The 72,089-nt window shown below is 38.2% G+C and overlaps 1 protein-coding gene across 1 annotated transcript; it reads right to left on the bottom strand.

Moving 5' to 3' along the window:
• Positions 1-22,783: 22,783 nt before the first annotated feature.
• Positions 22,784-41,042, bottom strand: ANKEF1 (ankyrin repeat and EF-hand domain containing 1). Its single transcript, XM_032606047.1, has 9 exons — positions 40,697-41,042; positions 35,311-35,510; positions 34,384-34,533; positions 33,242-33,365; positions 29,113-29,935; positions 26,990-27,216; positions 25,649-25,812; positions 24,371-24,508; positions 22,784-23,531 (listed from the first exon to the last, which is right to left on the bottom strand). Exons 1-9 carry the CDS (start codon positions 41,040-41,042, stop codon positions 23,373-23,375), a joined length of 2,331 nt encoding a protein of 776 aa, XP_032461938.1. The 3' UTR covers positions 22,784-23,372.
• Positions 41,043-72,089: the final 31,047 nt, after the last annotated feature.

The raw sequence follows: 72,089 nt of genomic DNA, 5'->3' as shown, positions 1-72,089 counted from the left end.
AACATTTAGACAGAGAAGGCCAGTAATGCTTAACTGAAAGATGGAAACATATATGTATTTAGCACTTTATAGTGTGACAGACAGTAAGTAGAGCAATTGCCTACAATATATTATCCCATTGAATCCTCACCACAAACCTACGGATAAGTCTATTAGGGTAGTCAACAGTCTGTAATCTCAGCTGTTTATAAACCAACCATATCCACTGACAGGCAGCTCTGGGCCCTGTTCCATCTCTCCTTGGCTGACAGCGTAGCCAGCAGCAGAGAGAAAGAGACCTGGGGAGTCTCGAACCTGCAACTCAAAGCTCGAGCCTGGAAATGGCAAACATCACTTCTGTTCCCAACTCATTGTTCACAGCTAATCACCTGGAACCACCCAACCACAAGGGGGCAGGGCAGGGAGTGAAACCCCACAGTGTATCCAGAAGTGGAGGGAACAGGCAATATTTGGTGAATGGTACTAATCATTACTATAGTAACTGCGTGCCCCTATTTTACACACAAACAGGGGGAAGTCAAATAACTTGTCAAGTCACATAGCCAGTAATGAAAGAGTTAAGATGTTATTAAGAACCAAGCAGGAAGTGAACAGTATTTTTATGGCAAATTCTGAGCCTACCAATTCTATGTCGCATAGAAAGGCACAGGAATATTAGAGAGTGAACGGGGATTAGCAGATTTCCCTTGCTTTCACTTTGTGAACTTGAAATCCTTTGGCTATATTTCCAGCTGCCTACCTCAAAAGCTAGAGATCAAAATATTGCCTTTCCATTACCAGAGCTGAGTTCCTTATGAAATGTTATGGCCCTTGGAGTTCATTGGATAATTTATTGAAGATAAAGAGAAATGTGACTTGCAATCCCTTGGAAGATGTTAGCAATGTGAAGCCAAATAACCTTCAGGAAGAGGCAGTACTGTCAATCCAACCTGCCTCAGTTGTGTGCATTCTTCATGAAGATGAATTATAGACAGGGCTGGTGCATGCACAACTGCAGGGGGCACTGCTCACATAGTATTCTATGTTGATGCTGCCTCCTGGACTTATGAAATGCATTGGTCAAAGAAAATCTTTCCTCCTAGGAGACAAATGTCATACTTTTCCTCCATTTCACCTCCTCTCCTCAGTAGTATTTCACTACTTATGAGTAGCTGTTGGGAGACAATACATTATCAGCGAAGTCTTGAGGAGTCTACAAAGTTTGAGCTTCCACTGAGGGTTCAGCTAATGGAAACTCTTCCTATCATTTTCCTTTTAGCATTTGACATCTTGTGATCTACAGCCCTTGCTTGTAGGTACTAAAGAATCTCTATTTCCCTAGATATTCCAGCACCAAATAAACAGCAAATTTACATTTCTTCTACATAACACCCAGAGATGGTCTCTGCCTTGCTGTACATTAATATCCTGGGGTGCTTTCAAAAAATCTCCTTGGGACTTCCCTGGGAGTCCAGTGGTTAGGACTTCACCTTCTAATGTAGGGGGTAAGAGTTCAATCCCTGATCAGGGAGCTAAGATCCCACAAGCCTTAGGGCCAGAAAACCAAAACACAAAACATAAGCAGTGATCCACCAGAGGGCAGACAGCAGAAGCAAGAAGAACTACAAACCTGCAGCCTATGGAACAAAAAAAACATTCACAGAAAGATAGACAAGATGAAAGGCAGAGGGCTACATACCAGATGAAGGAACAAGATAAAAACCCCAGAAAAACAACTAAATGAAGTGGAGATAGGCAACCTTCCAGAAAAAGAATTCAGAATAATGAGAGTGAAGATGATCCAGGACCTCGGAAAAAGAATGGAGGCAAAGATCGAGAAGATGCAAGAAATGTTTAACAAAGACATAGAAGAATTAAAGAACAAACAAACAGAGATGAACAATACAATCACTGAAATGAAAACTACACTAGAAGGAATCAATAGCAGAATATCTGAGGCAGAAGAACGGATAAGTGACCTGGAAGACAGAATGGTGAAATTCACTGCTGCAGAACAGAAGAAAGAAGAAAGAATAAAAAGAAATGAAGACGGCCTAAGAGACATCTGGGACAATGTTAAACGCAACAATATTCGCATTATAGGGGTGAGAAGAGAGACAGAATGACCCGAGAAAATATTTGAAGAGATTAGAGTCAAAAACGTCCTTAACATGGGAAAGGAAATAGCCACACAAGTCCAGGTAGTGCAGAGAGTCCCATACAGGATAAACCCAAGGAGAAACACGCCAAGACATATAGTAATCAAACTGGCAAAAAATTAGACAAAGAAAAATTATCGAAAGCAGCAAGGGAAAAATGACAAATAACATAGAGGGGAACTCCCATAAGGTTAACAGCTGATTTCTCAGCAGAAATTCTACAAGCCAGAAGGGAGTGGCAACATATATTTAAAGTGATAAAAGGGAAGACCCTACAACCAAGATTACTGTACCTTGCAAGGATCTCATTCAGATTCAATGGAGAAATCAAAAGCTTTAGAGACAAGCAAAACCTAAGAGAATTCAGCACCACCATATCAGCTCTACAACAAATGCTAAAGGAACTTCTCTAAGTGGGAAAGACAAGAGAAGAAAAGGACCCACATAAACAAACCTAAAACAATTAAGAAAATGTTCATAGGAACATGCATATCGATAATTACCTTAAATGTGAATGGATTAAATGCTTCAACCAAAAGACACAGGCTTGCTGAATGGATACAAAAACAAGACCCATATATATGCTGTCTACAAGAGACCCACTTAAGACCTAGGGACACCTACAGACTGAAAGTAAGGGGTTGGAAAAAGATATTCCATGCAAATGGAAATCAAAAGAAAGCTGGAGTAGCAATACTCGTATCAGATAAAATAGACTTTCAAATAAAGACCGTTACTAGAGATAAGGAGGGACACTACATAATGATCAAAGGATGAATCAAGAAGAAGATATAACAATTATAAATATATATGCACCCAACATAGGAGCACTTCAATACGTAAGGCAACTGCTAACAGCTAAAAAAGAGGAAATCGACAGTAACACAATAATAAAGTGGGGGACTTTAGCACCTCACTTAGACCAATGGACAGATCATCCAAAATGAAAAGAAATATAGAAACAGAAGCTTTAAATGACACAATAGACCAGATAGATTTAATTGATATTTAAAGGACATTCCATCCAAAAACAGCAGATTACACTTTCTTCTCCAGTTCACACAGAACATTCTCCAGGATACATCACATCTTGGGTCACAAATCAAGCCTCAGTAAATTTAAGAAAATTGAAATAATATCAAGCATATTTTCTGACCACAAAAATATGAGATTAGAAATGAATTACAGGGAAAAAAAATGTAAAAAACACAAACACATGGAGGCTAAACAATACGTTACTAAAAAACCAAGAGATCACTGAAAAATCAAAATATACCAGAGACAAATGACAATGAAAACACAACCATCTAAAACCTATGGAATGCAACAAAAGCAGTTCTAAGAGGGAAGTTTATAGCTATACAAGCCTACCTCAAGAAACAAGGAAAATCTCAAATAAGCAATCTAACATTACACTTAAGGGAATTAGAGAAAGAAGAACAAACAAAACCCAAATTCAGCAGAAGGAAAGAAATCATAAAATCAGAGCAGAAATAAATGAAATAGAAACAAAGAAAACAATAGCAAAGATCAATAAAACTAAAAGCTGGTTCTTTGAGAAGATAAACAAAATAGATAAACCATTAGCCAGATTCATCAAGAAAAAGAGGGAGAGGACTAAAATCAATAAAATTAGAAATGAAAAAGGAGAAGTTACAACAGACACTGCAGAAATATAAAGCATCCTAAGAGACTACTGCAAGCAACTCTATGCCAATAAAATGGACAACCTGGAAGAAATGGACAAATTCCTAGAAAGGTATAAGCTTCCAAGACTGAATCAGGAAGAAATAGAAAATATGAACAGACCAATCACAAGTAATGAAATTGAAACTGTGATGAAAAATCTTCCAACAAACAAAAGTCCAGAACCACATGGCTTCACGGCTGAATTCTATCAAACATTTAGAGAAGAGCTAACACCCATCCTTCTCAAACTCTTCCAAAAAAATTGCAGGTGAAGGAACACTCCCAAACTCATTCTATGAGGCCACCATCCCCCTGATACCAAAACTGGAAAAAGATACTACAAAAAAAGAAAATTACAGACCAATATCACTGATGAATATAGATGCATAAATCCTCAACAAAATAGAAGCAAACAGATTCCAGCAACACAGTAAAAGTATCATACACCATGATCAAGTGGGATTTATCTCAGGGGTGCAAGGATTCTTCAATATATACAAATAACTTAATGTGATTCACTGTATTAACAAATTGAAGAATAAAAACCATATGATCATCTCAATAGGTGCAGAAAAATCTTTTGACAAAATTCAACACCCATTTATGATAAAAACTATCCAGAAAGTGGGCATAGAGGGAATCTACCTCAACACAGTAAAGGCCATATATGACAAACCCACAGCCAACATCATTCTCAATGGTGAAAACTGAAAGCATTTTCTCTAAGATCAGGAACAAGACAAGGATGTCCACTCTCACCACTATTATTCAACATAGTTTTGGAAGTTCTAGCCACAGAAACCAGAGAAGAAAAAAAATAAAAGGAATACAAATTGGAAAAGAAGAAGTAAGACTGTCACTGTGTGCAGATGACATGATACGATACATAGAGAATCCTAAAGATGCCACCAGAAACTTCTAGAGCTAATCAATGAATTTGGTAAGTAGCAGGATACAAAATTAATGCAGAGAAATCTGCATTCCTATACATGGAAGACGAAAAATCTGAAAGAGGAAATTAAGGATACACTCCCATTTACCACTGCAATAAAGGAATGAAATACTTAGGAATAAATCTACCTAGGGAGACAAAAGTCCTATATGCAGAAAACTATAAGACACTGATGAAAGAAATTAAAGATGATACCAACAGATGGAGAGATATACCATGTTCTTGGAATCAAAGAATCAATTTTGTGAAAATGACTATACTACCCAAAGCAATCTACATGTTCAATGCAATCCCTCTCAAATTACCAATGGCATATTTTACAGAACTAGAACAAAAAATCTTAAATCTTGTATGGAGCCACAAAAGACCCCAATAGCCAAAGCAGTCTCGAGGGAAAAAGTGGAGCTGGAGGAAACAAACTCCCTGACTTCAGACTATACTACAAAGCTACAGTAATCAAGACAATATGGTACTGGCACAAAAACAGAAACATAGATCAATGGAACAAGATAGAAAGCCCAGAGTTAAAACCACACACCTATGGCTAAGTAATCTATGAAAAGGAGGCAAGGATATACAATGGAGAAAAGACAGTCTCTTCAATAATGATGCTGGGAAAACTGGACAGCTGCATGTAAAAGAATGAAATTAGAACACCCCTAACACCATACACAATAATAAACTCATAATGTATTAGAGATCTAAATGTAAGACTGGACACTATAGAACTCTTAGAGGAAAACATAGGAAGAACACTCTTTGACATAAATCACAGCAAGATCTTTTTTGATCCACCTCCTAGAGTAATGGAAATAAAAACAAAAATAAACAAATGGGACCCAATGAAACTTAAAAGCTTTTGCACAGCAAAGGGAACCATAAACAAGACCAAAAGACAACCCTCAGAATGGGAGAAAATAATTGCAAATGAATCAACGGACAAAGGATTAATCTCCAAAATATATAAACAGCTCATGCAGCTCAATATTAAAGAAACAAACAATCCAACCCCAAAATGAGCAGAAGACCTAAATAGACATTTCTCCAAAGAAGACATACAGTTGGCCAAGAAGCACATGAAAAGCTGCTCAACATCACTAATTATTAGAGAAATGCACATCAAAACTACAATGAGGTATCACCTCACACCAGTTAGAATGGGCATCATCAGAAAATCTACAAACAACAAATGCTGGAGCGGGTGTGGAGAAAGGGAACCCTCTTGCACTTTTGGTGGGAATGAAAATTGATATAGCCACTATAGAGGACAGTATGGAGATTCCTTAAAAAAACTAAAAATAGAATTACCATATGATCCAGCAATCCCACTACTGGACATATACACAGAGAAAACCATAATTCAAAAAGACACATGCGGATAAGTGACCTGGAAGGTAAAATGGTGGAAATAACTACTGCAGAGCAGAATAAAGAAAAAAGAATGAAAAGAACTGAGGGACAGTCTCAGAGACCTCTGGGACAACATTAAACGCACCAACATTCGAATTATAGGGGTTCCAGAAGAAGAAGAGAAAAAAAAAAGGGACGGAGAAAATATTTGAAGAGATTATAGTTGAAAACTTCCCTAATATGGGAAAGGAAATAGTTAATCAAGTCCAGGAAGCACAGAGAGTCCCATACAGGACAAATCCAAGGAGAAATACGCCAAGACACATATAAATCAAACTGTCAAAAATTAAATACAAAGAAAGCATATTAAAAGCAGCAAGGGAAAAACAACAAATAACAAACAAGGGAATCCCCATAAGGTTAACAGCTGATCTCTCAGCAGAAACCCTACAAGCCAGAAGGGAGTGGCAGGACATACTGAAAGTGATGGCGGAGAAAAACCTGCAACCAAGATTACTCTACCCAGCAAGGATCTCATTCAGATTTGATGGAGAAATTAAAACATTTACAGACAAGCAAAAGCTGAGAGAGTTCAACACCACCAAACCAGCTTTACAACAAATGCTAAAGGAACTTCTCTAGACAAGAAACACAAGAGAAGGAAAAGACCTATAATAACGAACCCAAAACAATTTAGAAAATGGGAATAGGAACATACATATCGATAATTACCTTAAAATATAATGGACTAAATGCTCCCATCAAAAGACACAGATTGGCTGAATGGATACAAAAACAAGACCCTTATATATGCTGTCTACAAGAGACCCACTTCAGACCTAGAGACACATACAGATTGAACGTAAGGGGGATGAAAAAGATATTCCATGCAAATGGAAACCAAAGAAAGCTGGAGTAGCAATTCTAATATCAGACAAAATAGACTTTAAAATAAGGACTATTAAAAGAGACAAAGAAGGACACTACATAATGACCAAGGGATCAATCCAAGAAGAAGATATAACAATTGTAAATATTTATGGACCCAACATAGGAGCACCTCAATACATAAGGCAAATACTAACAGCCATAAAAGGGGAAATCGACAGTAACACATTCATAGTAGGGGACATTAACACCCCACTTTCACCCATGGACAGATCATCCAAAATGAAAAATAAATAAGGAAACACAAGCTTTAAATGATACATTAAACAAGATGGACTTAATTGATATTTATAGGACACTCCATCCAAAAACAACAGAATACACATTTTTCTTAGTGCGCATGAGAACATTCTCCAGGATAGATCATTATCTTGTGTCAAGCCTTGGTAAATTTAAGAATCTTGAAAACTTTATCAGTATCTTTTCTGACCACCACACCATGAGACTAATATCAATTACAGGAAAAGATCTGTAAAAAATACAAACACATGGAGGCTAAACAATACACTACTTAATAAGGAAGTGATCAACTGAAGAAATCAAAGAGGAAATTTAAAAAATACCTAGAAACAATAACAATGGAGACACAACGACCCAAAACATATGGGATGCAGTAAAAGCAGTTCTAAGGGGGAAGTTTATAGCAATACAAGCCCACCTTAAGAAGCAGGAAACATCTCGAATAAACACCTAACCTTGCACCTCAAGCAATTAGAGAAAGAAGACAAAAAAAACCCAAAGCTAGCAGAAGGAAAGAAATCATAAAATCAGATCAGAAATAAATGAAAAAGAAATGAAGGAAACAAGAGGCAAAGATCAATAAAACTAAAAGGTGGTTCTTTGAGAAGATAAACAAAATAGATAAACCACTAGCCAGACCCATCAAGAAAAAAAGGGAGAAGACTCAAATCAATAGAATTAGAAATGAAAAAGGAGAAGTAACAACTGACACTGCAGAAATAAAAAAGATCATGAGAGATTACTACAAGCAACTCTATGCCAATAAAAGGGACAATCTGGAAGAAATGGACAAATTCTTAGATATGCACAACCTGCCAAGACTGAATCAAGAAGAAATGGAAAATATGAACAGACCAATCACAAGCACTGAAATTGAAACTGTGATTAAAAACCTTCCAACAAACAAAAGCCCAGGACCAGATGGCTTCACAGGCGAATTCTATCAAACATTTAGAGAAGAGCTAACACCTATCCTTCTCAAACTCTTCCAAAATATAGCAGAGGGAGGAACACTCCCAAATTCCTTCTACGAGGCCACCATCACCTTGATACCAAAACCAGACAAGGATGTCACAAAGAAAGAAAGCTACAGGCCAATATCACTGATGAACATAGATGCAAAAATCCTCAACAAAATACTAGCAAACAGAATCCAACAGCACATTAAAAGGATCATACACCATGACCAAGTGGGGTTTATTCCAGGAATGCAAGGATTCTTCAATATACGCAAATCTATCCATGTGATAAACCATATTAACAAATTGAAGGAGAAAAAACATATGATCATCTCAATAAGATGCAGAGAAAGCTTTTGACAAAATTCAACACCCATTTATGATAAAAACCCTCCAGAAAGTAGGCATAGAGGGAACTTTCCTCAACATAATAAAGGCCATATATGACAAGCCCACAGCAAACCTCATCCTCAATGGTGAAAAACTGAAAGCATTTCCACTAAGATCAGGAACAAGACAAGGTTGCCCACTCTCACCACTATTATTCAACATAGTTTTGGAAGTTTTAGCCACAGCAATCAGAGAAGAAAAGGAATCCAAATCGGAAAAGAAGAAGTAAAGCTGTCACTGTTTGCAGATGACATGATACTATACGTAGAGAATCCTAAAGATGCTACCAGAAAACTACTAGAGCTAATCAATGAATTTGGTAAAGTAGCAGGATACAAAATTAATGCACAGAAATTTCTGGCATTCCTATATACTAATGATGAAAAATCTGAAAGTGAAATCAAGAAAACATTCCTATTTACCATTGCAACAAAAATAATAAAATATCTAGGAAGAAACCTACCTAAGGAGACAAAAGACCTGTATGCAGAAAAATTATAAGACATTGATGAAAGAAATTAAAGATGATACAAATAGATGGAGAGATATACCATGTTCTTGGATTGGAAGAATCAACATTGTGAAAATGACTCTACTACCCAAAGCAATCTATAGATTCAATGCAATCCCTATCAAACTACCACTGGCATTTTTCACAGAACTAGAACAAAAAATTTTGCAATTTGTATGGAAACACAAAAGACCCCGAATAGCCAAAGCAATCTTGAGAATGAAAAAAGGAGCTGGAGGAATCAGGCTCCCTGACTTCAGGCTATACTACAAAGCTACAGTAATCAAGACAGTATGGTACTGGCACAAAAACAGAAAGATAGATAAATGGAACAGGATAGAAAGCCCAGAGATAAACCCATGCACATATGGACACCTTATCTTTGATAAAGGTGATAGGAATGTACAGTGGAGAAAGGACAGCCTCTTCAATAAGTGGTGCTGGGAAAACTGGACAGGTACATGTAAAAGTATGAGATTAGATCACTCCCTAACACCATACAGAAAATAAGCTCAAAATGAACTAAAGACCTAAATGTAAGGTCAGAAACTATCAAACTCTTAGAGGAAAACATAGGCAGAACACTCTATGACGTAAATCATAGCAAGATCCTTTCTGACCCACCTCCTAGAGTAATGGAATAAAAACAAAAATAAACAAATGGGACCTAATGAAACTTCAAAGCTTTTGCACAGCAAAGGAAACCATAAACAAGACCGAAAGACAACCCTCAGAATGGGAGAAAATATTTGCAAATGAAGCAACTGACAAAGGATTAATCTCCAAAATTTACAAGCAGCTCATGCAGCTCAATAACAAAAAAACAAACAACCCAATCCAAAAATGGGCAGAAGACCTAAATAGACATTTCTTCAAAGAAGATATACAGACTGCCAACAAACACATGAAAGAATGCTCAACATCATTAATCATTAGAGAAATGCAAATCAAAACTACAATGAGATATCATCTCACACCAGTCAGAATGGCCATCATCAAAAAATCTAGAAACAATAAATGCAAGAGGGTGTGGAGAAAAGGGAACACTGTTGCACCATTGGTGGGAATGTGAATTGGTTCAGCCACTTTGGAGAACAGTATGGAGGTTCCTTAAAATACTACAAATAGAACTACCATATGACCCAGCAATCCCACTACTGGGCATATACCCTGAGAAAACCAAAATTCAAAAAGAGTCATGTACCAAAATGTTCATTGCAGCTCTATTTACAATAGCCCGGAGACGGAAACAACCTAAGTGCCCATCATCAGATGAATGGATAAAGAAGATGTGGCACATATATACAATGGAGTGTTACTCAGCCATAAAAAGAAATGAAATTGAGCTATTTGTAATGAGGTGGATAGACCTAGAGTCTGTCATACAGAGTGAAGTAAGTCAGAACGAAAAAGAAAAATACCGTATGCTAACACATATATATGGAATTTAAGGGAAAAAAATGTCATGAAGAACCTACGGGAAAACAGGAATAAAGACGCAGACCTACTGGAGAACGGACTTGAGGATATGGGGAGGGGGAAGGGTGAGCTGTGACAGGTTGAGAGAGAGTCATGGACATATACAACGTAGTAAGGTAGATAGCTACTGGGAAGCAGCTGCATGGCACAGGGATATTGGCTCGGTGCTTTGTGACAGCCTGGAGGGGTGGGATAGGGAGGGTGGGAGGGAGGGAGACACAAGAGGGAAGACATATGGGAACATATGTATATGTATAACTGATTCACTTTGTTATAAAGCAGAAACTAACACACCATTGTAAAGCAATTATACCCCAATAAACATGTTAAAAAAATAAATAAATAAATAAAAATAAATAAAACTATACCACATTATGAAAAAAAATTAAAACTGAGGAATTTTTATATGGGAAAAAAAAAAGACACATGCACCCTAGTGTTCATTGCAGCACTATTTACAATAGCCAGGTCATGGAAGCAACCTAAATGTCCATTGACAGATGAATAGATAAAGGATATATAGTACATATATACAATGGAATATTACTCAGTCATAAGAAGGAACGAATTTGGGTCATTTGTAGAGATGTGGATGGATCTAGAGACTGTCATACAGAGTGAAGTAAGTCAGAAAGAGAAAAACTAATATCATATATTAATGCATATATGTGGAACCTAGAAAAATGATACATATGAACTGGTTTGCAGGGTGGAAATTGAGACACAGATGTAGAGAACAAACATATGGACACCAAGGGGGGAAAGCAGCGGGGGAGTGATGGTGGTGGTGTGATGAATTGGGCAATTGTGATTAACATGTATACACTGATGTGTATAAAATTGATGATTAATAAGAACCTGGTGTGTATATATATATATATATATATATATATATATATATATATACAGAAGCAGTATTCTAAAAAATTCAATGAAGACTTAAAAAAACGGTCCATATCAAAAAAATCTAAAAATAAAGTAACATAAAATTCAAAAAAAAAAAATCCCCTTGCCATTTCCCACTGTTAGGATCTGATTTAATTAACCTGGGGTAGGGACTGTCTGAGAATATTTTACAAAGCTCCTCAGATGGTTCTAACAGTAGCCTAGGTTGAGAACCACAGACCTAGGAAATAGTTAAAAAGTGTCCCAAGACAAGGTTATTACCAAAAAGTTCAATTTATTAGATTAGGAAAATGGGAAAACTGTAACATTGCTCTATCAAAAAGAACAAAAAAAGATAAATTGTAATAAAGCATTTGATTCCTTAACCTACCAAATTTGGTTTCTGGCCCACAATTTTGCCAAGGTCTACAAGTACTGCCACATTGCCAAATCCATCCTATCACTGGTTCTCAATATTGTACACAGGAATACTCTGGAAATCTTTTAAAATCTAGACTTAAAGATACGCAAGCCCAATTAAATCAGAATCTTTTTGGGTGGACACCAAATAATCCAATAAATCAAAAACTCCGTTTTATTAGACATTCACCAGTTGATTCCAAAATGCCGCCAAGGTTAAGAATGACTGTACTACTTTCTTTTCAGTCACTATTGTACTAAACTTCTCAGCAACTTCTGACACCAGCTTCTTCCTCCTCCTTGGGAAACTATTATCTTGGCTTCTGTGACTCCACATTTTCCCATTTTCCTCTTTCTTCCAACTTCTCTAACCATTCCCCCCTCAGCCCTCATTCTCATGTGTCAGTTTCTCTTCTAGATTTCTACATTATGAAAATCTTCAGACTTCAGCTCTTGAGGCAGTGTCATCATCCTTGTCTAGTTGATATAATTTATTCCTATGATTCTAAATACCATCATTAAGCCAAAATCCCCCCAATTTATATCTGTAGCCCAGATTAATTTTTTTCAGCTTATTTATCCTCTTGGATGTTTTACAGGCATCTTTAAGTAAATGTTTTCAAAACTGGACTCTTGACCTCAGATGTGCTCCTCTTTAATACCTTCCTTACTTTCACTATATAATGTGATCTCCCCATTTTTATAGGCCAGAAATCTGGGAGGTGTTCTCAATTCTGCTCTCCTCAAACTCCACCCACAAATCCAGACCTTTATCACATCTCATCAAGTGTACCTCCAAATATACTTCAAATACACCTTCTCCTCTATGTGTACACAACTAAGTTAGTCATTTCTTGTTGCATCGTACATGGTCCTAAAACTTAGTGTCTTAAAACAATGATGAGCACTTAATATCTAATATAGTTTTTTTTAACATCTTTATTGGAGTATAATTGCTTTACAATGTTGTGTTAGTTTCTGCTGTATAACAAAGTGAATCAGCTATATTGTATACATATATCTCCATAGCCCTGCCCTCTTTTGCCTCCCTCCCACCTCCCTATCCCACCCCTCTAGGTGGATACAAAGACCGAGCTGATCTCCTTGTGCTATGCAGCTGCTTCCCACTAGCCATCTATTTTACATTTGGTGGTGTATATATGTCAATACTACTCTCTCACTTTGTCCCAGCTTACCCTTCCCCCTGCCTGTGTCCTCAAGTCTATTCCCTGCGTCTGCATCTTTATTACTGTCCTGCCCCTAGGTTAATCAGAACCAATTTCTTTTTTTTTTGGATTCCATATATATGTTAGCATACAGTATTTGTTTTTCCTCTTTCTGACTTCACTCTGTATGACAGACTCTAGGTCCATCCACTTCACTACAAATTATTCAGTTTCATTTCTTTTTATGGCTGAGTAATATTCCATTGTATATATGTGCCACATCATCTTTATCCTTTCATCTGTCGATGGACACTTAGGTTGCTTCCACGTCCTGGCTATTGTAAATAGTGTTGCAATGAAAATGTGGTACACGTCTCATTTTGAATTATGGTTTTCTCAGGGTATATGCCCAGTAGTGGGATTGCTGAGTCATATGGTAGTTCTATTTTTAGTTTTTTAAGGAACCTCCATACTGTTCTCTACAGTGGCTGTATCAATTTACATTCCCACCAATGGTGCAGGAGGGTTCCCTTTCCTCCACACCCTCTCCAGGACTTATCGTTTGTAGATTTTTTTGATGATGACCATTCTGACCGGTGTGAGGTGATATCTCATTGTAGTTTTGATTTGTATTTCTCTAATGGTTAGTGATGTTGAGCATCCTTTCATGTGTTTGTTAGCAATCTGTATATCTTCTTTGGAGAAATATGTTTAGGTCTTCTGTCCATTTTTGGATTGGGTTTTTTGTGTTTTTTGATAATGAGCTGCATGAGCTGCTTGTAAATTTTGGAGATTAATCCTTTGTCAGTTGCTTCATTTGCAAATATTTTCTCCCATTCTGAGGGTTGTCTTTTGGTCTTATTTATGGTTTCCTTTGCTGTGCAAAATCTTTTACGTTTCCTTAGGTCCCATTTGTTTTTTTTTTGTTTTTATTTCCATTTCTCTAGGAGGTGGGTCAAAAGGATCTTGCTTTGATTTATGGCATAGAGTGTTCTTCCTATGTTTTCCTCTAAGAGTCTTATAGTGTCTGGCCTTACATTTAGGTCTTTAATCCATTTCAAATTTATTTTATTTTGTCAGCTGTACATCCCATCTTACCCTCTGAAAAGAAAAACTCTTGTAAGGTCATTTGCAAAGAGCTTTTTGAGACTACTTCCTTCTTGTTTATTTACCAGTCATTCAGAAGAAGTGAAGGGATTGTGATTTTTATACATCTTGGGGTCTGGAGTGGAGTTGAGACTCAACTAGGAGAACAATGGGGTAAGGGAGCCCCTCTATGGGTGGGTACTGATTAGAAGCTTCACACAACTAGCTATGTTTTGAGTGGCAAAATGGAAACCTAATATAGTTCAGTAAAAAGAAACAAAGAAACACTCTAAAGAAGAGATGCAGCAACTCAGGGGTATAAGAGTCAGGGATGAATTAGCACAAGAGCAAACTTCTCTTTACATGTGACTAGGCACTAAAAGAGCACATGCATAATTTTTAGTCTGTATAATGACTAATTTTTAAATAATTTAAGTTTAGATGATGTTATATTTTCAGCATAGCAGGAAAATCCCTGGAGGGGTTGGTAAAGCAATCATATGGATTTGGGGAAGTGATGGTCTTCTATTTGATTCTGCTGATTCCTCCACCATCCTAGGAATTTCCTTGACTTTGGTAACACGACAGTTCCTGGTACTTCTCAATATCCTTTGCAGGGCTTTCCTTTTAGTGTTAGGACTCTTAATGTAATAGGGAAGAATAAATCTGACTCTATATCAGATCTGTTTCTTTTACTTTAACCTTTGTATTCCACTGCTTTTGCTACAAGTTAAGAATGTTGCCTATAGCCTAAAATATAAAGGAGAGCCCATTCTCAAGGCTCTGACCTTTAAGGCTATAACACTTTTCCATCCAAATAGAGATTAAAAAGTTGCAGAACAGAAAGTAACATTTGTCTTGTGGGAGGTTTACAGGGACATCATGACCTGACCTACGTGGACAGCTGCAAGAATAAAGGATTCCTACACCAAGAAGTTTGCAAAAGGCAATCATGCTCGTCTCTCACCTTGCCTTTAACAATGCCTTGCTGAAACCCTTTGGGAAGTTTGGGGGTTTCTGGGGCATGAGCCACCTGCTCTCCTCTCACGGACCTGCACTGAACCTTTCTCTGCTCCAAACTCCAGTCTTTAATATTGTTTGGCCTCACTGTGTGTCGGGCACAGGAACATGCATTCAGCAACATTAACACAAACCAATTTAATAAAAAAGAGAATGTGACAGGTCCTAAAACTTAGAATTTCAAGGGGTAGACTGAGCAAGCCTGGATCTGAGACGTGAGAACAGTTCTCTCTCCCTCTGCTGTGCTTGCTGGCACTCTCCTCTGGCTCTTTGCTCTCTCAGCTCTGCTTTCGTTTGTGTGAACTCCAACTGTAACAGGGAAGAGCCAACTCTGACTACATGTTGGATCTGTTTCTTTTACTTTAACCTTTGCTTCCCGGTTGCTTTTGTTCACTAAAAGATACTGTCTATACATAATGGCCTGCCTCAGGGAGCCCTGCCCCTCAGTCTGAATGTTAAACCAAAGTGCCTTTGTTCAGGGAAACATCTGGACACTGTCCACCTGTGGATGGCTACAAAAAAGAAGAAATTAACACATCCCCTCCCTGAGGCTGGCCATTCCAGGGGACATTGGTAAAACTTATGGCCTTTTTACTTTACTTCCTCATCTCCTCCCCCTCTCTGTGCTATAAAAGAAACTGGCATCCAAACCCTGATAAGATGGTTATTTAGAGACATTAGTCTGCCATCTTCTCAGTCTGCCGGCTTTCCAAACAAAGTCGTATTCCTTGCCTCAACACCTCGTCTCCAATTTATTGGCCTGTCGTGTGGTGAGCAGAGTGAGCTTGGACTTGGTAACACAACCTCAGCTGGAATGTCCCCACAAGGTAGCGGAAACTGTCCACCAGCAGCTCCAAGGCTTACATCCTGCTGGAATCCCAAGTAAAAAGTGAATCTCTTCTCCAGTTGGTCTGGTAAAAACCCTACTTGATTTCTCAGTGAAACTGGCTTTGGCCTCTTCCCCTGCCAAAATTTCTATTTAAGGTTCCAGTCACACTGCCTTTTTTCAGTCTTTGCTGAATTGGGTCTTTCCTGCAAAATGCTGTTCTTCTACCAGACTCTTTCCTTCCGTAAGGGCCAACTTAATTTCTTCCTCATTCTTCAGATCTCACATAAAATGCTATTTCATCAGTGTGACTTTTCTGATTCCAGAGCACATACTGTAAGTTTACATATTGTGTAAGGAAAGGGTTAACCTTGCAGCTATACTGGGTAGCACTGTGCTTACCTCCTGGGATGTCTAGAAGTCTGGTCAAGGGAAGGTTGAAATATACTAACTCCAACTTCATAATGTTCTGTTTAAAGTTCAAAATTCCCCTAGAGGCAACATGTATTAGTTTGTCTACACTTTTTAGGGATGTGTAGATTGATAGTTTGTACCTGATTTAACAGGTTACACAGCCTGGGTTTTTATATAGCCAGTGGTATAAAAAAGCCCTCAATAAATGTGTGCCTGGGCTCACCGTTATCTTGTTAGTGTATAATCTAAAGATGAAGTGTACCCTGTCCTGAGCAACTAAGAAAGGACATAGAGAGTTATGCCTAGAAGTCTTAGACCAAAATATGATAGCCTGTGCTCTCTGTCCTGCCATATCCTTTGCTTGTATGAGAAACTTCCTTAAGTATATCCTGTGGAATTCTGTGAGTCTTGTGATAATCTCCAATTATCCAAACTTGTGTAATTGTCACTTATGTATTTTGTGATTATTCTATTAAAATATGTTTCTCCGGGCTTCCCTGGTGGCGCAGTGGTTGAGAGTCCCCCTGCCGATGCAGGGGACACGGGTTCGTGCCCCGGTCTGGGAAGATCCCACATGCTGCGGAGCGGCTGGGCCCGTGAGCCATGGCCGCTGAGCCTGCGCGTCCAGAGCCTGTGCTCCGCAACGGGAGAGGCCACAACAGCGAGAGGCCCGCGTACCGCAAAAAAAAAAAAAAAAAAAAAAAAACCAGAAAAATAAAATATGTCTCTCCTACCAACTGAAAGCTCCAGGAAGGCAGGGGTCATGCCTCATTTTGCATTTCATCTTCTCCTGACATGCCGTAGTGCTTGATACATGGTAAATTAAGATCCAACCAGGGAAGCAGAAACCATTCTGAGTTCTCACGAAAGGGAAGTTAATGCAAAGATTTGGTGGCACAGGTGATAGAAGAGGCCAAGGAGTCAACCAGGACACTGTGAGGTGGTCCAGATATTTACAAAAAAAAAGGAAGCTGGTACCATCCCTAGGCTAGAGGGACAGAAGGAGGAGGTGGTGCCACCAGAGCTCAGAGGCCAGGGTCACACAGTGGAAGTTGGAACCAGGGCAGGATATTCGGGTGGGAACTGGAGCTATGGGGGAGACAGACACAGCTACTGCCTGGGATGCAGCCTGAGGCAAAGAGGGAAAAGGAGAACTAGCCTGGCTTCTCTTCTCCTTCCTTTCCACTCCTTTCTCTTACCAGTGTCTGCCATTGTCCCAATACAGCTGGAAGCCAGATGACACCGAAACAATCTGTCTAGGTCACACTCCGGGGCGGGGCGGGTGGGCACCACAGGGGAAGAGAGAGGAACAGCTCCAGGATTATCATTATCAGTGCTCAATAAATATACACTGAATGAATGAATAAAACCAAACTGTGTGCAGAACAAGCATTGCCGGTTGATTCAAAATTCTAGTGCTACCAGCCTTGAGGGGTCTAAATTTATAACAAAAATGCATGTGTGACATAGACCAGAGGTCCCTACCCAGGGGAGAATCTGGAGAGACACAGTCAGTCGGCCTGGCTCTTGTCACTTAGTGATGAGTCTGTTGCTGATCAATCCTCCTCCTGGCTGACTCTTTCTTTAGCTGTGCAACTGATCGCGGAGACACAGCAGTGAGCAGTCCTGAAGACAGATCTTAGTTCCCTGCCCAGGAATTGAACCTGGGTAGCCTGGATGAAAACCAGGAATTCTAGCCGCCAGACCACCAGGGGCTAGAGGCTAGGAGCAAAGTGGCCCTGGCTCTTTCTCCCGTTTGAAAGCAAGAATGTGTCAAGGAGGCAAAAACTGTAAAAACAGGCACAAAGTTTATTATGAGATGTAGCACAACATATGGGAGAGCACACAGAGAAACATTTAAGACAGAAGCAAGGCAGAAATACACACCCAGAGATAAAGGGTGTGGGCATCCTCCCGAATGAGGAGGACTGCAGTAAAGAGGTGATTTAAATCTCTTATATAGGACAGTCCTTCTGGGTCTTTGTTTACGTTTGGTCAATTATCTCATTTCCTTTTTCGCACCTGACTGGTCCTAGAACCCTCCCCAAGATGCATGTGCAAATTTTTGCTAACATGGATCCCGCCATAGAGGGCTGTGGGTGCATGTCCACACTGATTATTAGGTGGGGTCCCCTTCCTTTTTGACCCCCAAGTAGCCTTCCTGCGCATGTGCAGACAGGGAAGTCTTCCTTGATCTCAGGAGCGGACACCTTACCTCTTTACTTTAGCAGAGCTCAGCTTCTGCCACTAGCTTTGTCCTTGGAGTGTCTGAGTGAGAACAAAGCTTCAATTTCACTCCATTTGACAAACACCAGCTGTCCAGCCCAGGGGCCCATCTGTCTCCTACCTCACAATATATTATAGCTTTAGCTTGGGATGAATTACTGATAAGTATTTTTCAGTAATCCTTTGCCTATTGGTCATTTCATTTGTTCTGTGTTGATTTCAGTATTTACTTTTTATGAGGTGAGGGAATACTTACTTTACTTCCAACTCTCTTAGGAGGAGACCACACTGGAGCCTGCCTGTCCCAATAACAAAGAGCATAATAATCTCCCAAATGTAAAGAAATACATGGATATTTCAAATCATCTTGTAAAAAACTAAACTTATGGAAATTAAATCATCTTTTGTGTATTAGTTTTTCAAAGTCTTACTATTTGCTGAAGATAAAAAGGAAAGGCCATTATTCTAAATTCTGAATAAAACACATACACCACACAATACTCAACTATTTATCTAGGATAAAAAAATCTCCAGTGACTCCCAGAATGTTAACAGAATATTCAGTTATTCCTTATTGCCCAGATAAAATTCATGATATAGTAACAATTACCTAAGGATCCAAGAATGTTGGCATGAGTTCATTTGATCTGCACAAATGCCCCATCTACCTTCATTTGTAAATTTCCCCCAGGACCCATTGTTAAATAAACACAATTTCAGGAAAAAATATACCCTCTACAAATATTTGGAAAATAATAATGCAGTACAGTTGACTATTTACTTCAAATTTATGCCTGTTTGTAGAAGCCATCTGAATTCTCCCTTCTCTCTTTTCATACTACCTTCCTTAAAAACAGACTATAGGCTGAGTGGTTCTCTTGGGCACCTTCATGCTACAGAGTGAATTTGCTAAGTTGTGAATTTAATAAAAATTGCTAAGCTAACTGCACTGGAGCTGATTCATTTGTACCAATTAGACATGACCTTATCCTGAGCATGAGGTTGAACATGTCTCTCCTGTTTAAAATTTTCAGTGATTGATAATGCTCAATTCAAGTTTGAAGAAACAGATGCTGCCAGTGGGATTTGTGAATTGCTTTCTCTTTTTAAGTAGCTGCTGAATTGGTTCTCATTGCTGTTCTTTCTTGTTCTTTGTAATTAAGAATAATTTAGACAAGTTTGGAAGTTTGTAAAAGTTACATTCTTTTTAAGAAGAAAGCATGTTATACAAAATGAACCTCAAGGCATTACCACCTAAAACTTTGCACACAAAACATGTCATTTGTACCAGATGCTACAGTGCTACACATTTCCATTAACAGCCGGAGTAGCCACTGCTCAGCTGCTGAGGTTGGTGGTTGCTTTGGGCTCAGAGTTACCTTCTCCTCTGGAGGATTGCCCTTGGCTGATTGGAGTCACCTTGTCAGTGAGCAAGGTGAAAACCTTGAAGTTTCTAACAGCCAACCTCCTTCCTCCTGGGCAGGGCAACCTCTGTGCTACAATTCATCTTCCAGAGCCGATTCCCCATGCAATCAGGCTGGGGCTAACTTTCTCTTTCTTAGGTCCTCCTCCTGCTTTATTCTGCTTCCATCATCCCTTACAAATTTCTCCTGGGAACACTCCCTCAAAGAAATACTTACACAAGAGTCTCCATCTCCCTATTTCTAGGGAGCTCAACCTAAGACACTATTTTCATTACCTAACTATTTAGACTCTATAAGAAATTGGTTAGGCTCTGCAGACCCCCCCAAAAAAAAACCACAATTGAACATTTGTTTCACTATCCACCAGAATGACTATGACTAAGGATTAGTAACTATTTCCATAGCAAATGCACACTGTTCATCTTTCTCTGATGCTCAAAAGCTACATAAAATGTTTATAGGTTTAAATCACTTCAACTGACAGTCTGAAAGTGAATCCTTTATACTCTTCTGATTGTCTAGGTCTGGGTCCTCATCCCTGTGCCTCCTTTTGGTTTACTTCGCAGCCCAAGACTGAAAGAAGTTTAAAAACAAATCACTTATGGAGCACGGACTATGCAAAGGCACAAAACTAGAAACCTTATAGATGTTATTCCATTTGATTTTCACGACAGTTTATTAAGGGGCATATTATTACCCCTACTTTATAGATGATGAAATTGAGACTCAGAGACAGTTTGTAACTTGATCCATAGATGTGCAGCTGGTAAATGGCAGAGTGAGGATTCTAATCTACTGACTACAAAACCACACTTTTAACCCGCTCACCCAAGTGTTCATTTAAAGATCAGTATAGAGGAGGGTATAAAGAAGAGTCTTTCCTTCTCAAGTTCAGCTCCTGTATATACATTCTTAAAGCACACACTGTTGGTGCCCACCCAGAGCCCTGGGGTTCCTTTTCCCATATGGCACACCCACCCATGCAGCAAGCTGCTGCATGCTTTCCAGCCAGTAGTTCCCAACGTGACCCAATTCACTGAATTGCCATTGAGCACTGGAATAGCCTTACTGGTACCCTCTCTAGCCTGTAGTCTGTAACTGATTGACCTGAGACTCCAGAAGCCCAGAGCCTTTGCCTGGTGCTCCACAGCTCCCCACAGGTTGGATGGAAGCTGGGGTTTCACCAGAAAGCTCCCCTGTGCTTGGCTTCTCTTCCCTTCCCTGGCCTGCTTCCCTCACCTGGTCTCCCTGGGACCATTTCCTTAACACATCACTTGCACCTGACTTCTTGGCTCAGCGTCTCCTTCTGAGAGAATCTTAACTAAGTCAATATATATAAGGGAATAAAAGAGGCAAATACTAATAAAATAACTTTGGTATGCTGGACTTCTGGGTTGACTTGTATTTTTTGTCTTCTGTTGTTTGTTTTTTATTGTAAATTAATACATATTCAATGTAGAAAATAAAACAGATGAGCAAAATAAGATAACAGTCAATTCATAATTCTAAAATCCAGAAAAATTACTATTTATGTGTGTTGCATATCTACAAGTCTGAAATTACTATTCATACTATTTATAATATTTTTTAACTTAACATTTTTAAGTTTGACAGACTGTCTTTTTATGCCAGTAAAATGTCCTCTACAAAATATTTTTTATGCTTATATAGGATTCTGTACAATAATTTTGTGGGAGGGGGCCAAGCTCCCAGGTGATGTTGATGCTGTTGATCAATGGACCACTCTTTGAATAGCACTAATGGCCTTATGGGGCATCAAAGAACTTTGGCTTTGCTCTGTTTGAGTTTAGAGTTAAACCCCAAATAAACTTAGTCACTTGAATGTCCCCTCACACAATTCTCATTCAAGCATGTTGTTGAGTCATTCAAATGAATATAAACACTTGATATATATGAGAGAGAATAGGATTTGACATTAACACTTTCTCTCAGTTTATGTTTGCAGATGGTTGAGGGTGATCACAGAACAGCACTATCTATGAAACTGGCATTGAGAATGTGTTGTATTCACCGGGTGATAGCAGAGAATTGTAGACTCTGAAAATCTCCCATTGCAGACTCATTTTCCTTGCTCCGAATGAAACCATGGATAGTCATCTTCCCTCACATTCAAGAAATAAAGAGTCCTCTAGTTACTTAAGGAAACAAAATGCCTTGTCCTCAGGAGCTAGCTTGAAGGGGCTTCCACTGGCCAAATCAGGAACAATTTGAGCGCCAAAATAAATAATGGTAGTAAATGATTATAACCCATTAAGCGAAAAAGAAAACCGTGAGTCCATACTGATTACATAACCAATACACAAACTAATGGTGAAGAAGAGAAAGCTCTGACCAGCAATACAAAACCAACTAAGAAATGTAGAAAGAATGATGAGATTAGAAAACAATTTTATGGCAACCATCACTGTAATAATTTTTTCAGGCAAAAGTCATCCATGAGTGTTAAAATTAGAGGGTGAAAGTCATGGGAGTAACAGGAAATTTACGTAGTTTCAAAGGATGTATCCATGAGATTTTTATTAAGTACAAAAGGAAAAAGAGTAACTTTACAGAGGAGAAGCCAAGTCCGTACCACTTTTAATCAAGGGACGCACGTTGACAAAGTTTACATCCCATAGCAACATCATGTGCCTCCCGATGTGATGTACTGAAAAGGGCACACTATCATGTCAGTGGTCTTCCTGCCTAAGACGCATCACCTGAATCTATTCTTGAGGAAATGTAAGACAAATCAGGCCCAATTAACAACCATTTTACAAAATAACTAGCCTGTCTTCTAATATACCAATGCCATAAAAAAAACAAAATCTAATCCTTATCACTTATGATGTGTGAGAACAAAACTGCTTTCTTAATGGATTAAAAACGACTTCTCTTCCCTAATATCAAATTGTGTTCATCCATTTCCACTAAAATGATACCTTTAACAAACATAATGGTGTAAATCTTGTAAATTCTTTGACAATGACACTATGCTTATAACAAAAAATGCCATTTATTCTACTACATTCTTGAGGAAAATTGGGAGATTTATGCAGAATAACATGCAAATTCATTGCAAAATAAAACACACCTTCTCTAGACAGCTCAGAATATTTATAGCTGTTAGAGCAAAAACAAATATTTGGTTACTTGTGGATTGTTTCGGCTTTAATGGAAATATCTACTTTATCCAACGTTTGGTCCCTGGGCCTCAAAATGTTTATCCCAAGAAGCAACTGCTGTGATTTAGGTCTTGAAGGCAGCTTTCAATGCTTGTGCTTTCTCTGTGATGTGCTTCTGAAAGGGCATCATGAAGTCATCAAAATCTACCTCGTACGAGAACCGCTCCCGGCGCAGTTCCCTCTTCCTGATCAGCTCTGCTGTGGTGGCTTTGGGACTCCAGATCTTAAATGAACAACCACATCCAGAGCAGGGGTGAATATGATGGCCAATAAACATGCCAATATCCAGACAATCTTCAAGATGGTTAATGTAAACTATCAAATTTATTTCTAAATCTCTTTTATCTCTTACACAACATTTTTGGTTATGTGGGCATCGCTGTTTCTGATGGTGACTGTTTGGACAACTGAAATGCTCTTCAGTTACCTCTCTGATGACCCTTAGGCCAGCTGCTGATCATTTTTAGGATGTCAAAACCAGGAAGCAATGGAGTTAATAGATAGTTTGGGTTTACTGCCTTTATTCTTATGGGGAAGTCAAAAGTATTTTCACAGTAGAGGGCAGAAGGAGCCGGTGGTCTCTTATTCAGCATGGCTTGATGCACATTGTCAAGACCACTCTTATTCTGCAAAGACATCTTCACCTTTTTAATTGTAGATGTTTAAGGAAGCCACTGAATAAATCCAGTCTTGATTAGTATGAAACTCCCAAATGAGATGGTGATAGTGTGTAAAAAGAGGAAGGGTTGGGCTCTAAGGTGTACCCAGAGAAAGTATCTATAGAACTCGGTGACTACATGGCTATAAGGAATGGCACTAACTGAAGAAGACTTCAATTGTTCAAGGAAAATTAAAATGTTAATACAGAAAAGAGTAATACCAGATATTGGAAGCTATACAAGTTGGACTTACTTAGTCAGAAGTAGTAGGACCTAGAAAAAGGACACCTCCAAATAATAACTAGAAAAGATAAGGACATTTGTTTGGGTGCTCTGCATAAAAAGTATTTGAAAAATGACATCATGAGTTTATACCATGTTATGATCTTTCTAAAGTACTTACCCTCTGTGGAATAAATGTGATATCCTCTTTCTTGGTATAACCACTGGTAATCAATGAATTGAGGTAAGCCACATTATCCTTATGCACCTTCTTTTTCTCCACTATGGTTGGTACAGTATACATTGATGAAAGTGGCATCTGGAAACAAGACCAAAAAAAACCTGTCAATTGCAAAAACCTATATATACTTCCTAACATTATTTGCTGTTCTGTATCTTACTCTGAAGTCAGAAAAAACTAAAAATGCTACTATACAAATTATAATTTGAAATGAAATAGAATATCATTATAATTTTGAGCGAGGAGAGATCATTCGTTTGCCTTGTTTGACTTTATTTAATTAGTATTAGTGACAGATCACACAAGTCTTTCAGATATCCATCCTTGACCTGTGGCCATTATTAATCAGAAGAGTGTATTCCTACCAAAATGATAATGGTGCATGTATCAGGAGCTTTAGCTGATCAATCCTCCTTCACCTCTGGCCATCCTTACTCTCTTCCTCCATGCTTACTACTCTCTATTGTCTGCCTATCATCCCTTCAACTCTATCTACTTCCTACCACCTACATTTCTCTAACCCTTTCTAATTTGATAGCGTTAAAGATTTTCCTTCCTGAATTTCACCCCCTATCCTATGTCAGCCAAGGATGTCTAGGGATCCATCTGCTTCCCTGAAAGAAGCTTCCAGTCTAGAAATGTACTTAAAGCTTCCTGCTAATGAATGACAAATTCTTGGTGTCTCAGAAATCCCCATAAACAACAACCTCAATCTTCTGCTGCTAATTTAGAGGCACCCAAACCATTCCAGATTACCAGGGACAATTTGACACCTTTAAAACCTTCTAGAGTTGTTTTGCAGGATATCCAAGTTACATATCCCTGGGTTCATAGTAATTATTAAAATTCTTTGGGAGTGGGGTGGTAAGGTGGGTAGTGAAAGATTATGAAACCAAAATGAAGGAAAATCATGCTTTACTTCATTTCTCATAAGGGTTACCCTTCTTCCCTTTTGGGGCCATCCCATCAAATCTGTATAATTCAGGTCTGAGTGTATACATATCCAATACCAGTTACTTTTTGTGTGGGTTCTGTTTGCAATGAGTACTTTTTAGGCTTTTCAGTAACAGGAAATTTCTTGCTAGATATTTCTTTAAAACTATTGCATAATGGTGCTGAAAACATGGACTGCATATTATTTGCCCATGTCCTGTAACAATACGTAAATGGTGCCGCAGCCCCACCAGTTACTAATGGGAGGTCAACTGCTTTTCTTACCTCTTCTTTCTTAATCTCAGGGCCTTCAGTCTTCACTTTAAGCAGTGGCTTGCCTTTTGTTTTTTGATTTTCTGCTTGTTTTGGCAAGTTATCCAGCTTTTCCTTAATCAAACCAATTATTCTATAGTCAGCATAAGCCTTTGCAACATCCATGGCACTATGCCCTGTTTAAAACATAAATTCAGAGTTTCGTTAAACAGATTAATAATAAACCATGTAGCAAAATCTCAGCACATCAGCTCTAAGCATGCAGTACCAAGGGTGATTACTGAAGTGAATGGTATGTATAAAGTCACAGAGCTGGATCAGATACTCTCTAAGGTGGCCCCAGCTCTAAAATCTCATCATTTAGAGTGCCATTTACCAGCAAAATCATTTCTTCTTGTTAATTATTTTGAGAATGTTTCTTAAAAAGTTGATAGGAAATAGTGGTAGATTACATTTTGAATATCTGAGTGCTGGTTCTCTCCCCACAGTGCACACATTCCTTTGTGTGTGACAATTTTACATTGTCCTCCCCTTCCCATGATGGAAGGAGGTGTATTCAAAAAGGCCTGGGAAACTGGAGGTCTCAAGTGCTCTATGCAGATTGCTGGGTATTATGACACCTGTAACGTCCTCAGGCAGGCCTAACAATATTACCTGTGACTCAGAGGCAGCCTGAAGCAGCCAGAGATAAAGTTCCTTCAGATCCAAAGGAAGCAATGGGTTCCACTCTAAGAAAATAACACCTCCACATATTTACATGGGATATTTATGACATAAGGTAGGCTTCCCATTTACTTCCTAGAAAGAGCCTCAATTCAGGAATGATTTGTCCAACTTTAGAAGGAATCCAAAGTCTACAGAGGCTTCAAACTATGCCGATTATTAGGAATTGACTGTTAAGACAAAGTGATGACTCATGATGTGATCTGCAGACTGGTGTCAGCCTACAAACTAATGGTTACGCAGCCACAGTGAAATAAATACAGGGATTAAGAGTAAATGTTTAGAAATTTTTATAGCAATTTTATGTCATTTGAATCGAATGATAAAAAAAAGTTTGGACTTGTATTTTATGGGCTTTTTCCTCTTCATTTTTCTAGTAAATCATTTTCATTGTATTTTGCAAAAGTCTCCATCCACAATGGATCACCAACATAAAGAACTGGTTCTTTTACACCAATGATTTGAGAAGCACTGTGTATACGATAAAGTTCCATAACATTTACTCAGGTTTGCTTTTGCAGCAGTGACTCAAGGGAAAATGTGGTCCTACAAGAATAGGTTTAAACGGGTTTGGAATCTAACATAAATCCTCCTTTTCTAACCCTAATCACCCATAATGAGAACACATGCCTTTTCTATTCTCCAGCTGGAATTTAGCACCAATATCAAGTAGGTATTTTACAGTATCCAGTCTACAGCTCTCAATGGCTCTACTTAAGGGAGTTGAGTTGTTGATTGAAAGGGCATCTACCACGGCTCCAGATTTAACAAGAAGCTCAACAATATCCTGTTGGCCGGCATGGCATGCAAAATGAAGCGGAGTCCACAGAAAATTATCTGTTGCATTGACGTTAGCCCTGTAAAATGAGGTAGATGCATGAGCTAAAAATATGGGTTATTCCAAGCACTAGAGGATAAAAATGGTAAGGAAGATATCATAGTTTTATCAGGTTTTTCAACTGAAAACCAAGGAAGGTTTGGGTCAAGTTAAATTCTGTGCCATAGTTTTTCTTGACCTGTGTCCTTCATTTTATAACAGTCTTAACTTTGTGTATATATACATTTTGTTTAGTTTAAAAGGTGCTTAGACCCTAAGGGTTACAATTGTAACCCTTAGATCCTTAGGTTACAATTGTAACCTAAGGGCTACATTTTTGCATCATTAAAATCAGGGAAAAACTGGATCTGATGAAAAATCAAAGCTAACAGGAAACAGAAAAGTTATATTATTTCATTTTGTATCTACTTTCTCTGTATGTTATGAATTTTTAAATGCACCTTCATTATTAAAATTTTAAGCATTATAATGTATCAAAATTTTGTATCAAAACATGATACAAATGAACTTATTTACAAAACAGAAACAGACTCATAGACTTCCAAAACAAACTTGTGGTTGCCAAAGGGGAAAGGTGAGGGGGTGGGATGAATTGGGAGTTTGTGATTAACATATACACACTACTATATTTAAAATAAATAATGAACAAGAACCTACTGTATAGCACAGGGAACTCTACTCAATATTCTGTAATAATTTATACATGAAAAGAATCTGAAAAAGAATGGATACGTATACGTATAACTGAATCACTTTGCTATACACCTGAAACTAGAACAACGTTTTAAATCAACTATACTCCAATGTTAAATGAAAAAAGAAAATTAATTCTTTTGATTTTATTGAAAGCAATATATCATCCAGAAACTATGAAAAGATAAAATAAAATTTTAGTCCTATTTAAAAATTCTCTGCCCAACACTTCACATTGTCATTAGTTGCTTTATACTCCCTCTCTATAATAAACACATTTAAATCCTTCTTTGAAGGTAAACATTATAGTAATAATAACAATAATACCTTTTATCAAGTCTGCAATTACTGGGCTACTAAGTGCTTTACATATTTTAACTCATTTAATCTTCAACAAATCCTGTGAGCTGAGTTCCATTAGAACCCCATTATAAAAATGAGAAAACTGAGGCACAAAAAGGTTAAGAAAGTTACCCCAGGTTATTCAGCAATGGTAAAAAGAAGGACTTAAGCCTGAGAAATTGCTTTAGATTTAAAAGTTAAACTAAATGTCATGCTTTGTTATTTTAAAGATATTTACAAATGAACCAGGGAAAAGGGAATGAAATGGTGTTTAGTCATTATGGCTACCATCAAATTGCTTGAATTTGTTGGGATCCCCTCCAAAAAAAAAAAAAAGAAAGAAAGAAAGAAAAAAGAGACAGATTTAAAAATGACTCCATGTAAAATGAGTACGTTCTAGAGATCTGCTCTACAATATTATAATCACTATAGTGATTATAGTTAGCAATATTGTACCCTACACTTAAAATTTAAGAGGGTAGATCTCATGCTGTCTGTTCTTACCACAATAAAAAAAGATTCTGTTTTTAATTTAAAATAAAATAAAAAGCAACTCCACATCGTCTAGGTAAAGCTCTGAGACCAAATTAAATTGTCTTGGGAGGCCAGGGATACCTAATCAGAAGGCTTTGTTTACCCTCAGAGAGAAAACTTCTTGGCCTTCACTTTGTGCATAGTTGTTATTGGCAAACGGTCTTTGTGTACACACACTCCTATGTTCCATTAGCCTGGTTCCCAGTATAAGATCTATTTGTGATCTGGACTTCAGGAATGAAGCCCTTTCTTGCACTACTTAAATTCTGGAGCTGAATGTGTCTTAGCCTTCCTTGAAATGTGAAGGCTCCCAAAAATCTAAATTTCACTCAACCAAAAGGCATACCCTTTTTCAAGAAGAAACTTGACCGCATCTATGTTTCCACTGGCACATGCAGTCATTAGGGGTGTCTTGTAATAATTATCCTTCATATCCACAGGTATTCCTGATTCAAACGCCTTTTTCAGAGATGCCAGGTCTCCCGCCTTGGTGATAAAATTAATGTTTGAAAAGACCTTCCCTGGATCATCAATGTACCAAGCAGAGTCATCCTGAATGGGATGTTCGGGTGGATGATCTCGGTTAAAGCGATTGCAATCAGTTACATGCTTGTAGGTTTCAATCATATAACAAGGAGGCCCACCTTCGCTCTGGCGTGGAAACACGTGGTCAGGGATGATGCAGATTGGGAGGGGTAAAACAAACTTGCCTTTTTTGGCTTTTTTGGCCATCCCTTTTTTATTTTTCTTAGGCCCATAGGATCCCAGGACATAAGACTTGCTTAAGTATTTGGTTCCTTTAAAGAAATCGTTAATGTTGACCCCTCCGCCCCGGACCTTTTCGTGAAGTTGAGCTATGGTAGCTATCTGTTCTGAGCTCATAAAATCTTGCCTCTCCTCCAGCGCCAGCACAAAGTCTTCCTTGGTGACTGTCCCATCGCCCCTGTCCACAAACGAAAGGGCTTCCCGAAGGAAAGTCTCATGTTCTATGGACCAATCGTGAAGTTTCAGGTACAATTGTGGATTCGGATTTTTGGCTCCTGGCCGGGCCAGTTTATTAGCGATTTGCTCCGCCCGCCGTATTTCTCTGATGGCTGCTTTAAAGCCGCCTTCCTTAGCCAAGGCCCTGGGCGTTTTATGGTCCAAATTCTTCCATTTCAGATCACATCCTAAAACAGGAAGCATCATGATTATGAATGGTGCCAAGGCATCTGCATGACTCCACAATGACATGCATCCAACGGTTTTTAAAATTTCTAGTGATTAATCAAAAGTTGCTCCCCAAATTACTTGTATATAGAGGTAAGCACATTTAGCTCTTATAACTACAAAATTAAGCTATGATTTTTTTTTTTTTCCGTGAGCTTTACTTTGGTGAATTCTGAGGGAGATATGTTTCCAATTGATAGTATCTTTTCCCAAAGGATTAGGACATTAATCCCTATAGATATTTGAAACAAATATCATATCGGGATACTTGCTAAGGAGGCTTCCTGACTAGCAGGAAAGAGTAAGGGTGACATTTGAATTTGGAAGGAAGCTGGATTCAAACAGCTTAAATAGGACCTTAGGAACTCAGGATGCTAACTGACACCTGCTTCTTTTGAACAATTATGACTAAATCTGTGTAAAATCTTAAACTATGCTTTAACTGTATTCTACATGAAGTTAGTGTAATTTATATTGACCTGCTGTTTTGCAGTAAGGTCATGTGAACAGCCTAACAGAAGAAAAAGTAATTTGTTCATCAAACCTGAAAGAATAAGAACTGTGCAATTAGGCATTAAAATCCGTTTTCCTTTTTGGGCCCTTACTTAAAATGATGGGACCAACATTATATGTAAGCATTCTCCAAAGAAATAAACTTTTCTGAATGCATCAAGGAGTCTACTTAATGCTATCAAGAAGGCTGTGTTGTCTGTAATAAATGTCTGGAGACACTAAAAACCCATTATAAGTCAGACTATGAAGATGCTCTTTCTAGTGTTTTGAATCTAGAAGGCTCTTCTGTTGTTTTGCAAGCATCACATAATCAAAAGATTCTCTAACCTCAGTATCTCTAGCATCCAAAATGTAAAGGTCGCCGAATGCAAAAATAAAACCCGTCCCTCCAACACTTTATAGTTTTATTCCTTATCAAAAAGAAAATTAATTACCAGTGTTTTTCAACGTTAGCACTTCCTATGGCATTGTCAAAAATTAAAATTTTATATGAAGGCTGATAATTTTACTAGTGATAGAAAAACTCAAAAAGAGCATTGGAACAATAAAGATTCTAAAATTTTTATATTGGACAGTTTGAAGAATAGTGACTTATTGGGAAAGGGACCTGAGACTGGTCTCAACAGTATAATTCCACAGCATAATAATTCCATAGTATAATTCCGTAGTCATCTTGAGTATGCTGTTTTTAATTTAGCTTTTTCGCTTATTCAGGGTGTCTGGGGGTTTATCTACCATCTCCCAATCCGCTCCTATATTCAGCCCAGCACTAAGGATCAAAGGGTTTTAAAGCGGCTTTATCTTGCCTTCTTCTGCTCCCAGTTTCCTCCCTGTTAGAAATTTTGTGTGGATAAAAGACGCCAACATCCCAGCTTAAAGATATGAAGGCATTTTCTTCTCTCTTTGATTTTGTCTCCTCTTTTATCATTAGTAAATAAAGATACATTCATTCCCTTTGTGATTTATGTGCCTCTGTGGCTGAGATACTCAACTTTCAGCTGACTGCTGTCAAAAGGCCCAGGAGAAGGAGAACCCTGCACGGGGGGCTTCAGGAGAACTATTCCAAACTCCCCTCCTCTCCCCTGGATCTGGCCTCACACTGCCTACAGGGAGTTGTAAATTACTCTAGGGACAACAAGATCAGGGACAAAAGAGGAGCATACTGAGGAAGGTAGTTTAATGTGGGAAAGGAATCCAGCCCTCACATTTAAGAATAAAAGAGGCTACACTCAGGGAGTTTACTCAGAAATGAGCATTTCGTGACCAATGGTTTCTTGCTGCTCTGATTGCCTTAGATAAGCAATTGCCTGGTATGGAAATAGGTCACCCACATAGGATCTGGTGGTTGTACTTCCAAACATGCTACAGAACTCAGAACATTTTCAGACATTTATTTCAGAAACACAGCCTAGTCTTGTGAGCCAGCCAGGAGGATGAAACTTTTCTGCATCACCAGGCAAGGCCTTTGGCAGGCTCTGGCTCTTTACTTCTCAATTTGCTTTCTCTGACTTTATCCCAGGAGTACATAAATGGTAGAGTATATATTGGGTGATGTTTGTCCCAGTAAGAAAGGAATCAGCATGTTAAAGTTGAAGAAGCTTGTCTCAATCTGGGCAGATCTTTAGTTTCTAGAAATACACAATGTTAAAAATGAAGTGTCAGAATAATCTGCTGATGGTAACAGCTTTGAAAATAAGACTGATGAGACAGTTGATGACGGCAAAAATTGCAGTTGATATATTTTCCTTTATCTGCTTTGTATTTTAGGGGAATGGGGAAAGAATGTGAGCTTTGTATAACGTGAAAAAAGTCAAAGTGGATCAGTTATTACACCACTAGTTACGCAGGCATGTTAGTCTTATTTATAATGTTAGTGGTTACAGTATAGGCTCTCTCAGGTCCCAGCGACTTCAAAATTTCTGTTCCTCTGTAGAAGACAGGAAAATAAAAGCACTTTCTCTGCTCTATTATAGAGTTGTTGAACTTTAAGTTTCTGCCCATTTCTCATAAACTGGAAAAAAAAAAAAACACACTACCATAACATTCAGCAGAATGCAGCTCCCTCTCTAACAAAGAGTTAATAACTTTGAATGTACATTTAATTAGCATGTAATTAACACCAAATAGATCCAAATCTTTAAACTTAATTGGCTAATATTACTATTTTAAGGAATACATTAAGCTATACATAACATAGTTTATATTCCTAAGTTAATAATTATTTGAAAGCTACAGAAAAATCTAAAATAATAAATATTACTTATATTCCAAATGTTCCATGAAATTTTTCATTTTATTTCATGTGTTTCTCCCCAAAATATTTCCCCTATAATTTAAAATTACCCAGAAATGTTATCTATGCACTTGACATGATAGTACATTTTTAAAAATAAAATAATTAAGAATGCAAACTAAAAGACATGGTGTCTAGTGTTTGTCTTTTTTTAGATTGATATTTACATTTTTAAAATAGGAATTTAATAACTATAAGCATCTTAATAATTGGTTGACTCATAAACCATTCTCTTTAGATTTTTAATAATAACCTAAAAATACTTGAGAAATGAATTTTTATCACCTTCAAGGCCAGATTCATGATTTAACAGAAGGTAAATAAGAAAAAAAGTTTAATTTTCTTTCTACATATATGTGTGAGATAAGCAACTGACATTTGACAGGCTGAAATTCTCTGCTCATCTACAGTGAGGGAAAATTATAAATTCTTTAGGCATGAAATTGGTAGACCATTTTACCTCGCTGAGATATATATTTACAGCAATCTGCAAAACCACCCATAGCAGCATAATGAAGTGGTGTGTTGCCATTCATTGCAATCAGCCCCATGTCTCCGTCGTAGGCAAAGAGAAGCTTCAATATCTGCAAAATAAATAGTGGATATTGTAGAGGAATAGGAATGTACATTTACTGAATGAAAACTGGGACCTAGACCTGTGCTATCCAGAGTGTCAATCTGAATTAAATTAAAATCAATTAAATAGAAAACAAATTTTAAAAATTCAGTTCCTTACTTCCACTAGCCACAGTTCAAGTACTCAAAAACCACATGTGTAGTGTATTGTACCACATTGTACAGCACAGATACAGAACAATTCCATCACTGCCAGAAGTTCTATCAAACAACATTGATCTAGCGTATAGAAAACTCTATACTCAGCTGGGGAACTACTGTTCTGAAGTAAATTTAGGCAATTTTAGAAAGCGTCAGACTATGGCAAGCATCATCAGGGGAGCAAATTCTTTACCAAACAGATGTGACTTCTACTGTGATATATACTTTTATTGCAGGGAAGAGACCCTATGACAAAAGTAAAGATAATTATGTTAAAACTCAGAAAAGCTCAGTAAAGAAATTTTAGATATAATTCAGAATTTAAAAAAATAAGATAGCATTGATTTCTATTTTGTTTCTGCAATATCACTGTACCTATGAGATAATCCTTTGCTGATATATCCAAATAATAAGAATACTTAGAGTTAAAAATTTAGATGAGTCATTAGATGCCTCAAACATCAGGGAGATGAGTATATTGGCATTGTTCTCCCCACTGTGAAAATTCTAATGTGTAATGGAGTCATAAAATGGAGTAATCCCAGTTGGCAAAACCTTTAAGCTGTCATAATTAAAAATATAGAAAAACATTATTAGCAATATAAAAAGAATAAGTTAGAAAGCAGATAAAACTGAATAAAGAGCTAAAATATATTTTGAAGGTTAATATTTGGTTTAAAATATAGTTTTAGAATTATTTCAGAAAATCAAGGTGATAACTCAGAAAAAATCCTATCAGTGTAACCTACATGATATTTTAAGATGTTGAGAAAAAGAAGAGAATATTTTTAGCAACAAAATTTAAAGCAAAGAGTAGATTATTACATCAAAAAAGCCTCCTTTGGCAGCAAAGTGTGCGGCGTGATGTCTGTCATTGTCAAATGCATTCACGTCACCTCCTCTTTCCAATATCCCTCGAACTAGTTCTACCACTCCTTCTCTTGATGCTTCCATTAAAGCCGTGCGACCTGTGGACTGGACGTGAAACAGATCAGATGCTGTTTATCCCTGTCATACTAAATAACATATTCCGTATAAATATGGTCTAAATCTATTTGGCCTTAGAGTCACACTGACACGTTCAGTTCTGTACAGTTTTATTGGTTTCACGTAACAAATAGGAAAAATGAAGCCAGTAAAATGGGTCAGTGTCCAAAATGTAGAATTCTAAAATCAGAGTCAAGGTCACACCAAAAGTCCCTGTAAGAACATCATGCTGAAAAATGCAGTTTCTTGCAAAGAAAGTAGAGCAATAAGGGAGAAAAGAGGGTAAAACACATGCTAAAATTAGGCTATAGGTGTTTTCCAATGAGAAGAAAATCTATTTTTATTGTTGGGAAATGACAATTAAAAGATAAGAAAACTGAACAAAATTAGCCAAATGAGGAGAGGGAGCAAAATGATTAAGGGGAACAGCAGAACTACATATTTTCTTTTGAAGAAGATAAATTTTTATTAGGCATCAGTAATATCTTTCCTACTTCCTGTAAAGATCTTTTAACATTATACATAATAAATACCAATTTTCCAAACATAATTCAGACATAGATTGTAGAATCATGGCCATGCCATATAAAGATGATGAAAGTATATCATCTTAAAGTATTTTGAACAGAAATGAACAGTCTAAACTAACAGGATAATTTTATCATATTCAAGTGAAAAAAATACACTAATAGAGATTATTAGTGTATTGAAATTTTTTTCTATAATTGAAAAAAGGAATATTTAGAATCACAGGAATAGTCATACTGAGTTGACAGCATTTGGATTGGCTCCTTTTTCCAACAATGTCAGGCACACATCTTTAACATCATGTGCTTCTTCACAAGCTCTAAGGAATATTGGCTTTCCGTCATAGGTACAATTGTTGACATCTGCACCATGTTCCAAGGCAATCAGTGCACAGCGATGATGCCTCTTTGTAGGTAAAATGCAGTAAAACAAAATACCTGTAGAAAAATAGAATCCCCAAAGAATACTTAATTAGTAGTCTCTCTATATTTGGATCACATAGAAAGGAACAAACAATAATTTACAAATTCATAATTAGCTAGCTGAAGGTGATAGAGCAAAGATGTTTATGCCTTGGTTTTCCCTCTGAAATCAACTGAAACACCAAGACAGAGATACCAGAAAAGAAATCCAACCTCTTATAAGAGCCAGAAAACAATCATAACCAAAATGTGATAAGATTTTGTTTGGGAAGAATTTGAGTGCTGGGATGTGAGCTCCGGTTGACCCTGGGTATTTGGCATCCTGCAGTCTATACTCCATTGTCCCTTCTTGGAATATACAGGGGTGTGTGTGCCAGAGGACTATTGGTGGATCCCTGGATCCCCTCTGAAACTGCAGAGTGGCAAAGGAGATGGTACATAATGATGAAATGTGCAGACCAGCCATGTTTATAGGAAGCAGGCTGTCTGTACAGTAGCAGTGAGAAGAAAAACTAGATGGCAAGGGGCTCTGACATTTTGGCAAATTATTTTGTTTACTGAAGAGAGAAAAATGATAAATCCTCATACCCAGCACCTGTGACATACATACCCTCAACATAACCCATGTCAAAAATGTACTACAGACCTGGGGTATTGTTTATATTACCCTGGTAAGAAAGTCAGGTAAACAGCAGTCAAACTCCAAACTGACTTTGTAATGACTTGACTCTAAAAAGAGGCTTCATTCAAAGAGGAACAATAATCAACAAGAAACCAGCATGTGACCTATGAAAAAATATACTGAAAGAAAGGTAAGGAAAGAAACTTGATGACAAACACTAGGCAAAAATTATATACTCAAAAAATTATATGACATGAAAATTATTGACTGACCCATTTCCATAACAAAGAAATCAAATATATTTTTTTCTGAAACAAAAGTGCAAAGCTAGACTGAACCTATAATAAGTACTTCTAGGACAATAAAAGATAAGTAGAAGGAAAAGATGAATTTGAGCAAGCAGAGCTTAAAAAAAGAAATGGTAGAGAAAAGTATTATCAAACCACTAAAGAAATGAAAGTGGTTCACATTGGAAGCAGGAAAAAGGAGAGCAGACATTGCCAAAACCATGGTCAGGGACATGGAAGAAAAACTTGAAAGAACTTGAATGAAAAATGTAACTGAAATGATGCAAGAGTTTAAATGTTCTAGAGAGGCAAAGAATATTTAACATGTATGTAATTGGTATGTAAAAATAAATGAACAAATGGAACAGAAAGAAATGGAGAGATATAAGAGAAGAAAACTCTCTTGAAGGAAAAACCTAGATCTGACAGAGTATACTGAGTCTCAGGAAAAATTGATTAACAACAAGCCATAAGATGGTGCCTAGGTAAAGCTAGGTAAGAAAGTGTCCTGTGAGCATCCAGTTAAAAATTCAAGTCATTTCTAAAGAGAAAAAGTCAAGCTGGCTGCAAGACTTTGGTACAGCAACATTCAGTGCTAGAAAATAACCAAAGGAGCTCTACAATGTCACTTGGAAAAGAAAACAGGGAATTTTTAATACTCAGTCAAGCTATTGTTCATATATAAAAGTGATGGACAATAAGTTTAAAGATGCAAGAAATCAAAAGATATAAGCCCAAAGGAGTGAGCTAAACTACTTGATGACAATAATGAGTCCAACAGGGGATCAACAGAGAATATGTGACTAAAAGACCCATGATAGATGCTGAATCCCTTCAACCATTGAACCAAAGTTCAATCACCTTAGGAATTCTAGATACAGAAAATAATATTGTAATTCACAGTAATGTAGAAATAACAATGTAGTTTAACAAAACTTGGAGGGAAGAAGAGACAGTGTAAGCATTTGATTTTCTTTATCTTTTACTGCTGGAGTTTGAGATATTATTTAAAACAGATAAAGAGATAGATGTTTATTATTTAAAGGTATGAAAAGAATCACTGAAAGAACTAAAATGATTTTAATGTACTAAAATTAGGTACTGGAAGGGAGGTAAAGGAGGTGAGAGGAAGGGTTCTTGTACCAATCTCATCTTTCATAGAGAAATATTAATGAATACTGTTTAAAGTGCTAATTCAATAAACAGAGTTTTAAGTATATGTAATGTTGTCCAGTTAGCCATTAAAAGAACTAAAAACATACCATTAATTTTAGAAAATGTGAGAAGGAAAATATACACACACAGCAAAACAAAACACAGAACACATGGACCATAGAGGAAAATATTTTTATACATATTTGTGTATTTATATAAATTAAATATATTATGCTTTCATAATATAAAATAAGTGACAGTTCTGACGCCAAACCTATGGAGCATCTAGATAAATGTAAATTGGATAAACTCTACCATTAAAATAAAAAGACAATGTATGTGAAAATCGAAACCAAAATATATCTCATATAAACATGCATCTAAATTAGAGTTACTCAAACAGTTAAAAATAGAAAGATGGTCAAGGACATGGTTGAAAATATAAAATCAAAGACAGAGAAGTCATAGTAGGCAAGAGTGAACCAAAACAGCAATAAATGATAACAACAGCAAAATCTAGAAAATAGTGCCAGTTGAGGTTGAATTCATTACAAAGACCTTAAGGAACTTATGAAATGGCTACTTTATAATGATGGCATGTACAACGCACAGTGAAAGTCTATCCATGCTGACTATTTAAGCCACAAAGGACACAAATCAACATTCCAAGATCGAAGCAAAAACAAAAGAGAAAAAAATGTATACACAATAGAACTAGCATATTGAATTGAGGACTGGGGATGCATTCCTATAAATGGGAGAACCAATGGAATGGGTGTTACAAGGAACTATTCCAGCTTTACCCTTAAAGAAAATAATTCCAGACACTGTAACTAATTTCCTAAGAAAACAAATAATTTTTTGGCTTAGAGTGTTACCTTCTCCATATTCTGCAAAATTGTTCAAATAGAAAGTACAGGTTAGACCTAGAGTACATCCCTCATCCTTCTAAAGCTCCATTATTTTAACCATTTAAATGTTTGCTTATCCTTTTGAAACAATGTACAGTGAGTCAAATGTCAATCACCAGAAAATAGGATGTTAAGGGCAGAGAGACTACAGTGGAATAAACCAAGGAGTTTGGCCAGTGGCAGCCCTTGAGCTGAGGGATGTGCAAGGTAAGCTAGGTTCACTGATGGGAAGACAAGGCCCTCTGTGCAGTAGGCATACCATGAACCACAATCAAGGCTGGAGGGAGCAGTACTAACAAGGTCACGTGTGAAACAAGATTTTGTATTTATTTCAAGTTTCATTTTATATTTTTAATTATTTCTATTTGATTTGTCAGGTTGTTTTTATCATACTTTGGTCTTCCAGAACCTTGGTAGGTTTAATATTAATTTGAATGAGTATAGATAACCTCATGGCTGTTGCATTTGCTACAGATACTCATTTGACCTCGCTTCCAATTTTACCTTGATTGTTTACATTTTATAATTTTAGTTTATTTATTTATTTTTTTAATGTATTTATTTATGGCTGTGTTGGGTCTTTGTTTCTGTGCGAGGGCTTTCTCCTGTTGTGGCAAGCGGGGGCCACTCTTCATAGCGGTGCGCGGGCCTCTCACTATCGCGGCCTCTCTTGTTGCGGAGCACAGGCTCCAGACGCGCAGGCTCAGTAGTTGTGGCTCACGGGCCTAGTTGCTCCGCAGCATGTGGGATCTTCCCGGACCAGGGCTCGAACCCGTGTCCCCTGCATTGGCAGGCAGATTCTCAACCACTGCACCACCAGGGAGGCCCTAATTTTAGTTTTTTATGCTATAAAATGTCTCAGACTGCTTTCTTTGTGATTTGTATCTCTGTTTCAAACTCAAGAAGGTAAACTTTTCTTTGTTACCGTTCTTCTGAATGTACTGAAGTTTCCATGAAAATCCAGGTATACAAGATGTCATTTAAAAAACTATCTCATGGTCAAATAAATATGGAAAATGTCACTTGTTTTGGTCGGTATGACAAATGTAGAATAAACATGTCTAAATTTGTTTTATCCAATGTTTCTCTAATAAATTTGGCAGTGGAATGAACCAGTTTTGCATGTAGCACTTATCAATATCCCACTGATTCGGTGGCCCGTGACACACACTTTGGGAAATGATATTCTATAGAGCGTTGAGAGGTTTTTTTTCAGAATATAACATTTTAAAACACATTTGACTCCTGAGTACATCTGAAGTGTATTTTGTTATGTGGTGCCATTAAGTAATTAAATAATTCTTCCTTTTCTTTGTCCTCTCCTCTTGTTATAAGCAAGTCACTTTTTAAATACCATGTCCACAGAGCGTTAAGAAGCAGACTCTGCTCCTGTCAGAAAACATTAATTAACATTATAAAATGGGACTCATTTCTCTAATGTGGGACTGATGTTAATGGCTTTGTACTTGAAGCAACTCTTTGGAACAACTGATTAAATCTACCAATTTATATTAAGCCTGGAGGTAGTTTTCTTAGTGATTTTCATGAGGCTGTGTCACCTCCTGTCAGAACCTTGAGTTATTTGGATAAGAAGCTCCCAGATCGTGGTCTTGAAATGGGATTTGAGAGGGGAGGAGTGAGAAAGTGGGGCTATCTCACCTAAATAATCATGGAAATGCCATATCTCAAATTTTAAGTCATATTTTCAAATACATTTTTAAATGACACTAGAAAGTTGGAGTTCATGTCAGAATCCACTTTTGTCCCTCAAATTCCTAAATGCAACTACTTTCTACATTAGACTGCTCTTGAGAGCAAAACCTATATCTAGTATTACTCGAGGTTCTAAAATGTAAAAAAGAAGAGATGCTCTCCTTCATCTTTAGCTCTAAATGAGACTTTATATTTTACAATGGGTGATTGTGATTATGGAAATATTAACATGTGTCATGTTGAAAGTTCTCCACGTTAAAAAAAAAAAAACAGATTGACTAATTCTAATATTATTTTTCAATGAGAAAGTTCTCAGAACTGGCTTCCCTAAGAAATACCTGCATCATTTTCAAATCATGGGGAAATAGTGTCCTTTGGTATAAGAGTGAGAATCTAGACTTTCACTACCATGTACCATAAATAACTCACTTCTAAAGTTGGAAAGCAAAAAATGCATTTTGTTGATTTCTGGCTACAAAGTGAATTGCTGGATAAAATGCTGGGAGTTCTTACCTTTTCCTTCATTATTGACAATAGTCATATCGGCCTTTGCCTTGGCTAATATTTCCATTGACAATTCGTGGCCCAGTTCTGCAGCCCTCATAGCTGGAGTACAGCCCATCTTATCTTGCACATCAGGGTGAGCACCGAGGCTCAGGAGAAAGCTGACCATATCGATGTCATTGGAAACTGAGGCTAAGTGCAGAGCACTGTTTCCATTGACGGGGTCTGTGAAATTGATGAGTTCAGGGTATCCGAGCCTAGTCAGCTTCTCTATCTGCTTCTTGTCTTTGTTCCGAACACACTGGAGAACTTTGTAGATCTGCAGGTTCTCAAGTCTTTTATCTGCTAAAGCCATATTTGACCAGCTTCTTGAAAATGCCTTTGTGGACCAAAACAAAAATTACAGCAACAAAAATCAAAGCAAAAACATATAACTCAAAGTTAATTTTGTCTTCTTAACTGTGACTAAATAATAATAATAATAATAAATAAATATATATATATATTTTTTTTTTTTTTTTCGGTACGCGGGCCTCTCACTGTTGTGGCCTCTCCTGTTGCGGAGCACAGGCTCCGGACGCGCAGGCTCAGCGGCCATGGCTCACGGGCCTAGCTGCTCCATGGCATGTGGGATCTTCCCAGACCAGGGCATGAACCCGTGTCCCCTGCATTGGCAGGCAGACTCTCAACCACTGCACCACCAGGGAAGCCCGATAATAAAATTTTAAGCCTTCCCTAAGAAGAGATGCTGTTTCTTATGAAACGTTATTACCATAATTTATTGCAACTAATTCATGAAAGCAGAAATTACATATAAATACAAAAATATTCAGCTAGCATAACGTTAAAATATTTCAAAACAAATCTTCCATCATAATTAACACTAGACTTGCTATGCAGTTTTCTTATTATTTCATTTAATCTTCCCTCCTTGACACAGCTTTACCATTTACCCATGAAGAAGGTGAAGCTAATTAAATTGCCAAGCTCCCCACTATAATGATCTGTACCAGCATGTTCCTCACAATGTAGAGACCACACAGATTTCAGTAGCTTAAAAATGTTATAAAGAATGTGTAGAATTTTGAGGTGCTTATAAACAGGAATCTATTGAGCCCTGGGAAATACCAAAGATGTGATGGATGATTCCTGTGCCATCTTAACGTGGGAACTATGTAGGTAAATGGTTCAGAGATAACTGTAAATTTTCATAAATAATCCCACTAAGTTGCAATGAGCATTCTAATATGTAATTTTATCTCATTGTTTATTCAGTTCAAAAAAACAATATTTTGAGTCAAGTAGTAGACCACGTTAGATACGCCCAGCTTGTGTTTCTTCACGTTTTCTGGGAACAGAACCTCGTTAACATATTGGGAATCCATTCCAGAGAGTACAGAGGTGCTATCCTAGGCCAAATCATTGCCATTGCCTTGTAATTTGTCTCACTGCTTCCACAAAAACCCTCTACAGCCCATTCTCTATTCAGTCCCCAGAAAAATCTTTGTAAAATGTAGATTAGATAAGATCAGACCAGCTTCCACCCCCAACATTTTAGTATTACTATTTTTAAACATAAAGAAAGTTGAACACCCATATATCCCCACCACTGAGATTCTACCATTCATGCTTTTTTTACCATTCATGCTTTATTTGTATTATCACACATCTATCCATCCCTCTATCTATCCATTAATCTATCTTATTTTTTGATCCATTTCAAAGTAAATTGCAGACATATTCCAGCATGCATATCCTTAACTGTAGTTCAATATTTGTTTACAGTTCTTTTTCTCTTCTTGGTCTTCTGAACATATAATGTACAAGAATTACGTGTACTATTTCTATATATAGCCATTGATAAATGCATACAACTTTGTAAACTAAACCCTTATCAAGATACAGAGCATTACCTTCACACCTGAAAGTTCTCTCCAAACTATCTTTTAAAAGTATTTCAGTAGCTTTCCATTGTAATCAGAAAAAATCCAAACCCCTCGGGGTGATCTCTTAAGGACACTTTCTCTGCCCCTCTGACCTCACTTCACTCCAGTCTCCCTCGATTTAGTGATCTCCAGCCACACACATTGGCCTTCTTTCTGGTTATGGTTCATTCCTGACTCTGGAACTTCTTGTTCCCTCTGCCTGGAGTGCTCTTTGCTCAGAATTTCTGTTGGTTGGCATTCTCGCAACTCAAATTGCAGCCACCATGTTACATCATCCCTTTGTTTTATTTTTTCACGATGAAGTGAAACATTCTATATATAACATTTCTAGAAATCTGTAAATATAGATATATTCGATTTATGTATTGTGTGTCTCCCTCACTAGTATATGGTCTTCATGGAATAGAAGCTTTATATTTTAATTACTATTATCTCTCCATCACACAGAACCTGACTTCTATGTAGCATTCAATAAATATTTGCTCAATAAATGATGACTGAAAGTTAAAAGATTGAGGAATGGAAGAAATCAAAGAAGAGGCCTAAGTTTCTGTCTTGAGCAACCTGTGTCTGAGATGGTGAGCCCAGGATGGGGTCCAGATTGGTCAGGGAGTGAGCTAAGATTTGAGCATGCAGAGTTAGAATTCACAAGGCAATGGTGTACATTATTCAGGGAAAGATCTGAGCCTGGTGGGTGGGGAGTTATGAGGTTTTCGGCAGTTTCAGTAAGCCCCAGACTGCGTGAGGACTGTTAATTCTTTGTGCCTCCTCCTTTGCTGCAGAACATCAGCCATCACGTGGCTTGTGGCTTCAATGTTCTGTTTGCTGTAGCCCCTCTCTTCCCTTCTAATCTGTTTACAATGGGTGATGGACTGGGAACTGGATAAGGCAACTTGTTAGAACCATGTGTGTAAAATAGGCTCCCAGTAAGTCCTGAGCTGCCTCAGAACTTATCCAGTTGGCCTTTGCAGCTTGGCTTGGTGACATTCATTTTAGCTGGAGATTATGGTTTGTTGTATTATTATTAGCCTTATTCTGGTTAGATGCTGGGTTGTCTTACCACATACATACATCATATACAGAATAGGATAAGATGCACCCCAAAAGCTTATTGCTTATGCTGAGTTGATACAAACTCATTTGTGAGGACACACTTCCTAATCAGAGGCTTCAATGTTGCCTCTGAGAGCACCCACCCCTACAAAGAACCAGCAGCATATGGCATTGTCCCATTCAGCTACAAGGATGAATTCAGTAGCCCATAGGTCAGTTTTACAGCTTGCGTTCCTCTTGGCTAACGCTTCGAGTTGCTGAGGAGAGAGCAAGGCCTTGTGCAGTGTCCTTCACGACCAACTGCCAAGACTGACCCCGTTGGAGGAAATGACAGAAGTCCTGCCCTCCAGTCCTGGGTTCCTTGTAAACTGTACAGCCTCTCTGATCCTCAGGAGGGTCACCACATATACACACATCTCAGAATGCATGCGTAGCCCTGGGGCACCTTGGCATACCCCACGTAACCATCCATAAGCACAATCTCAAAAGATAGTGCAATAGAACAGGATTCCTTGAATTGAAGTTCATGTTTGGAGTCTGGATACTCTGAAATTATATGAAAATCTACAGGGTGTGTGTGTCCAGATGCATTTTTCCATTGTAGGGAGAGATCCATAGAGCTCATTAACTTTTCAAAGGAGCCTGTGAGGCAATGGTGGTTGGTCAGAAAGAGGAAAGGTACAGCGGAAAGAGTGCAGGATTGGAAGTGGGGAGATCTGTTGCCGCCCATTGTTTTCCCTCCTCTGCATCATTATTTATACAAAGGAGTTAGATAAACCTGGACAGGTCATCTACCTAGTTCATGCCTCAGTCTCTTCATCTGTGAAATGGGGATAAGAAGAGTGCATCCTTCATGGGGCTGTGTGAAGCAGAAATGAGATCAGCTTTGTAAAGTGTTTAGACAAGTCTCTCAACACAGGCTCACCATGAATAAATCAAACATCTATGGGTTTCAGCTCATCCATAAGCCAAGGTTTAGATGTCGGGGATTCTTTACTGTTCCGTTCAATTTTAAGGCTCAGAAAAATCGGGAAGGGAAGGTGGGTAAAATGTCACTTCAAGGGAAAATCCAGGTGGCCGGGACCACGGTGCCGAGCTCACCTCTTAGTCGCCAGGACGATCAGAGCCGAGGACGTCCGGGCACAGACGCACCTGAGGGGGCCGGTTCTGGTTCTCTGCCGCCTGGCGCGGGTCCCAGCCACGACCTCGGGCTCCCAGAGCCCGGCTTGGGCGCCCGGAAGTGAATAGTGTCCCTTTGGGCAGAGCAGGCGAGCAGGCGCGCGGGGCAGCAGGGAAGGGTGTGTGTGTGTATCCATGGGCCGCGTATCCGCGAGGGCGAGCGAGCGGCCAGGTGAGCGCAGGGGGCGGGGTGGGAGCCGGCGACACCCGCCGATTGTGAGTTTTGGCCACGCCAGCAAGGCCCCGCTGCCAGGACAACGGCCCAGGTGCTCAGCTGGTGGGGCGGGGCGAGGCCCGTCTCCGCCCACCGCCTGCCGCCCGCCGCCCCTCCCGCCAGGTGGCCTGGTCTCGGCCTGGTCGCCCGGCCCGGCTAGGATGCTGGAGGAGGGCTCAGCACTCCCAGAACGGATGGCAGGGGCGCTGCGCCCATTGCTGGGGTCTCCAGGAGTCCTCCCTTCCTTCATCCTCTTCTCCTACCTCCTGCCCTCATTCAAAAAATAACTTGATCAAAAAGGTAAAGCTCATATAGTGTTAATTAATTAAGTAAGCAGTAAGGTTAAATGAAAATACAATAAAATGCAAAGTAAATCTACTTGTCAGAGACAACTGCAGTAGATTCTTGTAAACTTTCTTTCTCATAGATCCCAGAAATTTTCTTTGCATACTCCAGGATGTATATATACTTAAAAAGATTTATACACAAATGGGACCAAATATATCATGGAGATAGCTTTATTTCAGGGCCTACAAAGACGCCCTAACATCCCTATCCCCAAACACATGCACACTTTTTTGGAGGCAAATTCTGAAAGCTTTTATCTGTTTATGTGAGTATAAAATATGTATGCTTTTAAAAACAATAGGTAATAGCTTCTAATTAAAAGCAGTAGTTCCTTACCCCATCTGTCCTGTATTTTACATTTCATTTAAAAATATGATTAAGGACTATTCCATGAACACAAAAGAGTAAACTATATAACACTTGGAAAGTATGAAGAAACAAAGCATACCATGGCTAAGGAAAAAGAAGTCTGCCTCTACAGCCTGGGTTTTCTTCCCTATACTGAATCTTTCCTTTCCTGGGCTCAGAGATAACCACTATTGTGAATTTTGTATTTATCATCCCCCTGCCTTTTAAAAATGTGTTGCTTTATATGAAATCTTCCCCAAATAATATGTATTTAGTATTGCATGTTTTCAGAGTTTATAAAAATGGTATAGAACTGTGTGTTATTGTTTTGATGACTTTTTTTATTTCAACATCTTATTTTCAAAATGTTTATTTGTTGATATACTTAATTATAGCTCATTTATCTTAACAGCTGTAAACTATTCCATTGTACCACCATTCTATTTCCCTTTTAAATCAGTTCTACTATTGATGGGCATTTAGGCTGTCTCCAATATTTGTTATTAAAAACTATGCTGTTTGGGCTTCCTTGGTGGCACAGTGATTAAGAATCTGCCTGCCAAATGCAGGGCTCATGGATTCGATCCCTGGTCCAGGAAGATCCCACATGCCACAGAGCAACTAAGCTCGCGAGCCACAAGTACTGAAGCCCGTGCACTGAGGGTCTGTGCTCCACAACAAGAGAAGCCACCGCAATGAGAAGTACACACACTGCTACGAAGAGTAGCCTCCACTCGCCGCAACAGGCAGCAATAAAGACACAACACAGCCAAAAATAAATAAAATTAAAAAACAATGCTGTTATTATGTTTGTACCTGTCTTTAGATTCACAAGTTCAAGAGCTTCTCTAAGGTATAAACCTAGGAGTGAGATTTCTGGGTCATAGGTTACTTATGATGTCAGGGTAAAGTCAACTTGTTTTCCAGGTATGTATAGCAATTTAGACTCCCGTCAGCAGTATGTGTCTTAGCCAAAACTTGGTTTTATCACACTTTAAAATTTTTGCCAATCTATTTCCTGATTTTATTCTGTATGCTCTGATTACTAATTGTTAGTCTAAAAGCTTGATTGCATGTAGATAGTTGAATGTAACATTATCGGAAAGCTACACTCTTCACCCTCAAGTACTCACCACACAACTCAGATTATTTTAATAGATTCAGGGCAACACTTCTTGAACTACTGCTTTTCAGTGTAGGGAAAGCCTCACATTTGGGTTTAGCTTGTTGACCTAGTGGGGTTTGGCAAAGAAGAGGAAGTCACTCCGGTTACTTGGGTCTCAGTTTGTAAAACTAGAATAAAATAAACTACGCTTACAAGCTATAAAGGAACTAGGTGTAACAATGAATAATATTGGGAATTTCCTGGCAGTTCAGTAGCTAGGACTCTTTCACAGCCAAGGGCGCGGGTTCAATCCCTGGCCAGGGAACTAAGATCCCACAACCTGTGAGGCATGGCCAAACATTAAAAAAAAAGAATGATCCCATCTTTGCTCTGGTGGACAAATGTGATTGATTCTTGGGGAATGCTTCTATAGATGAATAGTTCAAACTCTTTATTAGAGGTCATCAATGGATTTTTACAGCAATAGTCTTCCTCATTCTGGAGACAAAGTTGATGTGATGGCAGCATTGTTTAACTCTGGAGAAGGTTCCGAAAGTTATTTGAGGATCTGGTAGATTTGGGAAGAAACACACCTAGAAGACCAAGGGAATAGATTGATTATGTATAAACTATGCTTGAATTTATCAGAACTATTGGTACAAATACTTTGAGTAGAAGTTGGTAAACATTTGTTAGTTGATTGAGACCTTGGAGATAGACAAAGCAGTCTGACTCACACTCCTAACATGTTTTAGGGAAAATTTTCCCCTGAAAGGGTAATGTCTGAGTTTCATAAAAATTCTCTTTGATTTTATGAGTAGGTAGCTGAAAAGTAGTTGGCAATAGAAAATCATGCGTGATTTTAACCTTTTTGTAGCCTTGGGAGGCTAGTTACACTGAGCAACAACATAAATACCATCTTCCTCTAATGAGGGGACAGGCATAACAAGGGTAAAATTTTAGAAATCCCACAGATTAGTAAATAGACACAACCTTTCCCCTCTTACACGAGAGGTCTTAAAAACAGAAACGTTCTTAACTTGAACTTTATTTCTTGCCCTTAGCATTTGGCAGTAGAGTTGTCAGAACTTGGGCAACATAAAGAAAAAAATGGGAGGAAAGGGCGTTAATAGTCCTACTGCTTAAAATAAAGCTAATGGAGACATGACAGAAAAGTTTATAGAGTTTTTACTGTTGGGGAAGAAGAGATTTTCCTCCACCCTTCTGGGTTCTTCTGGTTGGCCTAAGAATTAAATTGACTGAAACTAATTATCAGGAGAAAATCAAACAAAATTTAATAACATTTTTACAGGAGAGAGACCCAGGAGAACTTAATAACTTGTCGACAAGGCAGGAGCCCTCACCTTAAATGCCATCTTCAGCCGAAGACAAAAAGGTGTTGGGGGTAGTGGCTTGGAACTTCACAGGGGAGGAAGGCAGTTCACATGGAGATGAAAAAGCAAATATTTGGTAAACAAATGTTTACCAAAACACTGGGCCATGCAAAGAGAGTGGACACATAATGGACTCTGATCTCTAGGCCTTGTTGAGTTTCCCTCGCTACACCCAGCCCATATTCCCTGGTGATAGCTCTATTCCAAGAACAGGCCCTTCATTGAAATTCTTCAGGCAGCGAAGCGGGAGGTCAAAAGAAAGATGTCCTGACTCTTTTGGGCCTTGATTGTTTTCAGCTCAAAATAATCTGCATGACAGAAAGACATTTTGGGGTGGCAAAATTTGCTCCCCCATGCCCCATAGAGTTAACAGAAGCTGGTAACTAATAGACATTCCTTAGCTTGTCTTACAAAACAACAGATAAGGGAACGACTTGTTAAAAACCCTTTGCTTAATTAAGCTCTCTGTGGTTACTTTCTTTTTTTCTCTTTAATTGCATACTTTCCCAGTTTCACATCACCCAGATGTTTTACTGGAGCTTGGATCTTGCCCAGTGCGAGCCGGGGCTAGTCAGGATCACCAGCCCTAAAACTGGCCCTGGGCAGGTGTCTGATGATGGCTTATTGACATCAGATGGTGGGAAATCTCCACCCTCTGACCATGCTAAATGCCTTCATTTTGAATATACAGAAACAGGTAACCCAGACCGATTACCTCACCTTTTTCTCTACTTCCAAGCACCTTTCCCTATGCCTAAGACCACCCTACTTATCCCATAAATATCCCAAACCCCTGGGCTTTGAGGAGACGGATCTGAGGCTAGCTCTCCGGTCTCCTCGTTTGGCTGCCTTGTGAATAAACTCCTTCTCAGTCACAAACCTCCATGTCTCAGCCTTTGGCTTGCTGTGCATCTAGCAAAGAGACCTGGTTTGGTAACACACCTACATTCCCAATACAAACTAGGAGACAGACTGATGCATGGGCTAAACACTCTACCAAAAATCTAACTTGTGCTTCCATCTATATCTCATATTAAATAAAATTTTATCTCTAAATTACAACTATGCAAAGGGATTATATATTTAGCACTTCTTACACAGTCTCAGGTTTTCTGCAAAATGCTTGGTAAATAAAAGTGATTCTACTGAATTACATCACACATCTCTATTAAAACTGTCATTAAAATCCAATCATATTGCATTAGCTACCAGAGTGCTTAAATTCTTATTTACTGGCCTGAAAAGCAGGCCATAGAGTAGTTGTTCCATAGCAGCAACTATATTAATTAAATTAAATGTGAAATTAATTGAAATTTGAATGAATTAGTAACCTGTATGGCATGCTAGAGGGTGATGGTACATTTAATTGGAAATAAAATTCATTGAATCATTGTGGATTTTTTCATAATGAAAAGTCCACCCCCCCACCCAGATGGAGAATGGTGACCTCATGCTGACCACAGCATGAAGATCCCAGACTGGTTGGAACCAGAAGGTTGATGATTAAGGTTCCTGAACATCACTCTGTTACCTCACCACCAACCAATCAGAAGAAAGTCCATGAACTGCCACCTTTACCCCAAATGTTGCCTTTAAAAACCTTTCCCTGAAAGCTACTGGGGAATTTGGATCTTTTGATCATGAACTGCCCATTCTCCTTTCTTGGTACGCTGCAAATAAACACTGTACTTTCCTTCACCACAATCTGGTGTCAGTAGATTGGCCTTGCTGTGAGGCAGACAAATGGACTCAACTTTGGCCTGGTAATGCTTCCATTAAGGACTTAGATTGACTCATTTATATTGTAGCAGTTAGAAAACAATCCCTGAATTGAAGGAATGTTGAGCAAGTCTTCCTTTAGAATACAAGCAGTTTGTGGATAAATGTGTTTAAATATATCAGAGCCTGCACTTTTCTCTGGGTTAAAGTCTAAGATCATGTAAGGAAATGATAGTGAATCTGAAATAAACACCTCAGAAATTCTCTTGATCTAGGGTGAAAAAAGAAGAACAAAGGGTATTACTTACCCCTCAGTTCTATAAGGGTTAAGTGGTAACCCACTAACAGTTGCCCACCAACAGTGCACTCTGGGAGGAATTCAGGATGAAAAACAGGACAAGTCACTCTGTGCTTTGGACAAGCAGTCCTCTTAGATAGTTCAATGTATATCTCAGGAAGAATTATGATGAACTCAGATTCTTGCATCTTCCCATACATAGAAAAGCACTAAAATCATTAACTCAAGATATCTTTTCTTTGTGATTAGCAGTAATCTTTCACCAAGATGTATGCTTGACTGCACGTATTCCCTAGTCACACATCATATATAAACTGACTTTTCCCCTGCCTCTTCTGAGCAGTTTCTTCAGGACTGAGTGTCTGTCTCCTAGGCTATAGTCCTCAGTAAGACCCTGAGTAAAACTTAAAACTCACAACTCTTATGCTGTGCATTTTACTTTGACATCAGCATATTTTCATTATTTGTAGGCTACTGTTATATTATTTAGATCTTATTGTTGGAGGGAAAGAAAACTTTCCTCTAACTTTCTAAGTTCTTCTAGCTGGTCTAAGAATTAAATTGACATGATATAGATTAACAGGAGAATATCAGATTTAATTTAATACATACAGGAATTGCACATACACGAGAGGGTCAGAGACCCCACATATATCAGAAACAGGGTCAGAAACAGAAGCATAAAATGGTCTATATACCATCCAGAGGTAAGGAATGGGATAGGGGTCTGGGGCTTCTAAGGACAGAAGGTTGTTTCACAGGATGATAAGAAGAAGAGCAGATGTTTGGTAATTAGACATTTGCCCTGCCATATAGATGGGGCCACTTAGGTAAAATGTTTCTGTAATAACTCTTTCCTAGGAAAAATACCCTGCTTAAATTCTTCTAGGTGGTTAAAAGAGGGGTAGTAGTTTCTCTTAAACCCTCAGGATCTTGATTCCTTTTAGCTCAAAATAATCCTCATGCAAAAGTGACACATTTTAGGGGAGGTTCATTCTGAACCCCTACACCATGAATTTGGTTATTTTTAAATTTACTGTATCAGTCTAATTTTTATAATATATTAAATTTCTTGTATAAGTGTATTTTTATCGTTTGTCTTATATTTCTAGTAATTTTTGCTTTATGTATTTAGCTGCCATACTGTTTGTGCATATAAATTTATGACATAACCGATTCCTAACTTTTGCCTTTTATTGTTAAATAGTGTCTCTCCTTTTCTTAGGTAGTGTTCATAACCTTTCTTTCCTCCTGGTCCAATAATCATTTCTTTTTGTTTGCTATACCTCAATATCTTATCTTTAAACTTTCATTATAAATTTGTTTATTCTGCTATGACCTCTTTTTTCTTTATTTTTCTGGTTTGCTCAAATTCCTCCTTGCTAACTTGGGAAATCTGATGAACTTTTCTATCCCATTAATAATCACATTCCATTTTCAGGCACTAATAATCTATTTTTTTTATTTTATAAAAATAACCTTTCTCCACCTATCTCCAGATGCTCTGTTCTCCCAATGTTTTCCCCAATCTAAAAAGAACACTTTCACTTCCCCATTCTACTTTTCCACCCCTAGATGACATCTTGGGCATGATCTTATATCCCTCCAACCTTCTTGGAGGGATCTTACATCCCTCCAAGCCCAATGGCAACTCTTGTGTTTGGCCAAGATAATTTAGAATTTCTAATTCCAGACAATTATTATACTATACTGGAAGTATAAATATTCTATGTCAATGCATATAACACAATCCTAAGAAATCAATCTTTTTTTTCATGGAAAGGCCAGTTTCATGTTGTGGTTATGAGTTTGGGCACTGGAGTCAGATTATCTGAGCTTGTGTCTCAGTTCCCCTGGCTGCTAACCATGTGTGATATTGTGATTTATAGTATGAAATATCTTTGGTCTTCATCCCCATTTCTGGCACAGAGCTCCTGAAACTCTTGGAATTCCCAAGAGATGAGAGCAACAAAGACGTCTTTTGTTATATTTATGAGGTGACTTTTGGACCCCACCTAAGGATGGGGGCTGGTTTCCAGGAGAACCAACCTTGTGATTAGCAGGTTGGAAATTCTAGTCCCAACCTCCTACCTCCAGGGAGGGAAGAGGGGTTGGAGGGTGAATCAATCACCAATGGCCAATTAATTAATCAATTATGACTATGTAATAAAGCCTCCATAAAACCCCCAAAAGATGGGATTTAGAGAGCTTCCAAGTTGAACCAGAAAATTTCCATGTGCCATTGTGCAGGGCCCCAAACTCCAGAAAAACAAAAACTCCTTTGTCAGGACCTCGGGACTTAACCCTATGTATTTCTTCATCTGGCTATTGATAAATATCCTTTAATATCATTTGTAATAAACCAGTAGTCTAGTGAGCAGACAGTTTTCCTGAGTCTTTTGAGCCATTCTAGCAAATTAATCAAACCCAAGGAAGGGATTATGGGAACCTCCAATGTATAGTAGGTTGGTTAGAAGGCCAGATGACAAACTGGACTTGCTATTGGCGTCTGAAGTGGAGGGCAATCTTGTGGGAATGAGCCCTCTATCCTGATGCTAACTTGAGTAGATAGCGTCAGAATTGTGTTGAATTGTAGGACACCCAGCTGGATTCTGAGAACTGCTTGGTAGTGTGGGGAAATCAACGCCCCGCCACACACACACAATGGAGTCAGAACCTTTACCGTGTAAGCTTGGTCAAGTTAAATTTCTTTTTTGTGCCTCAGTGAAAAAAATAATAGCATTGTGGTGGTTTAAAGTGTCCACACGTTCTTCGACCCTCGCTTCAAAATAGTAGAGCTTACTTCCCTTCCCCTTTCACAGATCCAGGATTTGGTCTTACTTCTAATGACTAGAATAAAGTGACTGTGACAGCGTGTGATATCAGATAAGGTCATAAAAGACATTGTGGTTTCTGAATCTCTCCTCTTCAGAATGTTCATTCTAGGGCAAGTCAGCTGCTATGTTACAAGGATACTCGGGCAGTTCCGGGGCAAGGCCCATGTGGCAAAGACTTGAGGCCTCCAGCCAACAGCCTTGTGAGTAAGTCATCTAGAAAGTGGATCCTTCAGTTCCAGTTAAAACTTCAGATGTCTGAAGCCCTGGCAGCAGATATCAGGCTTTTTCCTGTGTCAAGATCATCCCCCAGCCTAGGTGACCAATGGCCAGGCTTAATGGAGACTTTGCCATAACATGCTTGATGTGTTCCTCTCCCACCCCCAGAAATGCCACAGGAAGTATAAACAAGAGATAGTGGAGAGAAAAATGTACTAAAGTTGGCAGAGTTTGGGCAAATCAGAGTTTGGTGCCTGAATATTTCCTACATTCAAGCAGGTCAGACAGGGTGGACAGAGGCCTGAACATAAAACTTTTGAAGTTGTATGCCAAACCATATGAATGATACCTGCTTTTGGACATTTCTAAAGGCAAGAGGATCCTTGACAGATCTGAGCCAATAGGACATGGTGGGATAAAAATGTAAGCAAAATCTTCCACCCTCCCTTCATTCCCTAAGCTCTCAGAGGACAGCAAGTAAGACCCCACAAGTTTCTCTATTTCCAAAGGAGAGATCTCTGAGGTTAGCTGAGGGGCAGTTGTGAGCCAGCCTGGTGGTAGAGCAATGGAACAGTGGGACACACCTCCTAAAGGGAGTGTGCATAAATTGTGGGCTCTGCAGAGAAACACAACTGAGATATGGCAAAAAGGTAGGGGTGTGTCTAGAAAAATATGTCCACCAGCTATGCTGAAACCATCACATCAATAATTATTAAAAGTCAAATTCTCCCGATCTGCCCAGCAGCTGATGATCCCAATGGAAGACAGCTTTTTCCACCAGGGAACCATCAGTCACCATCACTTATCCAAGCAGCTTTTCTTTCCTCCCTTTCCTCTCTTCTTCCCACCAGCACACCCCAGTGATGGACAATGTGCTAATACTGACAATACTTGGATTTCTGACTACTTATGACTGCTATCATAACAGGATTAGGTAGAAAATCCCAGATTAGACTAGATTATTGAATAAGAAAACATTTAATTTATCCATCACCAAGCAAGAATGAGGGCTTTGCCAAGAATATGATTGGTTATGGAAAGGGTTACCATGTGTAGTGGTTTGGTTTACACCTTGTGTTCAGGCTTCATTGTTAGGAGATGCTGCAACTATGTTCTGGCCACAAGGGAGCAAGCTTCAGGACAAAAGCCAACTAGCTAAGTCTAGCAGAGCAATTTCCAAAAACTTGGAGCTTTAATAAACTTGAACTAACTTGGACCTGCCCTACTTCTGACTTCAAACTAAGTGAGAAAATAATTTCCTGTATTTTTAAGCTATTTTGAGATGACAAAAACATGCTGACACAGCATCCTGACAGCATCCTTTTGATACTCAAATTTCATCAATATTTGACACATTTATCAAATAAATCTTGATGTCTATCCTTCTATGCAAGGTAAATATAGTCTGAATATCCATCCAGAAATTATAGCTGGTCTGCAACATATAATTATTGTATGACCTATATTTATTAATAGTTATTCTTTCTCAACTTTCTTCTACAGTTCCATATATAGGCAGAGTAAATCTACACTGTTATGTTGATTAGACAAAACATCAGGAAGTTACTGTTAATTGTACCTTTATTTCAATTATGGAAAAAAACCAAACCTTTCTCTCCTATTTAACATTCCCTAGATAAGCAGTTGAAGTAAACTAGTATGATTCTAAAGTGATTTGTGCACTAGATAGACCAGAGTATAGGTATGTACCTCCAAAAAATATAGGCACAATTGTTCTAGAAATTAGATCTTCATTAAATAAAAAAGTTAAATGATTAACTTCAAGCTGATTAGATATTTTTATTAATTACATCCTTAGCCAATGCTTCTTTTCACAGCCGCAACAATTAAAATATAATACATATTCAAATCAGTAATTGAATTAGTTACACCCTCAGCTCAGTGAAGACTTTTGAATAAATAGAATTCAAGTACCATATTTTCATGCTTCATAACACTTGCTGTATCTTAGTTTAATGACTGCCATGTCTTGTACTATGAGAAGATTTTATTTTGAGTTTATTTTACACTATTCACAGGCTCATATACATGGGTTACAGGCTGTATCTAGATATGACCACGGACTGGGAGTTTGTTAACTACACTTGAGATGAGAAATTCTCCAGAGACACAGTCTGATTGGTGTTGCATACTTTCATATTTTCTACCTGTCCAGCTTTGCAAGGAAGATCCATGAGGTTGTTTTCCTTTCATATGACCAAGCAGTAAAATGATTACTGCATTGAGAATTTTGTTTTCCTGTGCTAAGTTCTTAAAATAACTCATGTTCAAAAAAGTGAAGGAAGACTTTTTATAAAACAGTTTGGAAAGAAAACTTACTGCTTTTTATCTTGCTATTCTCAATAGTTTAATGATTTTAGAGTGCCCTTGAGACAATTTAGGAAGATTATTTAGGAAATAAAGCACAAGTAATAAATTCATATTGTGTTAAACTGAACATTTTTTTCTTGAATTCCCTTTGAAATTGTCCTTGTGCATCTACGATACAGAAAGAATCCAATAGAGTAATATAATGGGGCCATATGAATTTGTGTTCTAGTTCCTGTCAATTGCATCTTTGTTTGAATCACATTTAGAAGAGATCCAGCCATGATACAAAACCAAAACAGCAGATAAGGGTGATGATAGACAATAAGAGTTAGATCTTGGGGCTTCCCTGGTGGCGCAGTGGTTGAGAGTCTGCCTGCCGATGCAGGGGACACAGGTTCGTGTCCCGGTCTGGGAAGATCCCATATGCCGCGGAGCGGCTGGGCCCATGAGCCATGGCCGCTGAACCTGTGCGTCTGGAGCCTGTGCTCCTCAACGGGAGAGGCCACAGCAGTGAGAGGCCCACGTACCGCAAAAAAAAAAAAAAAAAGAGTTAGATCTTGGTCTTCATTTTGCCCTGGGCAATTAGAAGAATGAATATGGATAATGGAAGTGGATATTGAACCCAAATTCATTTAACTTTCATTGGCATCACGGCAATTCATTCTTCATTCACTTTTTTCCAGGGAGTTTTGAATAATTAAACAATTTTAAACACAATTTTCTACTGAAAGGGATATTTTATTGACTAATTTAACAAATCATTAGCAAGCACATACTTGTTATATGCCACTGTTCTAGATGCTGTGATTGCTTTTGCTAATAGTTCACAGCTGCCCCTTCTCCTGAGACTGCCCTGAGCCAGTGGACCGCATATACCAGGAGATTCCTGAGAGGTTATAATCCACCACTCACCCATCAAATGGGCGTAGACGTGAACAACTCTGTGGTGCTCTTCACACTCCAGAGCTGCTCCTGTGATTAGGCTGAGACTAGATTTCAGCTGTATTCTCATGCTTCGCGTCCTTCCCTGGCACTCTTCTCCCTTCCTCAGTCTCTTACAAGTATCCTCTGAGAGCACTCCCTCAATAAATTACTTGAATGAGAATCCCTGGCTAATGCTCTGTTTCTAGGAAACCTGAAGTAAGACATAAGGCATCAGTCAAATTGCCAAGTACTCCTAGGTCAATGATACCATAGGAAGACAAGTATTATTATTATTATTATTTATATATTCAGTTAACTGACTTCATTTATCATATAACTAATGTGTCATGGGTATATCATCAATCCTATAGGTACATTGAGAAAAGCAAGCAATAGAATCTCTTCCATGATAGAATGATATCAGAGAAAGAAATCATCTTTACAGTTTTCTGAAAATAGATTTTATTTTTCAAAGGCAAGAATTGTTAGCAAAATCTTGAAATGTTTGCTGTATGGTAAATTGTTAGTAACTTGGACTGAGGGAGAAAGCTAACCTGAATTGATAGGAAGGAAAGATAAGTATTATTAAATGCCTCCAGTTTGAAGGCTTTTTACCAGAATATTCACTTCATCTTTGAAAAGCATCATGTTAGTAGTTTTACATGCTAATACAGTAATTTACACATTGATTTTTATAAAATTATTAGTGTGAAATTGGGGGAAAAGAAAATGACTACTAAATATACAGAAAAGTGTTAATTTGGGGAAGACATATGTAAATAAATACCCTTTTAACTAACTTCAAAGGACTCTCAGTATAATTTTTTAAACTGCATTTTGTTTAATTTGTTTCATTAACTATTGTTTGCTAAAAGGACATTGCAAGTAGAGAGAATATATTATGACTATAAGTGCTGTGTTGAATTTGATCTGTAGCTGTATAAAAATGTCAGACCTCAGCACCTTCATTCTGAATCATGCTTTATACTCTTCATAAGTGACTAATTCTGTAATACATTGTTCATAAAATTAAATGGTATATTTGGACATGAAAGAAATTCAGAATTTTCGAATGTTGAGCTAAAAGAGTAAGATGCTAGAGAAATCTAGTCCATTTTCTACATTATTCAGTTGAGGAAATTGCAAGTTAGAAAGATAAAGTGAGTTATTGAAAGTCATGGAGGTAATTGGTGTTCATATCTAAAACCAGAAGGCAGAACAGGGTGTAGTAAACATATTCATTATAAGGTATAACTGTTGTAATTGTTGTTATTATTGGAAAAAAGAATGAAAAATACAATAGAGATGAAATGAAGAATTAATAATTATCAATATAATTCTTTCAAATAATTATATTATAATCACATATAATGTTTCACATAATTCAGGGAAAAGTCAACACTGTAGTTTCCTCCTAAATTAAATGGATATTTAATATGAGTTTTTCATTGCATAGAAATTAAAACAAAACTCTATTTATATTAACTAGTTGCTTCCTCTTATTTAAAACATTTAATTCACTCAGTTAAGTAGTATCTTTGGACCTGCCTCTGTTTCCTGTAAACTATGCTCTTCAAGTCACTTCTTATTGGAGAGCTGGCAGCTTTGGGGGACAGAATTTGGCAGTGTTGTATGGAATATTATTTGGGTTGAGTTTATTGAATAGAGTAGCACTTCTCAAACTGTCAGAGTACGTAAGAATCATCTGGAGACCTTGTGAAAAAGGCAGATTTTATAATGCAAGGCCACAAAATGAAATTAACAATTCAATCTACAATAGCATCAGAAAGAATAATACATTTGGGAAAAATTTAACAAAAAAAGTGCAAGGTTTGTAACTGAAAAGTACAAAACATTGTCAACAGAAATTAAAAACCTAAATAAATGATAAGAAAGCCCATGTTCATGGATTGGAAGATTTAACATCATTAAGACGGCAGCGCTCCCTAAACTGATTTAGAGGTTCAACACGATCCTTATCAAAATCCCAGCCACGTTTTTCCCAGAAATTGACAACTCATCCGTAAATGCATATGGAAATGCAAGGGACATGGATTAGCCAAAATAATACTGAAAAAGAACAGAGTTGGAGAACTGTTTCAAAACTTACTACAAAGCTACAGTAAATGAAAGAGTATGGTACTGGCATAAGGATAGACAAATAGATAAATAGAATAAAACTGAAAGTCCAGAAATAAACCAATACATTTATGGTCAAATGATTTTTAACAAGGTTGCCAAGATAATTCAAGGGGAGACAGAATAGTCTTTTCAATAAATGATACTGGGACAGCTGGATATCTATATACAAAAGAATGTCTTCTACCTCACATCTTACACATAAAGTTAATTCAAAATGGATCAAAGAACTAAATATAAGAGGTAAAACTACAAAACTTTTAGCAAAAGTTTTAGCTGTCACAGGAGCCCAGGAAAGAGTCTATGAGTATCAGCCCTCTGAAATGTGCAGCTTAGAACAGGGGAAGGAGAGAAACAGAGTTGTGGGAAAATAGACCCAAGACTGACATGAGACCATAAGGGAAGTGTAACTTTGTAATTTATCATCATACGTGCCAAGGAATAACAAAAATAACAAAACCAGGAAAGCCTGGTTGAAAAGCTATTACCCTTTTTGCTTCCCAACATGCCTGAACATTAGCATCACCAAGAAGGTTTCTAAAATCCTCTGCCAGGCTGCACCTCAGACTAATTACATCAGAAACTCTAAGAGTGAGACTGAAGCATCAGTGAGTTTTTTTAATTACTCAGGAGATTTCAATATACAGCCAAGGTTAAGAACTATTACTTTACAAAAAGGGATTGGACAGGTAATGTTTTATGTAGCTTACTATTAGAAATTATAATAGAGAGCTTCACTTTTCTTCTTTTTTTATTTTATTATTTTAATTTTGTCTGTACTGGGTCTTTTATTTTGAATTTTATTTAATTTATTTTTTTATACAGCATGTTCTTATTAGTTATCTATTTTATACATATTAGTGTATACATGTCAATCCCAAACTCCCAATTCATCTCACCACCACCAGCACCCTACCACTTTCCCCCTTTGGTGTCCTTATGTTTGTTCACTACATCTGTGTCTCTATTTCTGCCCTGCAAACAGGTACCTCTGTAGAATTTTTCTAGGTTCCACATATATGAGTTAATATACAATATTTGTTTTTCTCTTTCTGACTTACTTCACTCTGTATGACAGTCTCTAGATCCATCCACGTCTCTACAAATGACCAAATTTCATTCCGTTTTATGGCTGAGTAATATTCGATTGTATATATGTACCATATCTTCTTTATCCATTCGTCTGTTGATGGGCATTTAGGTTGCTTCCATGACCTGGCTATTGTAAATAGTGCTACAACGAACATTGGGGTGCATGAGTCTTTTTGAATTATGGTTTTCTCTGGGTATATGCCTGGTAGTGGGATTGCTGGGTCATATGGTAATTCTATTTTTAGTTTTTTAAGGAACCTCCATACTATTCTTCATAGTGGCTGTATCCATTTACATTCCCATCAACAGTGCAAGATGATTCCCTTTTCTCTACACCCTCTCCAGCATTTGTTGTTTGTAGATTTTCTGATAATGTCCATTCTAACTGGTGTGAGGTGATACCTCATTGTAGTTTTGATTTGCATTTCTCTAATAATTAGTGACGTTGAGCAGATTTTCATGTGCTTCTTGGCCAACTGTATGTCTTCTTTTTTTTTTTTTTTTTTTTTTTTTTAACCGGTACGTGGAGCCTCTCACTGTTGTGGCCTCTCCCGTTAAGGAGCACAGGCTCCAGACACGCAGGCTCAGCAGCCGTGGCTCACGGGCCCAGCCGCTCCGCAGCATGTGGGATCTTCCCGGACCAGGGCACGAACCCGTGTCCCCTGCATCGGCAGGCGGACTCTCAACCACTGCGCCACCAGGGAAGCCCTGTATATCTTCTTTGAAGAAATGTCTATTTACGTCTTCTGTCCATTTTCGGATTGGGTTGTTTGTTTGTTAAATATTGAGCTGCATGAGCTGTTTATATATTTTGGAGATTAATTCTTTGTCTGTTGATTCATTTGCAAATATTTTCTCCCATTCTGAGGGTTGTCTTTTCGTCTTGTTCATAGTTTCCTTTGCTTTGCAAAAGCTTTGAAGTTTCATTAGGTTCCATTTGTTTATTTTTCTTTTTATATCCATTAGGAGGTGGATCAAAAAATATCTTGCTGTGATTTACGTCAAAGAGTGTTCTTCCTATGTTTTCCTCTAAGAGTTTTATAGTGTCCAGTCTTACATTTAGGTCTCTAGTCCAGTTTGAGTTTATTTTTGTGTATGGTGTTAGGGAGTGTTCTATTTTTATTCTTTTGCATGTAGCTGTCCAGTTTTCCCAGCACCACTTACTGAAGAGACTGTCTTTTCTCCATTGTATATCCGTCTGTCCTTTGTCATAGATTAGTTGACCATAGGTGCATGGGTTTACCTCTGGGCTTTCTATCCTGTTCCATTGAACAATATTTCTGTTTTTGTGTGAGTACCATACTGTCTTTATTAACGTAGCTTTGTAGTACAGTCTGAAGTCAGGAAGTCTGATTCCTCCAGCTCTGTTCTTTACCCTCAAGAGTGCTTTGGGTATTCAGGGTCTTCTGTATCTGCATACAAATTTTAATATTTTTTTGTTCTAGTTCTGTAAAAAATGCCATTGGTAATTTAATAGGGATTGCATTGAATCTGTAGATTTTTTGGGTACTACAGTCATTATCACAATATTGACTCTTCCAATCCAAGAACATGGTATATCTCTCCATCTGCTTGCATCATTTTTAATTTCTTTCATCAGTGTCTTATAATTTTCTGCATACAGGTCTTTTGTCTCCCTAGGTAGGTCTATTCCTAGGTATTTTATTATTTTTGTTGCAATGGTAAATGGGAGTGGTTCCTTAATTTCTCTTTCAAATTTTTCATCATTAGTGTATAGGAATGCAAGAGATTTCTTTGCATTAATTTTGTATCCTGCAACTTTACCAAATTCATTGATTAGCTCTAGTAGTTTTCTAGTGGCATCTTTAGGATTCTCTATGTATAGTATAATGTCATCTGCAAACAGTGACAGTTTACTTCTTCTTTTCCAATTTGTAGTCCTTTTATTTCTTTTTCTTCTCTGATTGCCATGGCTAGGACTTCCAAAACTATGTTGAGTAAGAGTGGTGAGAGTGGACATCCTTGTATTGTTCCTGATCTTAGAGGAAATACTTTCAGTTTTTCACCATTGAAAATGATGTTTGTTGTGGGTTTGTCATATAAGGCCTTTATTATGTTGAGGTAGGTTCCCACTATGCCCACTTTCTGGATACTTTTTTCGTAAATGGGTGTTGAATTTTGTCAAAAGTTTTCCTGCATCTATTGAGATGATCATATGGTTTTTCTTCTTCAATTTGTTAATATGGTGAATCACATTGATTGACTTGCATGTATTGAAGAATCCTTGCATCCCTGGGAATAATTCCACTTGATCATGGTGTATGATACTTTTAATGTGGATCTGTTTGCAAGTATTTTGTTGAGGATTTTTGCATCTATATTCATCAGTGATATTGGTCTCTAATTTTCTTTTTTTATAGTATCTTTGTCTAGTTTTGGTTTCAGGGTGATGTTGGCCTCAAAGAATGGAAGTATTTCTTGGAAGTATTCCTTCATCTGCAATTTTTTGGAAGAGTTTGAGAAGGATGGGTGTTAGCTCTTCTCTAAATGTTTGATAGAATTCACCTGTGAAGCCATCTGGTCCTGGACTTTTGTTTGTAGGAAGATTTTTTTGTTTGTTTTTTTGATAAATTTGTTTATTTAGTTAGTTTTGGGTGCATTAGGTCTTCGTTGCTGCACACGGGCTTTCTCTTGTTATGGTGAGTGGGGGCTGTTCTTCGTTGCGGTTTGCGGGCTTCTCATTGCAGTGACTTCTCTTGTTGCAGAGCATGGGCTCTAGGAGCATGGGCTTCAGTAGTTGTGGCACGCGGGCTCAGTAGTTGTAGTTCACAGGCTCTAGAGAGCAGGCTCAGTAGTTGTGGTGCATGGGCTTAGTTGCTCCACGGCATGTGGGATCTTCCTGGACCAGGGATCGAACCCATGTCCCCTGCATTGGCAGGCGGATTCTTAACCTCTGTGCCACGAGGGAAGTCCTGTTGGAAGATTTTTTTTTTTTTTTTTGGCGGTATGCGGGCCTCTCACTGCTGTGGCCTCTCCCGTTGCGGAGCACAGGCTCTGGACGTGCAGGCTCAGCGGCCATGGCTCACAGGCCCAGCCGCTCCACGGCACGTGGGATCTTCCCTGACTGGGGCACGAACCCGCATCCCCTGCATCGGCAGGCGGACTCTCAACCACTGCACCACCAGGGAAGGCCCTGTTGGAAGATTTTTAATCACAGTTTCAATTTCAGTACTTTTGATTGGTCTGCTCATATTTTCTATTTCTTCCTGGTTCAGTCTTGGAAGGTTATACCTTTCTAAGAATTTGTCCATATCTTCCAGGTTGTCCATTTTATTGGCATAGAGTTGCTTGTAGTAGTCTCTTAGGATGCTTTGTATTTCTGCGGTATCTGCTTTAACTTCTCCTTTTTAATTTCTAATTTTATTGATTTGAGTCCTCTCCCCCTTTTCTTGATGGGTCTGGCTAATGGTTTATCAATTGTGTTTATCTTCTCAAAGAAGCAGCTTTTAATTTTATTGATCTTTGCTATTGTTTTCTTTGTTTGTATTTCATTTATTTTTGCCCTGATCTTTATGATTTCTTTCCTTCTACTAACTTTGGCGTTTGTTTGTTCTTCTTCTGGTTCTTTAGGTGTAAGTTTAGATTGTTTATTTTAGATTTTTCTTTTTTCTTGAGGTAGGCTTGTATTGCTATAAACATCCCTTTTAGAACTTCTTTTGCTGCATCACTTAAGTTTTGGATCATCATGTTTTCATTGTAATTTGTCCCTAGGTATTTTTTGATTTCATCTTTGCTACCTTCAGTGATCTCTTGGTGATTTAGTAGCACATTGTTTAGCCTCCATGTGTTTGTGTTTCTTACATATTTTTCCCTGTAACTGATTTCTAATCTCATAGCACTGTGGTCAGGAAAGATGCTTGATATGATTTCAATTTTCTTAAATTTACTGAGGCTTGATTTTTGACTGAAGATGTGCTCTCTCCTGGAGAATGTTCTGTGTGCACTTCAGAAGAAAGTGTAATCTGCTCTTTTTGGATGCAATGTCCTGTAAATATAAATTAAATCTCTCTGGTCTATTGTGTCATCTAAAGCTTGTGTTTCCTTAGTAATTTTCTGTTTGGATGTTATGTCCATTTGTGTAAGTGAGGTGTTAAACTCCCCCACTATTATTGTGTTACTGTTGATTTCCACTTTTATAGCTGTTAGCAGTTGCCTTATGTACTGAGGTGCTCCTAAGTTGGGTGCATATATATTTATAATTGTTATATCTCCTTCTTGGATTGATCCCTTGATCATTATGTAGTGTCTTTCATTGTCTCTTGTAACATTCTTTATTTTTTATTTATATATTTTCTGAACACCTATATTAGAGTATATTTGCTTTACAATGGTGTGTCAGTTTCTACTTTATAACCAAGTGAATCAGTTATACATATACGTAAGTCCCCATATCTCTTCCCTCTTGCATCTCCCTGCCTCCCACCCTCCATATCCCACCCCTCTAGGTGGTCACAAAGAACAGAGCTGATCTCTCTATACTATGCGGCTGCTTCCCACTAGCTATCTATTTTACCTTTGGCAGTGTATATATGTCCATGCCACTCCATCCCAGACAACCTGTACCCCTCCCCGTATCCTGAAGTCCATTCCTAGTAGGTCTGCATCTTTAGTCTTGTCTTGCCCCTAGGTTCTTCTGACCATTTGTTTTTCTTTTTATAGATTCCATACATATGTGTTAGCATACGGTATTTGTTTTTCTCCTTCTGACTTACTTCAATCTGTATGACAGTCTGTCAGTCCATCCACCTCACTACAAATAACTCAGTTTCATTCCATTTTATGGCTGATTAATAGTCCATTGTATATATGTGCCACATCTTCTTTATCCATTCATCTGTTGATGGACACTTCGGTTACTTCCATGTCCTAGCTATTGTAAATAGAGGTGCAATGAACCTTTTGGTACATGACTCTTTTTTTTTTAATTAATTAATTATTTTTTACATCTTTATTGGAATATAATTGTTTTACAATGGTGTGCTAGTTTCTGCTTTATAACAAAGTGAATCAGTTATACATATGCATATGTTCCCATATCTCTTCCCTCTTGCATTTCCCTCCCTCCCACTCTCCCTATTCCACCCCTCTAGGTGGTCACAAAGCACGGAGCTGATCTCCCTGTGCTATGTGGCTGCTTCCCACTAGCTATCTATTTTATGTTTGGTAGTGTATATATGTCCATGCCACTCTCTCGCTTTGTCACAGCTTACCCTACCCCCTACCCATATCCTCAAGTCCATTCTTTAGTAGGTCTGTGTCTTTATTCCTGTCTTATCCCTAGGTTCTTCATGACTTTTTTTTCCTTAAATTCCATATATATGTATTAGCATATGTCATTTGTCTTTCTCTTTCTGACTTATTTCACTCTGTAGGACAGTCTCTAGGTCCATCCACCTCATTACAAGTAGCTCAATTTCATTTCATTTTATGGCTGAGTAATATTCCATTGTATATATGTGCCACATCTTCTTTATCCATTCATCCGATAATGGACACTTAGGTTGTTTCCAACTCTTGGCTATTGTAAATAGAGCTGCAATGAACATTTTGGTACATGACTCTTTTTGAATTATGGTTTTCTCAGGGTATATGCCCAGTAGTGGGATTGCTGGGTAATATGGTAGCTCTACTTGTAGTTTTTTAAGGAACCTCCATAGTGTTCTCCATAGTGGCTGTACCAATTCACATTCCCACCAGCAGTGCAAGAGTGTTCCCTTTTCTCCACACCCTCTCCAGCAGTTACTGTTTCTAGATTTTTTAAGGATGGCCATTCTGACTGGTGTGAGATGATACCTCATTGTAGCTTTGATTTGCATTTCTCTGATGATTAATGATGTTGAACATTCTTTCATGTGTTTGTTGGCAGTCTGTATATCTTCTTTGGAGAAATGTCTATTTAGGTCATCTGCCCATTTTTGGATTGGTTTGTTTGTTGTTTTGTTATTGAGCTGCATGAGCTGCTTGTAAATTTTGGAGATTAATCCTTCATCAGTTGCTTCATTTGCAAATATTTTCTCCCATTCTGAGGGTTGCCTTTTGGTCTTGTTTATGGTTTCCTTTGCTGTGCAAAAGCTTTGAAGTTTCATTAGGTCCCGTTTGTTTATTTTTGTTTTTTATTTCCATTTGTCTGGGAGGTGGGTCAAAAAGGATCTTGCTGTGATTTGTGTCATAGAGTATTCTGCCTATGTTTTCCTCTAAGAATTTGATGGTTTCTGGCATTACATTTAGGTTTTTAATCCATTTTGAGCTTATTTTTGTGTATGGTGTTAGGGAGTGATTTAATATCATCATTTTACATGTACCTGTCCAGTTTTCCCAGCACCACTTATTGAAGGGGCTGTCCTTTCTCCACTGTACATTCCTGCCACCTTTATCAAAGATAAGCTGTCCATATGTGCATGGGTTTATCTCTGGGCTTTCTATCCTGTTCCATTGATCTATATTTCTGTTTTTGTGCCAGTACCATACAGTCTAGATTACTGTAGTTTTGTAGTATAGTCTGAAGTCAGGAAGCCTGATTCCTCCAGCTCCGTTTTTCGTTCTCAAGATTGCTTTGGCTATTCGGGGTCTTTTGTGTTTCCATAAAAATTGTGAAATTGTTTGTTCTAGCTCTGTAAAAAATGCCAGTGGTAGTTTGATAGGGATTGCATTGAATCTGTAGATTGCTTTGGGTAGTAGAGTCATTTTCACAATGTTGATTCTTCCAATCCAAGAACATGGTATATCTCTCCATCTCTTTGTATCATCTTTAATTTCTTTCACTAGTGTCTTATAGTTTTCTGCATAGAGGTCTTTTGTCTCCTTAGGTAGGTTTATTCCTAGATATTATATTCATTTCTGTTGCAATGGTCAATGGTAGTGTTTTCTTGATTTCACTTTCAGATTTTTCATCATTAGAGTATTGGAATGCCAGAGATTTTTGTGCATTAATTTTGTATCATACTACTTTACCAAATTCATTGATTAGCTCTAGTAGTTTTCTGGTAGCATCTTAGGACTCTCTATGTATAGTATCATGTCATCTGCAAACAGTGACAACTTTAGTTCTTCTTTTCCAATTTGGATTCCTTTTATTTCTTTTTCTTCTCTGATTGCTGTGGCTAAAACTTCCAAAACTATGTTGAATTATACTGGTGAGAGTGGGCAACCTTGTCTTGTTCCTGATCTTAGTGGAAATTGTTTCAGTTTCTCACCATTCAGGATGACGTTGGCTGTGGGTTTGTCATTATGGCCTTTATTATGTTGAGGAAAGTTCCCTCTATGCCTACTTTCTGCAGGGTTTTTATCATAAATGGGTGTTGAATTTTGTCAGAAGCATTCTCTGCATCTATTGATATGATCATATGGTTTTTTTGTTTGTTTGTTTGTTTGTTTTGTGGTACATGGGCCTTTCACTGCTGTGGCCTCTCCAGTTGTGGAACACAGGCTCTGGACACGCAGGCTCAGTGGCCATGTCTCACGGGCCCAGCTGCTCTGTGGCTGTGGGATCTTCCCGGACCGGGGCACAAACTGTGTCCCCTGAATGGGAGATGGACTCTCAACCTCTGTGCCACCAGGGAAGTCCGATCATATGGTTTTTCTCCTTCAATTTGTTAATCTGGTGTATCACCTTGATTGACTTGCATATATTGAAGAATCCTTGCATTCCTGGGATAAACCCCACTTAATCATAATGTTTGATCCTTTTAATGTGTTGTGGATTCTGTTTGCTAGTATTTTGTTGAGGATTTTTGCATCTATGTTCACCAGTGATATTGGCCTGTAGTTTTCTTTCTTTGTGACACCTTTTTCTGGTTTTGATATCAGAGTGATGGTGGCCTCGTAGAATGAGTTTGGGAGTGTACCTCTCTCTGCTATATTTTGGAAGAGTTTGAGAAGGCTAGGTGTTAGCTCTTCTCTAAATGTTTGGTAGAATTTGCCTGTGAAGCCATCTGGTCCTGGGGTTTTGTTTGTTGGAAGATTTTTCATCACAGTTTCAATATCAATGCTTGTGATTGGTGTGTTCATATTTTCTATTTCTTCCTGGTTCAGTCTTGAAAAGTTTTGCATTTCTAAGAATTTGTCCATTTCTTCCAGGTTGTCCATTTTATTGGCATAGAGTTACTTGTAATAATGTCTCATGATCCTTCGTATTTTTGCAGTGTCAATTGTTCCTTCTCCTTTTTAGTTTCTAATTCTATAGATTTGAGTCCTCTCCCTATTTTTCTCGATAAGTCTGGGTAATCGTTTATCAATTTTGTTTATTTTCTCAAAGAACCAGCTTTTTGTTTTATTGATCTTTGCTATTGTTTCCTTCATTTCTTTTTCATTTATTTCTGATATGATCTTTATGATTTCTTTCCTTCTGCTAACTTTGGGATTTTTTGTTCTTCTTTCTCTAATTGCTTTAGGTGTAAGGTTAGTTTGTTTATTTGGTAGGCTTGTTTCTTATGGTAGGCTTGTATAGCTATAATCTTCCCTCTTAGAACTGCTTTTGCTGCATTCCATAGGTTTTGTGTCATCATGTTTTCATTGTCATTTGTTTGTAGGTATTTTTCGATTTCCTCTTTGTTTTCTTCAGTGATCTCTTGGTTATTAGTAGTGTGTTGTTTAGCCTCCATATGTTTGTATTTCTTACAGATTTTTTTCTGTAATTGATATCTAATCTCATAGCGTTGTGGTCTGAAAAGATACTTGATACAATTTCAATTTTCTTAAATTTACCAAGGCTTGACTTGTGACTCAAGATATGATCTATTGTGGAGAATGTTCCATGAGCACTTGAGAAGAATGTGTATTCTGATGTTTTTGGATGGAATGTCCTATAAATATCAATTAAGCCCAGCTTGTTTAATGTATCATTTAAAGCTTGTTTCCTTATTTATTATTTATTTTCATTTTGGATGATCTGTCCATTGGTGAACGTGGGGTGTTAAAGTCCCCGAGTATGATAGTGTTACTGTCGATTTCCCCTTTTATGGCTGTTGGTACTTGCCTTATGTATTGAGGTGCTCCTATGTTGGGTGCATAAATATATACCATTGTTATATCTTCTTCTTGGATTGATCACTTGATCATTACATAGTGTCCTTCTTTGTCTCTTGTAATAGTCTTTGTTTTAAAGTTTATTTTGTCTGATATGAGAATTGCTCCTCCAGCTTTCTTTTGATTTCTATTTGCATGGAATATCTTTTTCCATTCCCTCACTTTCAGTCTGTTTATGTCCCTAGATATGAAGTGGGTCTCTTGTAGACAGCATATATACATGTCTTAGTTTTGTGTCCATTCACCCAGTCTATGTCTTTTGGTTGGCACATTTAATCCATTTACATTTAAGGTAATTATCGATATGTATGTTCCTATTACCATTTTCTTAATCATTTGGGTTTTATTATTGTAGGTCTTTTCCCTCTCTAGTGTTTCCTGTGTAGAAAAGTTCCTTTAGCATTTGTTGTAAAGCTGGTTTGGTGGTGCTGAATTCTCTTAGCTTTTGCTTGTCTGTAAAGCTTTTAATTTCTCCATCAAATCTGAATGAGATCCTTGCTGGGTAGACTAATCTTGGTTGTAGGTCTTTCTCTTTCATCACTTTGAATATGTCTTGCCACTCCCTTCTGGCTTGCAGAGTTTCTGCTGAAAGATCAGCTGTTAACCTTATGGGGATTCCCTTATGTGTAACTTGGTGTTTTTCCCTTGCTGCTTTTAATATTTGTTCTTTGTATTTAATTTTTCATAGTTTGATTAATACGTGTCTTGGCATGTTTCTCCTTGGATTTTTCCTGTATGGGACTCTCTGTACTTCCTGGACTTGATTAACTATTTCCTTTCCGATATTAGGGAAGTTTTCAACTGTAATCTTTTCAAATATTTTCTCAGTCCCTTTCTTTTTCTCTTCTTCTTCTGGGACCCCTATAATTCGAATGTTGCTGCATTAAATGTTGTCCCAGAGGTCTCTGAGACTGTCCTCAATTCTTTTCATTCTTTACTCTGCTCTTCAGTAATCATTTTCACTATTTTATCTTCCAGGTCACTTATCTGTTCTTCTGCCTCAGTTATTCTGCTATTGATCCCTTTTAGAGAATTTTTAATTTCGTTTATTGTGTTCATCTCTCTTTGTTTGCTCTTTAGTTCTTCTAGGTCTTTGTTAAACATTTCTTGAATTTTCTCCGTTCTATTTCCAAGATTTTGGATCATCTTTACTATCATTTTCTGAATGCTTTTTCAGGTAGACTGCCTATTTCCTCTTCATTTGTTACGTCTGGTGGGTTTTTGCCTTGCTCCTTCATCTGCTGTGTGTTTCTCTGTCTTCTCATTTTGCTTAATTTACTGTGTTTGTGGTCTCCTTATAGCAGGCTGCAGGTTAGCAGTTTCCATTGTTTTTGGTGTCTGTCCTCAATGGCTAAGCTTGGTTTAGTGGGCTGTGTATGCTTCCTGGTGGAGGAGACTAGTGCCTTTGTTCTGGTGGATGAGGCTGGATCTTGTTTTTCTGGTGGGCAGGCCCACGTCTGGTGGTGTGTTTTGGTGTGTCTGTGGCCTTATTATGATTTTAGGCAGGCTCTCTGCTAATGGGTGGGGTTCTGTTTCTGTCTTGCTAGTTGTTTGGCATAGGGTGTCCATCACTGTAGCTTGCTGGTTGTTGAGTGGAGATGGGTCTTGGTGTTGAGATGGAGATCTCTGGGAGATTTTTGCCATTTGATATTACATGGTGCTGGGAGGTCTCTTGTGGACCAGTGTCCTGAAATTTGCTCTCCCACTTCATTGGCAGAGCCCTGACGGCTGGGTGGAGCACCAAGAGCCTGTACTCCACACGGCTCAGAATAAAAGGGAGAAAATAAAAAGAGAGAGAAAGAAGAAGATAAAATAAAGTAAAATAAAATAATATAAAGTTATTAAAATAAAAATTTAAAAACTATTAAGAAAAAATAATTTTTAAAGTAATAATAATAATAAAAAATGGACAGACAGAACCCTAGGGCAAATGGTAAAAGCAAAGCTATATAGACAAAATCACACACAGAAGCATACACATACATGCTCACAAAAAGAGGAAAAAGGGAAAAAGTAATATATCTTGCTCTCAAAATCCACCTCCTCAGTTTGGGATGATTCATTGTCCATTCAGGTATTCCACAGATGCCAGTTACATCAAGTTGATTGTGAAGATTTAGTCCGCTGCTCCTGAGACTCCTGGGAGAAATTTCCCTTTCTCTTCTTTGTTCACACATCTCCCGGGGTTCTGCTTTGGATTTCGACCCACCTCTGCATGTAGGTCACCAGAGGGCATTTGTTCTTTGCTCAGACAGGAAGGGGTTAAAGGAGCAGCTGATTTGGGGTCTCTGGCTCACTCAGGCCAGGGGGAGGGAGGGGTACAGATGTGGCGCGAGCCTGTGGCGGCAGAGGCCAACCTGACGTTGCACCAGCCTGAGGCATGCTGTGTGTTCTCTCCGGGAACTTGTCCCTAGATCACAGAACCCTGGCAGTGGCAGGCTGCACAGGCTCCTGGGAGGGGAAGTGTGGATAGTGACCTGTGCTTGCACACAGGCTTCTTGGTGGTTACAGCAGCAGCCTTAGTGTCTCATGCCCGTCTCTGGGATCCACGCTGATAGCTGCACCTCGTGCCCAACTCTAAAGCTCCTTTAAGCAGCGCTCTTAATCCCCTCTCCTCGTGCACCAGGAAACAAAGGGGCAAGAAAAAGTCTCTTGCCTCTTCGGCAGTTCCAGACATTTTCCCGGACTCCCTCCCGGCTAGCTGTGGCACACTAGCCCCTTCAGGCTGTGTTCACACAGCCAACCCCAGTCCTCTCCCTGGGATCTGGCCAAAGCCTAAGCCTCAGCTCTCAGTGCCCACCTGCACCAGCGGGTGAGCAGACAAGCCTCTCAGGCTCGTGAGGGCTGTTCAGCATTGATCCTCTGTGTAGGAATCTCTCTGCTTTGCCCTCCGCACCCCTGTTGCTGCACTCTCCTCCGTGGCTCCAAAGCTCCTCCCTTCTGCCACCTGCAATTTCCCCCCACAAAGGAGCTTCCTAGTGTGTGGAAACCTTTCCTCCTTCACAGCTTCCTCCCAGTGGTGCAGGTCCGATCCCTATTCTTTTGTCGGTGTTTGTTCTTTTGTCCTACATAGGTACGTAGGGAGTTTCTTGCCTTTTGGGAGGTCTGAGGTCTTCTGCCAGTGTTTAGTAGATGTTCTGTAGGAGTTGTTCCATGTGCAGATGTATTTATGATGTATTTGTGGGGAGGAAGGTGGTCTCCGTGCCTTACTCTT

This window comes from Phocoena sinus, chromosome 15 (genome assembly GCF_008692025.1).
Source record: "Phocoena sinus isolate mPhoSin1 chromosome 15, mPhoSin1.pri, whole genome shotgun sequence".
Taxonomy (NCBI): Eukaryota; Metazoa; Chordata; class Mammalia; order Artiodactyla; family Phocoenidae; genus Phocoena; species Phocoena sinus.
Note: the sequence above shows the minus strand (reverse complement) of the source record. Positions and strands in the feature narration are given on the sequence as shown.

What these genes read in the sequence shown, in the direction of transcription:
- ANKEF1 (XM_032606047.1), bottom strand. Translation starts at nt 41,042, where the DNA reads ATGGCTTTAGCAGATAAAAGACTTGAGAACCTGCAGATCTACAAAGTT. An exon ending in ATCCAAATGCTGTCAACTCA is followed by an intron (nt 34,534 to 35,310) that starts GTATGACTATTC and finishes TTTCACGTCCAG; the next exon opens with TCCACAGGTCGCACGGCTTT. An exon ending in CTGAGATTAAGAAAGAAGAG is followed by an intron (nt 24,509 to 25,648) that starts GTAAGAAAAGCA and finishes TCTTGTTTCCAG; the next exon opens with ATGCCACTTTCATCAATGTA.